Below are 72089 nucleotides of genomic sequence, written 5' to 3'. Positions count from 1 at the left end.
TCGTCTCCTCAAGCTTTGTGTCCTCCATTTCTGCGGAAACACTCACTTTTTGTGGATTTATTGGTGTAGAAATGAAAGCGTGAGCCTTCAGTCTGCCCCTGTGAATGCAAGTGCCCGCCTACGAATGTACAAGTGCTACTACGGCGAAGGATTGTCTCATGAATATTTAATAAGTGTCATGAATATTAAGTACGTAAGGAGCGTAAACTGGGCGGAGCAGAATGCTTATGTTCTTACTTGATGCTCAGGCATGATGTGATTAATGAATATACAAAAGCTTGACTGTATGTCCCATAATTCAGTGGTTTTCAAACGTTTTCGGCGTGCGGCCCACCTTGGGTGCGGTGCATGCCTTCATGCCCCCCCCCACAAAGAAAATGTATTACATTAAACATTACAAAACTTAAAATTGTAAAACATATTTAATTACACAACGTAGTGCTGTTAGTAGCCTTATATAAGATATCTTTCTGAGTTTTAATTACACAGAATTTATGATAAATTAATGTATTTTATAAAATGTCATTAAAATGCCCCCCACCCCCCCCACCCCAGTTAAAGAACCACTGCCATAATGGATTTATTTGTATGATATTGACAATCTAATCTTTCTGCTGGGTTTTAGCTATCAATAGTTATTTTTAAACAATCCTGTAGATACCGCCTCCAAAGTTCAGACCGCATGTTAAGATAGTCATGAAATTAGTCATGAAGTCATTAATCTCTCCTGTGATCCTTTTAACACCATGTTAACGCGCCTCTCCAAGTGTTTAATGGTTTCAAAAACCATGATGTGTTTTGGTGAAGAGCACAATGGTGACCAATTTAATTTGAGGCAGGCACGTTTGATTCCCAAATTGTTTTAGGGCCCTGTCTAAAACTTTGAATCAAATTATCATGGTGCCATCTAGTGGACTTTCATGAATAACAAGTATGAACAAAATGTACACTCATAATGGCATAGATAAAAAAATATAGCAAGGCGCACAAATATTAGGAAAAAATATATATATATATCAAGGAATAAAATGGAATAAACAGGGGTCATTCATCCTCTAAGATATAAAAGTCTCTTATCAGTCTAATAAATTTACAAGCCTATAATTTAAAGATGGAAAATAGCTATAAAGAAAAATAGTTTTTAAACAGAGAACATGAATGTTAGATGAAAATAAAACATGATAATGCATTTAATTATTGTAACCGTAGGCTAACACACAGTTAAAAATAAAGAATGAGAACCATTAGGCCTTTTGTATTTTTATTAATAATATTAAACCTATAATCCGTGAAAATGCCCTAACTGTAACCGCTTTTTCATAAACAGTGATCAAATTTTGTAGCGTCAAATCGAATTTGTCGATAAATATAACATTTATTTTAAAGTTAAGAAGTTTTACGCCTGGTCATTTTTTACACTGTACGAAAAAATCCACATGGTTAGTTTAGGACATTTTCTTCACCTCTTTAAGAGGTATGATTGACAGGTCTGTCTGTGTAGAATTTGTTCCGCCTCCTCCATCGTGGTTGGATGGCTCGGAGTCGGCACCCACGTGACCCAGATGTTGCCACCGGTTGCCACAGATGACGTCATGGAATTTAGAACGCATGACGCAACAATGGGGGGACACGGCCATAGATATGTATATAAAGGCTAGATGGCTCGTCCGCGCTGATGGCCAATTGAGTGGAACGTCCGCATTTTGGCGGCCATCTTAGGACAGGGCGCTCGCTCACTCGTAGCATTGAGTTTTAATGATGCAGGTACTTTTAAATGACCATAACTTGCTTAATTTTTTACCGATTTTCAAACGGATTGGTTTGTTATAAACGTCAAAGATGTACCTATGACACTGAATACGTATACTAAAAATAAATAAAAAATTCATGAAACATGTTAAAGCATCCATAATTATAGCCACGTTAATAACGTTTGTAAAAAACCAAACCGTTTGTAAATCCGTCAAGAATTCAGCAAGTTACGAGCATTTTAGTTGGCGTATGTCACTCACCTTCCGTCCACAGCAGCAGGGAGCAGCACTATGGCAGCACTGACCTAAGATGGCCGCCCAGTGACGACACAGCTGACTCCGCCTTGAGCCATCTAGCCTTTATATACATATCTATGGACACGGCTATATAAAGCGAATTCTGCACTGTGTTTGGTCATAAGTGGTAGGGATAGGATTGAAAGGTTGAAAACACTCAGGTAAGAAACAGTGCAGGACAGGTAAGAAACAGCAGGACAGGTAGGAAAGATTACGAAGCGCAGTAGACACTTGTGTTAGACGCTAACTGCTTTTGGTAATATGATCATTAATTAACATGATTTTTATTACAGTTTATTAAGCTCATACCTGTCATCAAATACTCATGTTTTTTTCCCGGGAGTCTCCCGTATTTCACACCCATCTCCTGCCTCTCTCCCGTTTTGTTATTTATTACGGGAAACTGTATAATATGAATAAATATAATCCCGCGGAAACATAATTCACAAATTTTAATAAACGGAAGACTTTTAATTTAAAATCACGAGGCCAAATACAACAACACGCACGACTTTTTAATGTGTATCGAATATTGTTTATAATGGGGACATTTTTGGCGTTCAGAAGTCTCTCAGATTTTGGTACCGAAATGTTGACGGGTATGAGCGTTGTGTAAATTGACACAAAAATGATTGATGACAATAATTTTTTTTTTATCTTATTTGTGCAACCCTTTCACCCTTCCACCTTTAGTATATAGAAAGAATTGTATTGAATTATTTGTCTTTTAACCAAAATTTCTAGCAGGTGTTACAACAAAATTAACCAAACCTATGGGGTAAGTTAACGTTTGCACTCCTGTCACTTTCGGTGTAATTGTACGATAACGGTAGGTACCACAAACAAACTTTAAGTGTTCATTTGTAGCAGAGATTTGTGTGTTGATTGTGTAAAAAATATGATTTATCTAACTTAAATTGTTTTGAATGTCAAAAAGCGTTAGGTTGTGCCCGCTCTCCCCTATATTTTAGTGCTGGGCAAAAATTAATCGCGATTAATCGCATACAAAATAAAACTGATTTTTTGCATAATTATGTGCATGTACTGTGTCTAATTATTATGTATATTTAACCACACACACATTCATATATTCATTTCAGAATTGTTTTATTTATAAATAATTTTTTTAATTTATATTTAATATAGAATATATAAAAATATAAATAAATATATATAAACATGTAAATGTTTCTTTAATACATACATGAATGTGTGTGTATTTATTTATACATAATACTTACACACAACACACACTCATATATTATGCCAAAAATCACTTTTATTTTGTATGCGATTAATCGTGATTAATCTTTGCCCAGCACTATAATTAATTAATTATATATTTTAATGAAATTTAAATAACGTTACATTGTTTTTAAATGTCCGGTAACTATTCAGAAACCCCTAAAGACAGGGGCGTAGCCTGAGCGTTTTTTCAGGGGTGATTAGACCAATGTTAGACCCAGTAATTATATTGGGATGGCCAAAAGATCACTAGAGACATAATTTCTATACATTCTACAGAATCTGTAAATCACAAACATACATCAAGGATTTAAGTTTTACAATTTGTTTCCAATGCTATACAAAAGAAGGAAAATGTATGCTAATAATTTTTTGTTTTTCATGCACATCCCACAGATGCTCGACTGGATTGAGATCTGGAGAATATGGAGGCCAAGCAAACACCTTAAACTTGTTGTTGTAGATAGATAGACAGATGGATAGATAGATAGATAATGCACACATAACACTGTATAATGCACTGTATATACATCTATTGTCTGTATTGTATCATATTGTGTAGATAATTTGCTTCAATAAAAATAAAGTTGTCCTCCCAAGAGGGGGGGGGGGTGGCGGGCCAAAAAAGATAGATAGATACGTAGATATGTAGCTTGCTAGCTAGGCAGATAGATAATAATGCACATATAACACTGTTTAATGCACTGTATATACATCTATTGTCTGTATTGTAACATAATGTGTAGATAATTTGCGTTAATAAAAATAAAGTTGTCCTCCAAAGAGGGGGGGTGGAGGCGGGCCCAAAAAAGATAGCTACATATCTAAGTATCTATCTATCTAGGTAGGTATGTAGGTAGATAGATAATGCACACATAACACTGTATAATGCACTGTATATACATCTATTGTCTGTATTGTATCATATTGTGTAGAAAAATTGCTTTAATAAAAATAAAGTTGTCCTCCCAAGAGGGGGGGTGGTGGCGGGCCAAAAAAAGATAGATACGTAGATATGTAGCTAGCTAGCTAGGCAGATAGATAATAATGCACATATAACACTGTTTAATAAATAAATTTATCCTCCGAAGAGGCCCCCCCCCCTTTTTGGTGGCGGGCCAAAAAAAGATAGCTACATATCTAAGTATCTATCTATCTAGGTAGGTATGTAGGTAGATAGATAATGCACACATAACACTGTATAATGCACTGTATATACATCTATTGTCTGTATTGTATCATATTGTGTAGAAAAATTGCTTTAATAAAAATAAAGTTGTCCTCCCAAGAGGGGGGGGGGTGGTGGCGGGCCAAAAAAAGATAGATACGTAGATATGTAGCTAGCTAGCTAGGCAGATAGATAATAATGCACATATAACACTGTTTAATAAATAAATTTGTCCTCCGAAGAGGCCCCCCCCCCTTTTTGGTGGCGGGCCAAAAAAAGATAGCTACATACCTACGTATCTATCTAGGTAGGTAGGTAGATAGATAATAATGCACACAGAACACTGTATAATCATGCACTGTATATACATCTATTGTCTGTATTGTAACATAATGTGTAGATAATTTGCCTAAATAAAAAATAAAGTTGTCCTCCGAAGAGAGGGGGGGGGTGGCGGGCCAAAAAAGATAGATATGTAGGTAGGTAGATAGATAGATAGATATATAGTTAGGTAGGCAGGCAGGGCATAAACGTTTCACTTTTTCTATAATTGTTATGGATCATATTGCATAATATGTGAGATAATAAGTGTGTCCCTGTTCATGTTTATTCTTTTATAATAAAAATTAATATGAAAAAAGATTCAGATCGTAATTGTTCATATATAGATGCATCACATGAAGCCATCAGTGAAAAATCAGGTACAGTTTAAAGTATGATTAGGGCCTACTAAAATATAAATTTTTTTATAGGTGCTTCAAGGGCACATTTCATAAGACCTTTTTAAAGATGTAAAATCTTTGGTGTCCCCAGAGCACATATGTATAATAAATTCAGGGTTCCCACAGGTCCTTGAAATCCTTGAAAGTTTGTGAATCTGGGGAAAAAAATTCAAGGCCCTGGGAAGTTTTTGAAAATATACATGCATAGATACAGGTCATTGAAAGTCCTTAAATCTATTATATGCAAGGAGTTTTCTGGAAAAAAAATCCATATTATTCCCTGTGTAATATCATAAAAATTCTAGACTTTTTAAGCACACGTGCTAAACTGTTCGCTTTAAATGCTTTTTCTTATGTATGCAAATGTTGATTCATACCAAAATGCTTTTTTGCATAGTTGTGTTTGACACATGAAAACGTCTCTGGTTACGTATGTAACTGTTGTTCACTGAGAAGGGAACGAGGCGCTGCGTCTCCCTTGCCATACTTCCCTGTAACGCCATCTTTGGCAATATATCAGATAGCGATATACTTCCTGGCTCCCGTGTCACTCTGTCTTTGTCGTTAAGCCTCACCATTGGTTGAATTTGATATACACATTCAGACACACTTACCCCTGGAGGCGTCCCCAAAGTGTCAGCAGCGCGTTCCCTCGAAAGGAAACTGTAACAATGTATCTTAAGGCAACACGAGTGCTCTCACTTGAAATGTGTCCCCACATTTAGTCCTTGAATTTGAGAGTACTGGACATGGAAAGTCCTTGAAAGGTCCTTGAATTTGAAGTTAACTAAGGTGTGGGAACCCTATAAATTATAAATTACATAACACCAAAGATTTTAGTGTCCCCAGAACACATATGTGAAGTTTTAGCTCAAAATATCATACGGATAATTTATTATGGCATGTTAAAATTCACACTTTGTAGGTGTAAGCAAAAATTTGCCATTTTGGGTGTTTCCTTTAATATGCAAATGAGCGGATGAAATGCAATCACTGATCACAATAAAGGTGGTTTGTTGAAATTGAAACTCAATTGTCCTGTCAGTATTATTATAATAAGATCCCCTTCTGACATCACAAGGGGAGCCACATTTCAATGACCTATTTCTTAACCTGCTTGCAGACAATGGTTTACCAAAACGTTACTGGGTTGATCTTTTTTCACATTTTCTAGGTTGACCGAAGCACTGGGGACCCAACTATAGCACTTAAACATGAAAAAAGTTTTTATGATATGTCTTCTTTAATAAAGATTTAGGTTTTATTATTCCATTAAGGGGTGAACAAAATATTGAAAATAATCAAAACATAGAGGAACGGAAAACATGTTTATATATGTAAGGGGGAAAGAATATAATCCCCATCCATCCGTTGGCCCAATGAAGGCAACCAATGACATGGCTGAAGGATTCTAGCATGTTCGGTCTTTTCCAGCGCTTTGCAGATGACGTTTTGGCGTTACGTAATTTAGGTATATTTATCTCTTATCTGACTCCAAAGACAAAGATTAAGTTTATATTATATTACAAATCGGATTAATAATTACTTTTAACAGTTGCAGAATTTGGGTGGATTTTTAGTTATTCTGGTTTAGCCCTATACTTGTTTTTGCATCCGTTCATTCGGCTACTCATGTCGCTTTGGACTCACGCACTGGCCGTTTATTAATATTTAATAATCATGCGGGCCCACGATCACAACCGAACCAGGCTTGGTCGCTGCTAGACGTTAGACTATATGTTCAGAAGGCCGCCTTTTATGCGTGCTCATCTCTGAACATACTTTATTTAGTCCCCATAGAGGTGGATCTTAATTATTACAATATTTATTTCTAACCAGAGGTTCACGACCACTTTCATAAATAAAACTGACCGTCTTCTCCAGTGATAGTTTTGTATAATCGTGTCATAATTTAATATGCAACTTAGATTAGATTAATATTGAAATAACCAGAGGTTGAAGCTCATCTGATTTAGAGTGGTCAGACAACATTTACTTGTTACTCTAAACAGGAAATTAGCCTCCACGCATCTAAGTTAACTTAAACTAACGCCAAGTGCTAGTCGGATCTCTAAAATCCTCCGCTGATGTACTACTATGCCATCTGATCTGGGATTTTAGTCCGTTATACTAGCCTGATTTCAGACATTGCGGAAACACGGATACATCGTAATTTACTAATCATGTCAATAACTTTCGTAGCAACACAGAATAGTCCAAACACAATGTATTAGCCAGGTAGGAAGGTCATAATTTAAAGTCAATTCACAATCCAATTAAAACACGAAGAATCAAATGAGAACATTGCATACCTGGCGACTGATGAAGATCTGTTTACAGATTCATCAAAGTAAAATAAAATACATGATGCTATATATCAAAGATACAGCATCATGGGGGTGCATTTCTAGATATAGAAAGTCCCGTCTGAATCTTCTACACATCTCCTTAAATAACCAGAGAACAAAGCATATAGGAATTTGGTACTGATTGGTTGTTGTAAAACTAAGGGCTGTCCTTAATTTGTATACAGTGGGTGATTGGTTATGCTTAGAATGGGAGTTGTCTATCAACATTGAATTAGGTTTCACCTATACTTTAACATTGAATTCTGTTGTTATATGAGTGAGACCATTGTAACCACTTGCAATGAGAAATTTCAATAGAAACAAATAAAATCAGTTTTAGATTTTTTGTGCATGTAGAATGTGGCATTTCATATACAGTTAGCTTTGAGACAATGAGAATACAAATATATGACGCCCTAAGGTGTGATCTTTGAAAACCAAATGTGCTCTCGGTAGGAAGTCCACTGTGAATCGTGGAGAGTTGTTTTCCCGGGCTCACATGGCGAACTCATGCTGTGTCCTTTGGGGAGGGGCTATCTTTATTCAGGAAATTGTCTTACAGCTACAATGCAAAAAATGACTTTCTTACTTAGTATTTTTATCTTGTTTTCAGTAGAAATATCTAAAAAATCTTTATCAAGATGTTTTTTCTTGATGAGCAAAATGACCTAAGAAAATGAGTGTAGTCTTTAGACAAAACATATACAACTGAAGTGAATTTGTACTTAAAACAAGCGAAAATATCTACCAATGGGGTAAGAAAATTTAGCTTGAATTAAGGGTTTAAGAAAAAAGAAAAATTGTAAGATTTTTTTATCACCCCATTGGCAAATATTTTTGCTTAAATTGTATATATTTTTGTTTATAAACTACTTATTTTCTTATGTCGTTTTGTTCATCAAGAAAAAGCATTTTAATTTAAGAATTTTTAGATATTTCTACTAAAAACAAGACAAAATACTAAGAAAGTAATTTTTTGCCGTGTATGTGTTTTGATGTATATTATGTATATAATTCATTTAGATTTAACATTTTAACAGACAAAACAAACAATATTCTCATCATGTAAAGTGAAAAAAAGAAACAAGTCCCTTCTTCACTTTGACTTCTCTTTTTTAAGACTGCTCTGTTGGTCTGATCCATGCAGCTGGTACCCACTGCGGCTCATCCTGGGCTCTCCTCACTGCGGTTAGCAGCTGCACGCATGCGGCCTGCAGGCCCTCCTTTACTATAACATGATCAAAGAACTGACAGTACTGCTGGTCCGGCTTCCCATATTTCCTAAAAGTCTTCATCCTTAGCGAAAGAGAGAGAAATGGACTGAAGGGACATTTAAAGGAACAATTTTCCCTAGACCAGGAGTCTCCAACCTTTTTGTGAGCAAGGGCTACCACAATGGATAAAACAATCTGGAGGGCTACTTTTTTAGTCTACTCAAAACTTTCTTGTTTTACTGGTTGATTTCATTTTATTTTACTTGATATGTTTTACCCTAATTGCTCCCCGGGCGGTGGGATAGCAGCCCACTGCTCCGGATGTGTGCGTGTATTCACTACTCACTGAGATGGGTTAAATGCAGAGGTTTGCATTGCATACTCATTGCATATGTCACTTCACATCTCTAAAATCAGGTGCAAAAATCAAACAACTTGATATCACTGTACCAAAATGTGTGTTTCTTAAGCTCAAATTTTGCAAATAACATACTTTTTGAGGTTGTTTCAGCTACTGCACATGTGCACAGGCTGTCAAGTGCCTTATGCGACTCTGTACAGAGCCCCTCCACTAGAGAATCAGTCTTTATCAATTAATGATTGGTTCTTTTAAATGGAAGGCGGGACTTCAGTCACCACAGAAGCCATATTAAGCATTGGACTGTCCCTTATTCACGGTAATAGCAGAGTTTAAAGGGCCCCTAACCTAGGTGTTTTCAGCAATATTAAAATTGTCTCTGGTATCCCCAGCAGGGTTCCCACACCTTAATTAACTTCAAAATCAAGCATCTTTTAAGGACTTTCCAGGTCCAATATCCTCAAATTTCAAGGACTAAATGTGGGGACACATTTAAAGTGAAAGCAAGGTTACATTGTGTTACCTTTTAAGATACATTGATCCAGTTCCCTTTTGAGGGATCTCGCACTGCGTCACTGCGGTGACACTTTGGGGACGCCTCCAGAGCTCAAATTTAACCAATGGTGAGGCTTAACGACAAAGACAGGGTGACGCGGGAGCCAGGAAGAATATCGCTATCTGAATTCTACCCTATCAGGCAGTATCTCACAAATATTTCCTTCATGTTTCACCTGCCTTCAACCACCTGTATATGTATATGAGGTCTGTTATCAGTGGATAGTTGACACATTTGTTGACTTTAGGTCAACATTTTCAACTGTGTGGATCTGTTGGAGCAGCCAGTCATTGTTCAATAGTTGATGGTAAGTTAATGTATTGTTAAAATTCAATGTAGATAATCATCTACAATATTTTCATTTTACCATTGTCTGTGAATTTACAGCATCTATTGACCAATTCAAGCCATTGTCGGCACCTGTTTTCACATAATGTAAGTGATACAATAAAGGTCAGATGAATGAAAACTTCTAATGAAATGAAATGGAATATTGTTGACTTATTATTGTTTAATTTAATATGAAATGATTGTTTATTAAAGTTTAATTATAGTTTTTTATAGAGTCATTTTTACTATTTGACATGTATACCCTCATACAGTACAGTATATAGTAGAAGGCATAAGAGAATAGCGAAGATTTTAATCCATGATTTATATCTTACACATGAATGGACTCCAAACTCAAAAAGATCTCAACATTATGGAATCAGTCTGGAATTGCATGAGAAGCAAAAAGCAACTGGAATTGAGCCTACCATGTTTCCCAAGTTGTTTGAAACAACTGCCCTAAACATGTGGGAAAACTGACGCTATTTTAACCTCCTAAGACCTCCTCCTAAGTCTTCAAAGTTAGTCATGAAATTTTTTCTTCAAGATTGACCATAACTGTTTTTAAGTATGTTTCATAGAAGGGTAGATTGGTCTAATTCAAATCCAAATAATGAGACTGATTAGCCCTAACTAATTGCTAGTTAGTCAGATTCATTCAAGACGCAATCTAAGTGTCACGGCTATGTTTATACAACCGGCCACACAGGTGTGTCCGCATACGTGGACATCACTTTTTTATGTTTGCACCATAATACACTGCAAAAAATTATTTTTTTACACATTGTGTGTGTCATGCCATTTAAGGCGTTATTATAATGTTAAAATAAATGAAAGGGACAACACAAGTTGTGTTAAAAACAGTGACAGGAGTATTGCGTTACAAAGTAATTCCGTTACTGTACAGTGATTGTAACCGGGTTACACTGTAAAAAAATTCAGTAGAAATTTCAATGTTATTGCAGCTGGGTTGCCGGTAATTTACCGTAGATTTACATTTATGTTATTTACTGGCAAGAGTTTGTTCAAAGTTAAATAAATTTCAAATATTAACAAGTCTTTATCTTTACAGAATAAAACTATACAATAACCGCCTCATGCAAAGCATTCTGGGAACCAGAAATCATCATCAACCTTTTTCTGTTTTTTGGTCCAGATTTTGTTTCCCAGAATGTTTTGCTTGATGCTGTTTTTTAGTTTTACTCTGTAAAGATAAAGACTGGTAAATGTTTAATTTTCATTTAACTTTGAACAAAATGTTGCCAGAAAAAAACATAAATGTAAATCTACGGTAAATTACCAGCAACCCAGCTGCAATTTCTACGGAATTTTTTTTACAGTGTACTTTATTTGAAAAAATAAGCTAAAAGTAGTGGAATTACAGTAACGGAATTACTTTGTAACGCGTTACTCCCGTCACTGTTTTTAACACAACTTGTGTTGTCCCTTTCATTTATTTTAACATTAATAACGCCTTAAATGGCATGACACACACAATGTGTAAAAAATTAACACATCATTTTTCGCAGTGTATGAATTCTGTGTAACTGGAACCTGTTGTACACAAACATGGACAATTACACTGCTTCATGTTCAAAGAAAAATATTTGGTTATTATGTATGATATTGGTTCTTCCTAACCCCAAAATAGCTGGAAGAAATCTGAAATAAAGAAAAACCAAAGCTTTTTTTGATTTTATATGTCTTCTTTAATAAAGATTTAGGTTTCAATATTCCCTTAAGGGTGAACAAAATATTGAAAATAATCAAAACATAGAGGAATGGAAAACATGTTTATATACAATGCAAAAAATGACTTTCTTACTTAGTATTTTTGTCTTGTTTTCAGTAGAAATATCTAAAAATTCTTTATCAAGATGTTTTTTCTTGATGAGCAAAACAACCTAAGAAATAAGTCGTTTATAAAAAAAAAAAATACCATTTAAGTGAATTTATGCTTAAAAGAAGTGAAAATATCTGCAAATGGGGTGAGAAAATATTGCTTGAATTAAGGGTTTAAGAAAAAAGAAAACTTATTTACAGATTTTTTTAATCACCCCATTGGCAACGATTTATAAACGACTTATTTTCTTAGGTTGTTTTGCTCATCAAGAAAAAACATCTTGATAAAGAATTTTTAGATATTTCTACCGAAAACAAGACAAAAATACTAAGTAAGAAAGTCATTTTTTGCATTGTATATAAACATGTTTTCCGTTCCTCTATGTTTTGATTATTTTCAATATTTTGTTCACCCTTAAGGAAATAATGAAACCTAAATCTTTATTAAAGAAGACATATCATAAATATTTGCTTATTATATATAATATTGGTTCTTCCTAACCCCAAAATAGCTGGAAGAAATCTGAAATAAAGAAAAACCAAAGCTCGGGTCTAAGGGGGTTAAATGCAAATATTTAGGATTATTATTGTTTACTAGTTGAAAAATCGAAAATACATATTGACAATTATTGTGGACATACATTCATATGTTTACAATAATATATTTTTTCTAATGTAAATACATCCAATATAAAATAAGTACCAAATTTTTATGCATAATTTCAGTATTTATTTTAAGTTTGTCTAAAGTTAGTCTACTTGGGGTCTTGCATATAAAATCCTTACTAATTAACCAATACCTAAAGCCTTTGATCAGAATAAGCCTATATCTGCATAGGTCTCTATCACCTGAGGATCACATGTAAAAAAATAACTTGTATTTAGTAGGGCTGAGACTTGATTTAATTGTTGAAATGTCTGGAATAGAGATTTTACCTCAAATTAGGGGCTGATATGTCCAGGTGCGACATGAATAAACCATTCTTCATTACCAAGTAGCAGGGATTTGAATTCATCACAGTAAACAATGCTTTGCATAATCTCTTAACCAAAAGACGATTTTTTCAAGATGTGTTTAAAATCATCTTCTATGGCAGTATGTAATTAATTACTGTATCAACCATCGACAGTATGCACAATTCATATATAACACTTCCAGACATATACTACATTAGCCATGTTTGTATTGTGATGTAACCTGCATTCATTGGCCTATGAAGCTGTAAAACCATAGGTTTAATATACTGTACGTCTTGGTACATATATCAGAAAGAAGTCACAATGGTTATTCAGCAAAGCAATTTCCATGCCTTTTAGGATTGCAGTATAGTTCCCACATGTTTTCTCGTCACAGCAATCACTATTTATAATGCCCTGATAACGGAACCACGTAAACAACGAATAAGATCGTTTTATAGATATAATATAGAATTTATTTATTTAAGATCTGCATTTGAAAGACAAAAATACATGGTATGATTGAATCTTACTTTTCACTACATCATAATGTTTTGCACAACAGGCATCACATGTGCAGTAAATGAAAATTCAGTTTAAATATTAAATAACTGATGACAAAGTAAATATGTAAACACTAAGCTAGTAAGATATATATATTTGTATCTCTATTGCAACACTTCCGATTAAAGTGGTTTGGTAACAGTACAAAGAAAGAAATCAATGAACAAAAGTCAGTTCATTCCAGTTGTGGTGGAAAAACACAGTGCTCTTTATAAACACCCTTCCAGCTTATTATTTGTTTATAAAATGGTCCGTGGATGTAGGTACCCTTTATCGTGTTTTCTCAGACCGTGCTGAATGTCTAGAAATCAGCCTGAAACTAAAAAAATATCTTCAATCATCTGTGATTTTAAACCTAATAACATTTACACTCATGATTCGATGTGTTTTTTGAGGAAAGGGTCGTTCGTGTTAATAGCTCTGTGCATGTGCGAGTTAGTGGGCTTCTCTATTTTTAATTCCAGTAGAAGCAAACGAAAGATTTTGATTTATTAAGGCCCGTATGCTGGATTAAGATCGGGAGAGACTAGATTAGATTAACATCTGGGAGAGAAAGGGGGGTCGGCAGGTGACTCGGTGAAAGACTTGAGCTCGTAGGCAGCACCACTGTCAACTTCCATGGATTTACGGGAGAAAAGGAGCCGGATGTCCCGATGGAGGTAGATCTTTCCAGATTTGGAGCTCTGGAACCTATGGAAGTGAAACAAGACAGAGAAAGAAGAACAAATGATGAATAATAAAGATGAAGAGTCTCATGCAAACAATAACAGGTCAGATGTGTTTAGGTATTAATCCTTGAACCAGTGTGCATAACAACAGTTATTAAAGAGTAACTAAACCCCAAACCAACTTTTTTTAGTTAATGATCTGTAAGGATTATGTTTTATTAGTGCTGTTTATTGATTTTAGTAATTTTTTTGACATTTGGATATAAAGTGTTTCAATACTACAATATATGGTGTAAAAACGTCTGAGTGCAGCCCTCTTCAGGTTGAACGGTGGCTACTGCAGTTGAATTTTCCCATTGGATGTTGGGTCCAGAAAATGACTCGTGACGTAAGCAGGGTCAAGATCACCACGCCCTTGTTAGGATCTCACCACACACTTGGTACAAGCTTAGTTCGTCCCCTCTATCTTCGTAGGGATCTGCCCACTTTTCTTGCATTTTTCAAATATTGCCAGTGGGTGGAGTCAGCCTCTGACCAGGGGTTTTGTTACGCTTTAAAGTTAGTATCCTAAAGGAGGCGCTTGATAGCTTAGAAAATCTTTAGTGGAATCTTATACTGCATTACAATTTCATGGTTTGTCTTCTTGGAGAGGCATTGAAACTATACTATTCTTTCAAATTGAACTCTGCTACAGTTCAATAAAATACTCCAACACAATCACATTAGGCCACCGACCTTAGATGGACGAGGTAGCGGAGGGTTCGTCCTTGGCCGAGAGGCTTTTTGTTGCTCTGTCCGTTGACCTCGCGTTTGACTGGGACCGAGAAGGTTCTCTGGCGCAGGAATGTCTGATGTCCGGCGGGCATTTCCCTCAGATCGTACATTACCACAAACATCTTCACCACTGTCTTATTGGGATTGAATAAGGTCTGACACACAGAGACACAAGACAAAACATCTGGTAAGCATCGAAGCTACACAATCAGATCTAAAATAGAAAACATGCAAGACAGACATGTTTACATGTCATCGGAAATATATGCAATAACATTTCTATTCCTTAGAAAAAGTGAATCCGAGTCATTCGATCGTGAGTAATGCAAAACACATTTTGAACTATCCGGAAAAAATAAATAAATCCCATACAGTAAGGCATTTACAAAGGAAATGATTGGTGCCTGTTTTTCTAAAGGTTTTTTTTAAGTGTGTCATTTGAAATGCTGGAATTAGACCAAACCATATTTTAACCAATGTTTTAACTGGTTAGGCATTACCAAAGAAAATTTCTGATTTGAATAATTTTTTTATGTAAAACTTCCTTTTAAACCAGCTCTACGTGGTCATAAAACGAGCTTAATATCAAATATAACTTTGGCTGTTTTGATCAAACTATTGTCATGTATACAATTTCACTCTTGAAACCATTTGTACAACAATAACGGTGAAAATACAACCTACTTCCATTTTGCCTTTCTCTTTACCACAAATTTTCAGTAAAAAAACACATTTTATTCCTGTAATATCAACATTATTCCTCAAATGCTAGACTATATATTTTTAGTAATGTCTAAGTGCTGTATGGGTTTCACCAGTAGAGGGCACTTGTGCAAACCCTGGGGCCCTGTCAGGATTTCCATTCTTCTCTTTGTTCTCACAGTGCACATGCTTACATGTGTGTATAGTTAATACATATATATGCGTCATGTCTATTACACATTCTTGATAAACAAATCATGACCAATGCCTTTAAAAGAATTAAAGACTCATACCACTTGAATGGTTCCTGAAGGAGGTACTCGATATCCCCTCTTACCGAGAGTCTCCAAGTTTATGACACCCTGAAGAGAACAAAAAAAAACTTTATCACGGTAAAATATAAGCCTTTAAAAACGCACAAAAACACACTAGGAATGGATTAATGAATCTTTTAACACATTACATAACACATTCATAGGAGTCCCGTTTCATCTGAATTTTAAAAGGTTCTTCCTAAAAATTATAAATTGACTTAACATTTTCTCCCAAAACACGACGCAGTATGCAGAAATCGATAAATGTATATCAACAAGAGCATGTGAGAGTTACCATGTAGGGTGAAGGTGCATTATCATCAGAGACGCTGTAAAATAACACGTCTACAGGTAAAGTCATGTGACTGGGGCAGAAGGTCCCACTGGCGCCCACTTCAGCAGTGAATCCCTCGACAGTACCCAACGGCTCCAAACGATAGTTAAGAACACATTCCTGAACACATAGAAATATAACTGAATAATACATCTCTAATATACAATTAGAAAAAGTATGAATAATACATTTATGAATAAAGTGTGTGACTTTAGATATAAACTTTATAACTGCCTAAAAGTTTTAATAATATTCATTTCTTATAAGAAAACTGTATGGGAGGAAACAATATAAGACAATCTTAAACGCAAAATAAAGACAAAGATTATTGGCAATGAGGGTTGATTATGTGAGGGATTTGTTTTTTTACCTCAAAGTTTCCTAAAAGGCTGAGGTTGGCGGGTGGAGCGCTGGCACTGAGGATCTGCTGCTGAGACTCATCACAGTCTTGTGATCTTTTCAAAACCCTGCAAACACACACACACTGTTCTGTCAGCCATTTTGGGTTCCTTACAGATAACACTTGTGTATGTGTGCACAGCAGATGGCAGTGTATGTAGGAAAGCCTCTGTACGGTAAAATATGACACAATGACACTACAGCAGGAAATAAAGTAAAGAAATAAGTCCATACCTCTTATTAGTGGCCCAAGGCACACCTTTGCAATTAACGAGAGACGTGTCTAAATCAAAATATCCTGTCTGACATTTTCGTTGAGGAACCTGAGGAAAGAGGAAGTGGGTAAAGACATTTTCAGTTTTATGACCGTTTGCACAATGTTTTTATTGTGTTATATTTGTCTAATTTCTCTCTACAAGAATGTATGTTTTAGATGGCAATGCCATAGTACATACATAGTATGTATTTACAAAATACCTTTGGTTTAAATTTTACTTTTTTTTACAACAAAATTAATGTAAATATTGCTGTAGCTCTAACCCCCAACCTAATCCTAAACTCTTTATTAACAGAAATGTGTTTTAGGTCCAAGAAGGATGTTGATACGGTAGCACATCCTGCAGGCAAACCACTGTCCCTCTAGGTGCAAATGAAAAAAATGGTGCACCATGGGAATTTTAAATTAAGTTCTTTACTCTGGGTGGATCAAGACTATTGGTCATCCCAGTTGTCAATCATCATGGTGACCGATGAGGCCGTCGTACATGCTCGTCCCTAGGTTCGCTTACTGCACATGCGCACTTTCAGGTGTATATGTGTGGTGGGCTACAGTTTCAGACATTAATTGAAGCTCGCGTTCTCATCGTGTTTTTTCAAAAATGTCTGAGGGTCGCAAGATAAAAAGTGCCTACGAATTGTATGACAAGAATAGAAAGACCTATGAAGAAAGAAACATGATTTTTTTTGGGAGACTATTTCACACGCTGGCGTGCGCTAAAAGCACAGGTTGGGCTTCCCACGCGAAGTTTCTACTTGACAGGTAAAGTTTGGCATGCTATTTGGAGAAATCCATTTAAAATCACTTGTTGATGTAAGCTATGATTAGCGATGCTAGCGGCACAAGTCACGAACCGTGCAGACACGGTAAATATGCCGACAGCAACTTGTAAACAGAGCGAAGAGAAGAACTAGGCTCGTGCATGCTCTCTCTCATGCACACATTTAATAGGCGTTCCCTCTCTGGAGCAGGCAGCATGTGCAAAATCTTCCTTTCAAAAATTTGGGAAAATCTTCCGCTATACCTTTAAGTTCATTACCAGTTGGTCAGAAATACCAAAGATTCAAAAGGTTTACTTGTTCGTAACATCTGTCAAACACAGAGCGCAAATTTCAAAAAGTGTCTCTACTCATGACTTTCATAAGTGTATCATCCAAAAAACACAAAGACAGCTGGAGCGTATACAGCATTTGAATCAAACAAGAAATGATTCAGGGTTGAGTGTAGATGAGTCACAGGCAAACACACACAGACCTCTGAGACCCTTTAAATAATTTAACAGATACTGATGTGTTCAAGTCTCTGTGTTGGTAGCTCTATAGGGATGTGTGCTCTTACAGGGCTGGAGAGGAGAGGTAGGCCTGTACAGGGGTGAAAGGCTTTCGTTGCGGTGCCGTCTATGGAGTGGCGATTCTGCTTTTTCCAATTACCGCATGGCTTCAGAGGAGAGGGGGGACACCGCTGTTATTAAAAGAGATTTTTTCATTAAGCTTTGCTTCCAGAACATGTTGACACACAAAGGTTAAAAATCACCTGAATTCATATAGACTTACCGTATGGATGCTCTGGGCAGTGACAGGACTCGGGGTGTTGTGGGTAAGGTTGGCTGGTGTGCAAGAAGAGGACACCCTGGGCTCCTGATTCTCATCCTTCTCCAAACAGGTGAACCCATCCTGGACATGCTTCTCTGGCCCTCTCTTATAGATTGACTCTTTAGTCTTGAAGGGCTCAAGGTATCCAGTCAGGGTCAGCCCGTTCTCCTGAGGAGACCTCTTGTGGCCAAAGTTGTTTTTTAAAGATGTACTGGAGTCTTTTTTGGCATTTTGTTGGTGATTACTTGTCGTTAACGGATGTGATTTTTTGACGCTGTGGTCTTCAAGTTTTGAGCTGGCCACATTTTGCGGTCTATTGAAACAGTCTTGCTGGCTTTGACTAGAGTCCGAAGATTTGCAACATTTTGTTGCTTGAGAAATACGTGGCTCTGCGCTTGCCGCACCATTGGTTACGTCCGAGGACTTCTTATGGCTTGGTGGTGACACAAAGCCATTGGTTTGGGCGCCATGGTTTGCGCCTATCTGTTCGGTTTGAGAGGTCTTAAACTTGTAGGTGGCATTCAGGAGAGTGTAGGAATGTTGCAGTCGCTCCTGAATTAATCTTGAGATGTCCTGAACTGCATCTGCGATCAGGGAACCTTCAGCAGACTGGTCACTAAGTACCAAACGCCTACAGGCCGACAATTTCGGGGAGGTTTTTGATTCGCTGTCCACTCGATCTAGCCGAGTTCGGCTTCTGGGGCTCAAGGGGGTTTCAAAGAGAGAAGACCGGCTCCTCTCTGGGTTTTCTGGGCTGTTTCCATTGTAAGATGAATGCGGGGGGACAGGGAGGAAGGACTCTTTGGATTTCTTCAAACGATCTTTGTCTTGTGACGCTCTCCAGGATGTTTTGTGTCCTGGCGGTTCATGTGGCATTAAAAGAGCATCTGGAAGATGTGGAGCTGTAGGGTCACAGAAATTAAGCCGCTGTGCAATGCGAGCAATGACTTCCTGTCTCTCCTGAAGCAGGGAGCCAATAAGTGGGTTGGTTTCACCTGAGATGGAGTTGGGACTCAGGCTAGGGGTCATTAAAGGGTCGGTAAGAGACAGTGTTTTAAAAGAACGAACTGGCGACTCCACTCTTGACGTCTTTGGGCTCTCTGCCCCAGTAGTACAGGAGTTGTAGACCTCTGCTGGGGCAGGATCCACACCACCATTCAGTCGAGAATACAACCACCTGACAGCTTTACCTGGCGGAAGTGGAGACTCGGGGCGAGGGGGACATTTAGGGGAGTTAAGAGGGCTGTGGGGAGGTGGAGAGGGGCGTAGAGGCCTGGAAAGGAGTGGAGACCCTGGTAGACGGAAGGAACTGCGTTTGTCCCCAGCGTGGGTGCTTTCTTCGCCTCGCTTAAGGCCTTTCTTGCCCAGGAAAGCTAGACCTGAGTGGATGCTACATTTGAGTATGGGGTATTTGGGCTGGCGGGGCAAGGACTGAACTCGCACTTTCAGAGCGACACTGTGGGATACATTTGGGATGGGGAACGCATGTTCAGAGGGCGTCTGGGAGAAGTTCCATATCAGTTCCTCATCAGCTGCACTTATTCTGCAAAATATAGCCAAGATGTTGGGATCAGCAAATGCCACGTGGAACTTGCCGAAACACAAATATAAACACAAACTGTTCCAAAGCCTAGTGAGTTGCCTGCCTAGATAACATTTTATGGCTGTTTCTATGGGTAGGAATCTTTTAGTAGGTTTTAAGATATCTCATAATGTGGCATCGCAAGAATCGATCTTGAAGATGGCAATCACACAACACATTTTAATGGTTTGTAGGTTGTGTAGAGTTGCAACCCACAGAGAGCATTGGAAATCAGCCTCCTTATAAGGTGCCCTACAATGTTGCTGCCTACTGTATGAAGTCTAAAGGCATTAAAGGCAGCTCAACAAGTTGTGAAACAAATTTACTGAAGTGATCACTGACCTTTCATATCCTGTGTGTGCAGGGGATGTTACCTGTAAAGGATGTTTCTGGGTACAAGTCCATGAGAAGCACTGAGCCATGCGCTGAGCTGTGAGAAAAACACGTACGAACGCACAGCCAAAAGCAGGGTTTTCTCCTCAATGAATCGATCTCCACTCCTAAAAGATGTAACAAATACATTATGCTGCTTTGTGAAAGCTTTGTGAAAACATGCAATGTAAAATCTCAAGTATTAGAAGTTATCTCACTGTCTCGGAACTGGCTGTAAGGTCCATCTCTCTAGTAAGAGAGCATCTTGCTTTATTGCTGGATCGTTAAGGTCCGTGCCATCAGCGGTTGGGCCTTCATCGCTATAGCAACAGTCAGGAAGCAGCATCACCTCAATCATGATGGGGATGTGATTGCGCCATAGTAGCATGACCTCTGATCTTGTTCTCCTTGCCTGACGACACTGTATTGGGGGGACAGCTTCTTTTACCATTGAGTCATTCAAAAAACCCTCAAACTGACATCAATTGGCAGATGGTGGTCTGTGTGATAGTGGTTTATACAGCACTTAAGTAGAAATACCTACTACTGTAGCAAACACTAGCGCTGAGACCTGGGACCACAAGCAATTGAATCACTGTCTATGTGAATAGAGCTTAACTTATTTAAACAACAACAAAGCTGGAAGTCTGATTTATCATAGCTAACAGTTAACATCTCCTAATTTGATCCAATCTTACGAACGAGCCAGGCATAGTGGCACGCTCCACCTCAGGAGGAAACTAGTTAAGATGTAGTAGAATTGGTGTAATACCTGTGGTATTTTGTCGCTGCATTCGTGTTTGGTGAGGACAGGCATAGCTGACTGAGCGGGTGGGCAATGAAGCCCTTCGGTCCGGCCCTTTACAGAGCATTCCGGAGTCCGTCCCTCAGTGATCAGGAGTGTCAGGAACACCAGAAATTCCTCAGCATCATACTCGAAAAACTCTTCAGCTGCTTCTGAAAAGACAGAATCAAAACACAATTGAAGTTAACAAGTCCTTTTACGGAAAATGCGTCCGGAATATTTGTTTCATTCACACTGCCAATGATTTTCTGGAATCTGTGCATGCTTCACACACATACAGTAAAGATCCCGTAAAGACACGTGACATATTTAAAGTCCTGCACTTGGTAGTTTCCTAATTATCCATGAACTTTAGTTTGTATTTTAGTTTATGACAAGATCATGAGAAGCGGGTGATGTGCTGTTCTGTCATGCTGGTGAATGATCTCAGCTTCAGCACGGATAGTGACAAGCTCCCTGATCTCTGTTTCAGTCCAGTTTGCAGACATTTCTCGTCGTGAATGTTGATCTGCGCTGTGTCAAAGAGTTAAACCATAACTTTTCTGCATCTTCACACGCTTTCCGTGTATGTTACGGCAATGTTACTATGTCCTCTTTCGGGGAGTGATCCCAGAACATTAACAGGACGTATGTGTGTTCACACAGAAGCCGGTCTGCAAATTTTACGGAAATTTTCAGGGACAGTGCTGTGTGAATGCGGCTATATTGTCATTTACTGATTTACAGGATTATCTGCAGCTGCATTTGCTGTGATGTAATTGCTAAATAACACATACATACTAGGACTGAGTAAATACATTATATTTTTTAATATGCAATGTGTTATGAGAGTGAATGGACAGTGTTAAACTCCTCCCCTAATTCCCAGTCACATGTTAACAGTGACTTTGATTGTTGTGTCTTACTTAAAGAATTATGGGTAATGTTTTGACAGAACATATGGAATTAACCATTTACCAATATACCACTGTATTACTCTAACGGTTTATAGATTATTACCGAGAATCCGTTTCTTTATTGGGAAACTAAATGGGATTTACTTGTTTTAGGCCTTATCAATGCTTTCCTTTTTAGATGACACACTTGACTTTACCATAGGGATGCACCGATATCACTTTTTTGGAATACGAGTACGAGTACTTGCATTTCAGTACTTGCCGATACCGATACCAAGTACTTATTAAAAAAACATGATTTAAATTTACAGGTAACAGCTTTAGTCATATAATTTAACAAAAAAACAAAGGACTAGTTTTCCAGTTTGTTGTAAACTCTGCCTCTTTGGACAACACAAGAGGCATTAACCCCTTACACGCCGCTCAAACATAGACTTTTCTCAGACCGTGGTATCGATTCCAGGTATCGGGGGACCTTTAACGAGTACGAGTACTTTAGAAAATGTGGCATCGAGGCCGATACCCGATACCAGTATCGGTGCATCCCTACTTTACCACACGAACAATGCTGTGTTGTTTCAACCAAAAGGGGACAAACCCAACAGTTTGGTTATAAATTAACATATGCTGGGTTGTTTTAACCAAATATGGATATTTTCTAGGTTCATTTAACCTAAAAGTTGGGTTTATCTTTTTTAACACAACCACGGGTTTAAAATAACCCAGTAATATTAGAATGCAAGTATTAAAGTCTGTTAAAGAATTATAAGGACATTGAACTAAACACACACAGCTGGTTATATCACTCCAGGGAGAAACTCTGTAAATCTATTGCAAACAATCTTTGTCTTATTTACCAAACAAAGATATGGCGCATTATCTGGCCAGCAGCTAAACATACCTGATTTACAACTTGAAAAAGCAGCTGTCTATTATTGAATGGAATGTAAAAACGCGTGTTATACATTCTGAGTCACTTCTGAAGAAATTCCTCAACAGAGCTGGATGAACACCCGCAACCTGTTTAAATACCAGTAGTGTTGATCAGGTGTTTAAATTGAACAATGTAAACAAATAACACAAATGTCATCGTTACAACCGAAATATTCCGTCAAAGTAAAACCTGAGTTGCAGGTGGATCCACATAATTTGATATTACAAAGCAAGCCTGTGATGACGGCACGAGTCCACAGCAGATTTATTGCGCTGGTTATTATTGCTTGTTTGCTGAAAATCGGACAGAAGTGAGATTCACTGGAGTAGGGTGGGTTTACCCACAGCTTTGAGTCACAAACAAAAGAGTCTACATGGCAGTTGAGGTCTGTTACAGAGAATCATTGGCTCTATTGTTCTGATAGCGTCACAGACCCGGAGAATGTCCCATCTCTGACCGCACATCCTTACTCTAATCTCCATAAACAAGGATCTAAGGGAGTGTGCTTGAGTAGTATCTATTCAAATAAAGATATTACATCAAATTAAATGATCCAAAGGATGCTTCTTACTGTATAAGGTGCCTTTCTGTTTCTCAGAAAATCACATTACATTTAAAACACACAAACACTGAAAAAATGCTACTTTATCACACCTAAATGATGTGCTAAACATAATGCCATCACAGCAACAGTTAATTTAACTTTTACATTTCCATCCTGTTATGGAGTATCTGACTCAGAGGGATACAGTATTACTTTAAAAATAACACGTGAGACTATTTTCATCTTAGTTTCTTCCTCTTTTAACCTAGAATCATACTATTTAAAAACTTTTCCAGCCTTTTAAAATCTCACTCCATACAAAAAGTGACCCACGGGGTGGAGGACACGCAACAGAGTTCAGCAAAGTAAAAGACTCTATTGACTCCCTTAGCTTTTGGTTGGGTTGTGTCAAACAGTTTGAAAACCACATGTTACAACAAGGCACTTATGTTGACTTGACAATCATGGATGAATGAAGCCTATTTTCCACTTCCATACTGGTGATAATTTTAGCCAAGGCATGTCAGCTGGTCTTCACAAGGAGGGCATACACGCTATATTCGCCTTGTGGCTAAAATAACAACCTGCTCACTGTAAAACACAAACCAGTACTGGTGGACAGCTGGAGTATTGGGACAGATTAATCTGAAGAAAAAAAAATCCTTGTGCAGACCAGTTCTCTGACCAACTTAAAGTGAAACTGGTTAACTGTCTTTATAAGAGCATTGAAAAGCAAAACAAAAAACACTGTCAGTGTCAGGAACCATATGGGTGTTGACTGGTGAAAAAGTGCGAAAAAGAACTGTTCATGATTTCAAATGTAAAAGTCATTCACTTTCAGAAATAAAGGTACAAAACTGTACTTTTTCTGTCGCTGTGGTGATATCTCCAACATGCCCGCAGGCAGGGTTGGGGAGTAACGGATTACATGTAATGGGATATGTAATCAGGAAACAAAAAATTGTAACTGTAATCCGTTACAGTTACGTTAAAAACATAGTAATCAGATTACAGTTACATTCTGTAAAAAATGAAAATACTTTACAAAGGTTTACAATTATTTTTAAGCACTGCTTGACTGTACAGTAATGTGACCAGATTTTTTAAATAAAAAAGAAGTAAAAAAAGTTCAAGTTAAAATATCATTGAAATCTTATTTGTTATCGCCTACGAATAAAAAAAAAACGAGGACAAAACATTTTTCGAATGTTTTCGTCTTTTTATTGTTGTTGGGTTACTAATTCATTTAATTTCTGTAAATCACTTTTTTCCTTTTTACAATGCACCGAAATAACATTAAAGGATTAGTCCATTTTCTTAAAATCTGGATAATTTTCTCACCACCATGTCATCCAAAATGTTGATGTCTTTCTTTTTTGATGTCTTTCGTTTTTTTGAGAAAAACATTCCAGGATTTTTCTCATTTTAATATACTTTAAATGGACCCCAACACTTAACATTTAACTCCATGTGTACACATTTAGTGTCAGTTTATTGTTTAAAATGGTCCGCAAATGTGCGTTTCATATATGTAACACGTGACCTTTCTACGTCATTACCCAATTACGTGAGTCTTTGAAACTCCTTTGAAAAAAGTTTAAGTGTTGAGTTAAGTGTTAAGTGTTGGGCTCTATTAAAGTCCATTAAAATTAGAAAAATCCTGGAATGTTTTCCTCAAAAAACATAATTTCTTCTCGACTGAACAAAGAAAGACATCAACATTTTGGATGACATGGTGGTGAGTAAATTATCTAGATTTTTTTTAAGAAAATGGACTAATCCTTTAATGTCAAAAGTTTTGGTAGACTATATCAAAAAAATGGCCATCCAGATTATTTATCATTGTCGTAAGCCCTTACTCACAAAAAGGTTGGAGACCCCTGATCTAAGGTATGCAAACATAATATAATGTTGTACCTTTTTGGGTACATTACTGTCCTATATGGATCTATAATTTGTATACCTTTAAATGTACAATTAAATTGTAAATTGTATCACTAACATTTACCTGGTACAAAACTGGTTCTTAGAGTAATAGTACTGTACTCCAAAAGGTACAACAATTTAATGTGTTGTATACCCATAAAAAGGTACAAAAATAAACCTTTGAGGGTACAACCCCAGTGACCCCTTTTTCTGACAATGTTGGTGTCATCATGCAGCAAATATAAATTAAATGTTAAAGTTGTTGAGCAATGATTTAAATTTTAGTCTTTGACTCACACAAAGCTATTTAATGAAAAACAAATGATTTTATCATACATTATAGTACATGTTTTTCTTGCAAAGTTTTGAGTTTGACACCCCCACTCCATATCATACAACATTTCTGCATGTTACAGGAAGATAAAAAGTCATATGGGTTTTACATATGTAGGAGGGAAGTAAACAAGGGCATATTTTCATTTTTAGGTGAACTAGTCCTTTCAATATTTGCCATCTGTTTACAGAAAATCATGTTTGTGAAATCTAATAATGAGCTGAACTAATGTGGCTTTTAGGGCCAGATGGCATCATCATCATCATCATCATCATACACCAGCTCTGTCCTGATCTGAGCCCTTGTTGTGTGAGAACAATCAAGTATGGTGACCGACTCTGGCTGCCTGTGCCATGTTGTCCTGGAGACAGGATGAGAGCTCACTTTCACAAACATGGCAGCAAAATATTTCTATTCTAGAATGAAAACCTATCACAGAACAGCTGAATATATTTATCTGAGGTACACGGCTTCAAACTTTAACAAGTGCTTTGATATTTCCTTTAGTTTCAACTACAAATTTACACAAAATTAAGCGAGGAAGTGACTTGACTCAGAACGATGACTCCTGCGTTTGATTCAGACTGATTCACCAAATTGACTGACTCATTGAAAATAACCATACCAATCATACGATTCAGTCACAAACTGGTTCTGTTTGTGTGCATTATTATTAACACCCAGTTTTGATGTCTGATAATAGGGTGTGGGGGGTGGAGGCACCCTTATCTAGAAGAAAACAGCTTGATCTAAGCCACTGACATGACTGGAGACTCACGTGAGTGTACATTATTTGAACATTTTTGTTAAACATCATTATTCCTTAAATGTAAAAAAAAAGTAAAAAAAATCATGCTGTGCTCCTTTAAAACAATAACTTAAACATTTCAGAATGGAGAACAACAAGGCTTTAAATTCTGACCTCATTCAACAGGACATTGTGTTTTAATATGACGACATCACACTCCTCTACAGCACTAAAGTTCAGCACAAACAGTTCTTTGATACAGTGGGAGGGGCCAGAGTGATTTTGTCCAATCATTCCCTCCCAAAGCTTCTGCCAATCACATGAGGCAGCCCTGGGGGCGGGGGTAAGCCACGTGTAGGGCAAGCGTCACCCAAAGCCAACAGCTGATGTATAATCTCACGAGATTTCCTGAAACAAAGAGGCAGATCTCTGGGAACGCCACCAGAGCTGATGAAGATGTTTGTTCCTTCACAGCATTCCATAAACACAATCTCGCAAGAGTACACAACTAAATGAGCATTTGTCAAGCTTGTTTTCCACTGCACTTTTTATATGCATGTGCGTGTATACAAGGAACTCCTCCCACGTGCTTCCTGCACATGAGAAACCGCAGACAACAAAACAAGAACGAGAGATCGCCAGCTGAGAGGGAGGAGGTAAGAAAGCACGAGAGTGTTTTTGTCATGTAGGTTAAAGGTAAAGTTTAACATTGGGTTCAGAGGAGGAGCAAACAAGAGGCAGAAAAAAACACAAAGGAAGAATAAATGAGCAGCACCGCTCACGTTTCGTTCTTGTTATGAACAGTCGCTTCTCTGTCTCCCATCCAACAAAGCAGACTCTTAACATAACGCAACACATTCCAGCCCTGACATATTTTAAATGCAAAAGCTGGCATAACAACATTGAGCATGATTCAGTCCTTATTCCAAAACGCTCTCTCTCTCTTTATCTTATAACAGAGGTCACCCTTGAGTTATTCATTTATTCAACTAGTTTTAGATCATACACACACAAACCCACATGTGGTCCTGACCTGGAGACGTTCCGCCCCACACACACACATGCTTGCAGCATGCAAATATTTGCATATTTTTGCCCTCACGTGATACAGAGCTTGAGTAAGCAGGACCGACCAGTGTTTCTTATGTAAGTCAGACCTATTTAAGGCACTCATGTGTTGACATTATTCGGTTTGTGTGCGTGTGCAAATACAAGAGAATGGAACTGGACGCTTGCATACACACACAAACCAGACGAGCACAAGACAACATGTTCCTATTCTAGATTCATCCAAAGCAGACACACACGGTGGTCTTGTTTGTGACTGACATCAAACTTGTTCATGTTAAAGGGGTTATGTTATCCCCTACACTCCACACACAGTAGTTGACAGATTACTAAAATTTCTTTCTCTAATCTTTACTTTCCTTTAAGACTTCTTTGTGTGAATAGTCTAATGTGCATCTAAAACCACTCAACTTTAAGGCCAAATAAATTGGGTTTAAAATTGTGGTGGGATAAGAGCGTCTCTTCGACATGGCAACAACAAAAAACTGAAGTAGCTCGACCAGGCTCGCTCGTTTTTTGCGTACGCCTTGGGCAGGAATTATTCAAATGAGCGTCACAATATAAAAAGCAGCATGCTGTGGTGTCAATGAGCCATTTGTGGTAGCTCTTGGTATTTTCTGTTAAAGAGACTTTAGGCCACAATTTACATTACATGAAGTAGAGAATGAACCGATGTGACTTCAGGGGATCGCACACCGGCCGCGCCACTCAGCGCCTCGCCGCGCCGTTCTAAAAAAAAAAAAATCGAACACATTGTTTTTTATGAGTATATGCACACCGGCGCCGCCAGGTGGCGCCTGTCCGCGCCGCCCAGCTGTGACTGAGGAAGCTGCTCAAATCCCTGTCACACCACACAGCGCCACTCACATAGTTTAACATTAAATAACATCATATTTGTCCCAAATCATTAACGATAAACATTGGCTGCTAACGTATATTTTGCATTTTGAAGTAGACGCTATCTGACGAAGCTCGCGCTATTTAATGTGCACTTCTGGTTTACAATACCTCCGAGTTGTCCTAGACGCGACTCGACGCGACGCTGAGCTGCGCAGCTGGTGTGCGATCCCCTTTCATTTTGAACAAGATCAGACTTCTTTTTTGAAACACCTTCGATCTACCATTGGTCCATGATCATTGTGTAATGGGTCAGGGCTGCAACTAACAATTCCTTTTATAATTGATTGATCTGGCGATTAATTTTTGATTAATCGACTAATTGAATAAAAACAAACATTTACTCAATTAGATTCTCCCCTTATTACAGCTAAACAAAGCATTAAATTAGGGTATTCATGTAGAAAAGTACTTTTAAAAGTGCAAAAGCCACACACTACTACAGAGTTTTATGAATAAAATTATTTTTTATATACTGATATTTTAAGCCTTAAAATAAAAGGTTTGTTCAGTGTTTAAATAGTTAAACGGAACATCTATAAATGTAAAAAAAAAAAGAGTCTTCAGGGATGAGTTAGTGAATATTATTTTTATTAATTACAAAATGTAAACTCATTTTATTATTCAACTTTAGTTTAGACCTTGATAAGAATTAACATTATTCATTATTAACAAATTAAATACGTCACATTAGAGACAAACTACAGACTGCAGATTAACCTAGCACTGCAGAAGAGCTTTAAGCTGTACATTTATATAACCAACAAACACAGCTGGGATCAGACTGATGGCTGTTCTGCAATAATGAGAACAATTTCATGTCCCATCATCCCTCACACAATCCTGGTGACTGATAGAGAAACAGAGACTGTAATGACATTATTATAATGGTCTTGTGTTAAATAGATGATCTGCTAAAAAGTGTCATTTACAGGTGACATAAATCTTTCGGTCTCCTTTACTCTTTAATTGCTAAACAGTCTGTTAAGGAAAACATTAGATTTTGCAAATAGACTATTACAAAAGAAATAGTGAATGCAAGATGCTAAGGTGCTGTGCTTAGTTTCAATGGCCTATCTATATGCAAATCAAGGGTTATTATGAGTGATTTTTTGCATGACCACCACTGAGTGTGTTCCAGGTCTCCACCATCAATGTAAATCTATAATTTTCATCCCTGTAGTTCATATACAATGTCAAGCACCAGGTGTTTTCATTTACCATGTTAAAACCTGCACAGGCCCAAACTAAACACTATAACACAAGGGGACGTCTTAGTTTAAAACAAACACCCTTAGGGCCCATCCCATTTCTACCTCTTTAAAACTTCCACTTGGTTTGGAGTGCCCTCAACAGTAAAACATATATTTCCCTATGAAATGGGACACCACTATATGGAAAGTAGCGTAGCGATAGCGAACGTGCTGCGCAGCGTCGACACTTCTGGCCTCGCAAGGTATCCTGGGTAATTTCATCTCCCACTTCATTTTAAGCCTCTGACTACATTTTAAGGGTTGATTCTAAGGGGAAATAGCACTCCTTCTTGCTCCCCAAAGTAATGGGACGCCTTACTCCTACACGTGCATGCTCAAAAGCAAGGGTTAAGGCAAAAATGTAGGGGAAGGGGAGGTATTGGGACGGGCCTACACTTTACAATACTGATCTGAAATGGTTCCCAGTTCTGCAAAAGGTTCAATTGTGCCATTATGTACTTGCATGGGTGTGCATGCAAAACAGGCTTTATGGAGTCCTGCCACAACTACAGATTACAGATTACTGTAGCATGCTAAATCTGCTTACTGCACGCACCGGTTCTGCACCCAGCACGTTTCGATCCATGAGGCTGTGTGATGGCTTAGAGGTGAAAGGTTGAGAGGCCAGCACACAAGAGCAGCATCTAAAATTAACCTAGGACTAGGGATAGAGCAATATAAATTATGTATTCAAAACAATACTGTTTGATATAAATTTTAAAACATATGGGAGCTTAGATGCAAAAGCCGCTAAACGTGCCGTTTGTTTTGAACACATAACAATACTGCCGAGATCTCTGTCAAAACTAAGATCTCGGCACATATTATACGTTCATCAAATATTTTTGTTTTAAATCTATTTAATCCTAATCCTAGCATCAACCCATTGTTTGTTGAAAGAATCCAGTAAACACCACAATGATTTTTCAGCAAAGTCCTCTAAGTGCGCATCGTCGGATTTTAATTGTCCAGCTAAAAAGGAGGTTTACCAAATATATCAGGATACTGATCGAATGTTTTAGCCTTTTATCTTTATTCCGTGTGAGTGTAGATTTTTGCCAAAAAGCTTGCATGCACTTAGGGGGTTTTGCCGTGAAACACAGTCAAATTTGTTAAAAACATTGAAATGACTAAAGTTCAAATTACTGACCATTAAACTGAAATTCCTGAACCTAAACGTTAGAGCCTCATTTGCAGGAAAGCATGTCAGAGATATTTAAGCGGGTTTTGCACACTTCATATACACACCTAAAGTTACATTACAACCCTAGACACTTTCTATTAATGAACTCATTAGAAATCATTTAGAAGAGACACGTTACCTAAGATCCACATACAGCCTAAACACATGTCCCAGTGACCTACAAACTCTGTTCATACTGTCTTATTATTATAATCGTACCAGTTATTATTTTTTATCCAGTGCTGAAGGCAAAATCCAGATCTCTTAGCTTTGAGTGGCTACTGTACCAAACACACTCACAAACACTCCATATATTACAACACAGCACACATTTTGTTGCCCGAAGAGACTTAAGGTCATGATGTTCATAGCAGGGCTCGGTGACATCCACATCTAGGCCTTGAGCAACACAAACGGCCGTTCTAAAACAAGGACGACTTCAACCAGACAACTGTTCAACCAGGCCACTGAGGTCACAACCTTTACTTGGCCCCGTCAAGTGTTGGGGAAACATGTTACAAATAAAAGCAGATGCGTTTGCGCAATCTTCTGACGTATCAAGTAGATTAGGATTTTCTACAAAGCAGAAGATTCAGCACACACACAAACACAGAGATACAAAACTGGTGTTGGCTGGTACAGCAGAGTTTAGGGGGTTATAGTCTATATTTGTCCTGTCAGGATAGAGCCATGGGGGCAGAGACGAGGTCACTACCTGATTTGGACACAGACAGGACACTCCAAACCTACAGCTCCATAAGAAGCAACAAACACAACAACACACACACAGCTGAGCGTGTACATAGTCATTGGATGCATGCAATATCTAAGGAGAAGTTATGTAGGTCTAAAGGGGTTACACCAAAAAAAAAAATTAAATGCTTATATGCGACCTACGCACAATTACAACATCTGTCTGTGCACATACTACTAAGCGCATGCTATTCTTATGACAAACTTTGCGTCACACGCACTGTACGCTGAGTCTTGTGTAAAAGTGAACTATACTTAGGCCTTTAATGGGTATCCAGACAAGAAACATGAATTAAGAAAATAAAACTAGACCCATTTTAAGGCTTCTGGAGAGACAAACAGAACAGACCTACTATAGAGAGTTGTCTCTCAAAATCATCTCTTTCTCTCTGCAATATAATTTACTTCAGTCAATACCGCAACTGCTTGCCAGAACACACAGAACAGAACTGAGAGAAATTCATCAAAGGATACAAAGATGGGAGGGGTAAGAAGAAGAAGAAGAAGAAGAAGAAGAAGATAATGTACTGTGAATGGGGAGTATATAAGCAGTACTGCAGTTTGTGCGTTTGTCACCCATGGGAGACCATAGGGGATCTGACTGGTACACTGGTACTCTCTATAAAACGTTTTAAAATAAAGGTATTTTATCTGACGCTTGGGTCCCTTTTAAGTCACTATTGAATGATCTAGAACAGAGGGGGAATAAGACCGCAGTGGACTCTGAAGAGTTTGGATGCCAAGATCTGAAGGGCAATCAGGTTGAATGGAAGGGTGGGCGAACTTAAGAACAAAAAATAACAGTTAAATTGTTTTTGTAATCGTTTTTGTAGGGTGTCCTGAGGTCTTATTTTTAAAGCGTGCATATGCAAAAAACAGGGCTGCAACGTGCGTACGGCACTTCCCACGCAAAGCTTGTGATCTATAAAAAAAACTTGACAGGAGAATTCTGGAGACAGAGGGAATTGGCGGCCCAAATGGTGAGGTGGTAAACTGAAGTCAGATTGAAGAAAGTAAGTGAGATAAACGATTGTATGTGTATTATACACACACAAACACGCAAACACACAATGTAAAAGTGTGGAAATACAGCCATTAAACTCTCAGACAACCGTTACTCTCCATGTCCTCGTTATAATAGTCCTAACCATGATGTTCATAACAAAACCGGCATGAAGAAACGTGTTCGCCTGTTACCCTAAGATAAATATTTACTCGCACATGTGGCTAGTTATTAAGAAAGAAAATAAGGAGATTTCTAAACGAATGTTAAGTCTGTGAGGTAAAAAGAAATGATGTGTTTATAAATGAAAATAATTCATTTTTATATTTCTGCTCTCGTGCTGCGGGAGAAGGGCGCGCATAAATCAGACGCGCGCACTAAATGAGCAGAAAACATTTAATTTAATCTAATTCTGTGATTTTGGCAATGTGTCCAGGATGAGTCTAACTGCTGTAAACATATAAATAATGCAGTGACCCCTGTGTGTAATGCTGCGTGATTGCACTGCTGGAGGATTACGACAATGATTTTCATTTATTGGCAGGGTGAATACAGCTTACGAGGGGACAATTGTATGCCTGTCTCATTAATATGCAGATCAGCATTCATGAGGTGATTTGGGGATCTGTGAATTTGTACGTTTATAAGTCTGAATATGTTTTGAATGTGTTACCATTTTTGGCTTTTGGGCGCACATGAAATTTTATAAATATGCAACCGTGCCCAGGTGTCTCAAAGCACCTTAAGTGTTATTTCCCCTTAAGTTCACCCTTAAAATTAAGGGTGTTGCAGAAAAACCCTTGAGTTTTTTCTGTTACGTCTCCATGGCAACAATAGTATTTTATAACGGCAAACCTGGGTCGCTGTCGTGAAGCACTTAACGATTACCTTTACCTAAGAGAACAGTTTAAGGGATTATACTGTATGCAGCACACTTAAGATATTCTCGGAAGGGGAATTAACCCCTTAAGTGTCATACTTAAGGGAAAAATTTAAGGTGCTTTATGCAACTGGGCTCTCATCTCTATGTTGTTGTTCCGTTTGTCCCGCCTTCCAGTAAAATGTCATGGTACAGTTGATTTCAAGCTTATTGTTGGTCAGAAATATGTTGTTAAATTGTGATTTTGCACACAATTTTTGTAGACAGGACTGAAATAACTGCCCAGAGGCATTGAAAACATGGCCGCCTAGTAGTGCGACTTCCTAAAGAGGCCATTATCGCAAATCTGGTGATGCTAGTACAGCGGAAATAAGACATTTTAACCACGGATACAAATTTAATTACAGGTCAAAAGGATACAGCCACACAAACCAATACAACCAATGCTTAATGAACTCCAGTCTAAAGCAAGCTGACCCAATGGCTAAATGCTGGGTAAAAGACAGAAATAGAGAGAGCAAAACACACAGACACACACACACAAAGAGAGACAGACAGACAGACAGACAGACAGACAGACAGGTCAACCTACTGGCTGATCTAAATGCACATCTATAATTATCTCCTCTAAAAAACTGTGAATAGAAGCCAGCCACAACATGCTATATAACATAGCAGTCTGTGGTCTTAACACAAGCAACCTTAAAACTTGACCTCATACAGCACATGACTGATTTTTAAATGCTCTGTACAGGGCTGCTGCTGGCCAAATAAGTGCCCGAAGCGCACTTGTATTGTGTATCTCTGTTTGGATCCTAAGGAATGAATGGGGCTAGGCTAAATGCTAACACATTTACGACACACTACACAAAGATGAAGTGCACGCATTGAAACAACATAGGTATGTATTCATTTGTCTTAGGGCTGGGCGATTACACCTGACATATTTTTAATCTGCATTTACAGTAAAGTATATATCTAATTCTGTGTCAAACCGAGATATCTTAGAAGGCAAAATGTAGTTTGTGTATAGTGGATGCTGGACATTGTATTTATCAAAGCAGTTTCCATAGTCCGTCATGAACTCTTTGTTCCCTGTTGTAAACACAAAGAGACTTTATCCATTCAGAGTTTTGCCTGCCCACTCCACGCCTGCCTTTCACCAATTCACCTTCTATGTAAAATCCTACACAAATCTCCAAGCTTGGCAACCCCTGACTTTGCTTTATTTCTCAAAGGAGATGAAATGTTGCCTCACGGTTGTTTTTGTTTGAGGAACGGTTACAAAGTTCCTGCCCCATTCCACTTTCCCAATGAGAAAAAGTGCAGTCAAATCTAGTAAATGTTAAAAATCACCTTGACGCGTGTGCGAGGAACCTTTACCCCTCAGATTTACCCTACCAAACTTTCCTTCCAGAGTTCAGTGGGGGCAGACTGCAAACCCACATAGCAACAAGCGCTGTGCTGTGATTGGTTAGTGGCTTTCTGCCAAGCTGAGAAAACAGTTTCCTGTCTGTGGGCCAAAGAGAGAGCGTGTCTGTGTGTCTGTGTGTGTGTGTGTGTGTGAGAGAAAGAGAGCAAACACACTCTCTGTTTTGGGAAGCTGTACATTTAACACACATACAGTATCTTGGGTGTGGGTCAGAGAAAACCACATCTCAGACGAAGACAGATCAACACAGTTGACAACAAACACACAAAGATTTATTTTGTAACCAAAAAAAACAAGTTCTCTATCATAGATATTTGTCTTGAGCTTTCAACTATATTCACAAACAGTTATGTAGAGATGGCCACACAACTGTGTTTACATAAGTCAACAATTTTGAAGATCACGGGACATCTAAAATAAAGGGAAAAGACCACAAACCTAGTGAATGGTACACAGAAAAGCTTAAAAATATCATTGTTTATCCAAAAATATATGACATTAACTAAATAGTTAAACATCAATTTTCTCCAAAACACCTCAGAAAAATACTGTCACACGAGTTAGCAAGAGGATGAGTTAATGAAACACACAAAAATGTAACCACATGTATGGCTTCCTGCCAGGGCTGTATCTGTCTCCGAAAAGCCAAACCAACTTGACGTTTCGTCTGACAAGATGCAATGAAATATTACACTGTTTTCATCTGTGATCACAAAAATGACCTTGAGTCAATAAGGCCAAATCTGCACAACACCCCTTCATCCGAGAGCACGCCTGACCCTGCGACGTGAAAAAGATCGAGGGACGGAGTAAAAATGTGAGGTCAGAAAGAAATGCATCTTGATATGCAGTGTAAAGGCCTGTGGGAGATTTCACAACTAATGGTGTTGGGAATGTAATGAAATCACAAAACTTAACACACAAAGGCTGCATATGTGAAAAGAGGATGTGTGTTTGGTAAAGACATTGTGTAAGTGACAAATTACACAAATCTGCATTTGGCCGATGCTTTTATTCAAAGCTTTACATGCTTTTTGTCAGTATGCGTGATCTTTTGGGATCCAACCCATGACCTTTGCATTGCTAACACAACTGCCTACCATTTGAGCTACAGGAACAAATGACTGCAGTCCTGAGGGACAGAGACAGCACACCACAGATGAAAACCTGCGGGAAAATCAAGACTTAAGGGTCAAATCAGCCTGGAGGAACCATCAGCCACTTGTCTGAGACCCGTAGCTTACAACAAGCTTCACAGCAGATCACACACAGACACCTGTCCTCCCAGACACATGGAGCTCCTACAGCAGCGAGGTCAGGTTGAGCAATCTGATGAACAAAAGCCTTGTTCACCAACACAAAACCTGTCAATGTAAGAAATGAACTTTGCCTCGGTTAAATCTGGCTTTAAGTCTAAAGATCACTGTAGCAGCTCTGAGCTCTTGGTTTTGATCAACATGGCGCTTCCGACTCATTGACTCCAGAAATGATATTCCTCGAGGAGAAGCGACAGGATTTTATCCACCAGGAATTAAAAGTAGGTGCTTCATATATACCAGAACAAAAGCAAAATTAAATGAAAGTTCTTCGTGCTGGCACTTGTTCACCTTTGACCTCAAGCAAGGTATTGAATAACTTCCATGTAAACTGTAGACGAAAGTTTGAAGCAACAACTTCTTTAACATGAAAAGCCATAGAGTTTGAGGTTATGCGACCATTAAACACATGCCAAAACCTTTAATAATCAAACCATCTGGTGACCTAGACACCTTAGAGTCAAAATGTCCTGGCATAAACTGCATGTTTCAAGTAACCTATTGTCTAACGTTGACTCTGTGTGTGCGCACATTTTCCACAGCACAAGCACATGATCAGCTGTTTGCAGTGTGTGACCCAGTATTTGAGATGCGGACAAACCGGGGCACCGGTGCAACCGATCCCTGTCGTCAATAGCAACAGAAGCAATGTAAACACTGACTGTGAACAGAGGCATGCAGATCTGCTTATACTGTGTTTTGCAGTACAGATTATCAGAAGACTGTAATTGGTCGGTAATTTGAGGCGAAGGACAGACGCACCCTACGGCAAACAGTCTGAGGAAAACAGCTTAAAGACACCCAAGACATTATCAAATCTCTTTGTTAGCGGACAACTTTCTTAACAGGCGATACGGAGACGTCATTGTGTATTCAGTTACAGGACAGGTTTAAAGATTTAGTTGAAAAGCCTCCAGTTACTCTGGACAAATATAAATGATGTTTAGTCAATCTCTGCTTTGTTTAGCTGTTGTTTCGTCAGGGCCGGTCCCATGTGCTCTCTAACTTTTGTGGAAAACGATCCCAAGGGACAGAGTAACAGGAGATAGGGAAACATACCAGCACAGCCCTGATCACACATGCACGGAAAATATATACTTAGCTGGAGTCAGGGGGCAGTTCAGTTTCAACTAAAAAAAGTGGAAAGGTTTTATGCATTTTGGCTGTTCTTTAATGGTGTTATACACTGTAGAAAGTTGTATCAACCTAAAAAGTTACTTCAATTGGTAAATTTTCACTTTAGGTGTTACCAATTAAAGAAACTAACTTTTCACGTTTTATAGTATGGGGTCCAGTAAATGCAAAAAAATTTTTTTAAATTACAAATTTTATAAAACAACAGCTTTATTGTTTCCATGCAAATGACAACACCTTAAATCTGCAAAAACAGTGACATCATGTATGTATTACGTGTTCAGTCTATAGGCATGCACGAGTACCTGGCAACCAGAACAACAATGGTGACCTACAGCACTGAGTTTATTAACGCTTCTCCAACAAAGTTTACATACATTTGCCGCTATAGTAATGTAGCTTGTAATAATAAATGTACAACATTGTCCGTCTAAACAAAACTGAACAATGCTTTTGCCGTCTTCTTTGTATTACTGTTCTGTTGACAATGCCTATGTGTGTACAGCAGGGGCGAGGCCCAAAATTTTAAACTGAGTGGACCTTGGTGAAATAGGGTGGACCTCAATACCTACTCTTGTGCAAACTGCTTGGCACTTTTGTGACGCAAGGCCAAAGTTTGGGGTTATCAAGTTACGCTGCGCAAGATATGTTGCTACGTAGGTCTGTGTAATTTAACCTTTGTCAAAGAACCTAATAAAATATAAAAATATATTTTTCCAAATATTTAACATAGGCCTTAGGGAATTGCATGCAACAGTCATGTTTTTTATTTTGTTTTTATAATGACCTCCCCCCCAATCCAGACCCGCAATAAAGTGACTATTTCTTTACCCGCCCCAACCAGGCCCGCGGGTAAGTCGTCACACTGATGTAATACAAAAGAAATAGATTTTACTGTGCTTCCAAGCATAAATAAATCCTTCAATTTTTTTTGTATCCATCTCCTGTACTTGTGCCTGTCCACAACTTTATCCCAGAGATTTTTTGACCATGCTTCGCCACCCATAGTTAAAAGCTTGCTTTACTACCAAGGACTGAAATGCTCCACGGAAGCTAATTTCATGCTAAGCTAATCAAAATGACCACAGCTGAAAGACAAATGGCTTTGTGTGCAATTGACAAGATGATTAGCTAGACCTCCTTGAGTTTACAAGTCATTTTTTGGAGGGGGGGGGGGGGGGTGATCCTTTCTCCAACTCAGTGATTCTGGTTTTGTGTTTTTTTCCTGATATGTTGGTGTTATATCTTCCACTTGTCTTGGATATTATAAGTTGCACTAAGTACATGCCGGTAGATAAAACAAAGTGTGCCTGTGCCCATTTCATGCTGCAAAGCAACATAATGTGATTATTTGGGGGGGGGGGTTCTTTTTATACCTACTTCAGTTATTCATAGCGGAGCTGAGCTTAGAGATGTCATCATTTATATCTTACAGTAGTAAATCATTCGTGTGTTTTTATCTTACACAGTAAAAGAAAATCCAAGATGCACGAAGTGGCTCACCACAGACATCTACTGAATTTCAGGATGTGTTAAAGATAACCTCAAACTTTCTCTTATAATAGGCTTTAAAAGGTTTACCACCCTATCCTGTGCCCTGTTCTTCTTCACGCTAGCTTACTTTAGATGAGACCAGCAGCATGGAAAATCTTATCTATAACCAATGATGATTACCAAAACACAGTCACTGAGCTGCAAAATGAACATAACAGAGATTCTCTGCACAGCCTTTCAAACAACGCCCCATTTAAATGCAGATTAAAGTCTACAATCACAATGAGGGTTTTAGCCTTGCTTTAAAAGTTTTTGAAAGGTCGAGCACTTATAAAGACCCCTTGTATTTGCCCACATGTTTTTCAATAGGAAACACCGGAAAATAACCATGCTTACTTCATTGGGTTTTTAAATATGTTTTGTTCTAAGAGAGAGTAAACATGTTCCTTACATTCAATACCTTACGATACTTTGCAGTGCTTTCACTATATTCTTTAACCCAATGTTATGCAGCTTCATATCCATTTACACCCAACACAAATCTCCAATAGGGGACAAATAAAGGACAATCATTATCATCATATATTGTATTTCTTTGCATAGATTGTGAAATAGCCAGCTCAACATTTAAAGGGCACATATTACGCAAAATTTACTTTTACAAAGTGTTTGGACATGAATGTGTGTTGGCAGTGGGTGAACACAACCCTCCAATAAAAAACACCCACTCCTTTTTTATATATCCATTACAAGAAACAGTCTTATTAGACATGCTGTTCTGATTATCTTGTTAATGTGACATCACACAAACAAAGCCCCGCCCACTGCCAAAGACTGACTGTTAATTTGACCCAAATGTGTTTGTTAGCACACTGTAGCACTTATGCGGCTTAAGATACCTTTGTCTCAGACTGTATTTACAGGAATCAGATATTTTTATAAACCGAAACCGAGTGAGGAGCTGTAGCTCATTTGCATTTAAAGACACAAAAATGCTTTTTTGCTCCTGCACAAATAAGGCCATTTTAAGCTGAAACTTCACAGACATATTCTAGGCACTCCCGCGACTTATATTATATAGCAACATAATGCTACTTGTTTGTGTAAGAAGTCTTTAGTCATCAGTTCCAGTAACTGAGTATTTTTAGTCGATTTGTTTTGGTATACAGCCCAACAAGCACCAATAATAGAAATGCCCACAGTGAGTGTTTACACTGACAGTAAGGAAAGCTACAGGTCCAGATGGCCTCACGTCTTCACGCCGAGTCCTCTGTGTGTACAGCTATTTGATTGGTCTAGAAACAGTTGTAGCCCTTCATGCATTGTAGATGATCTCAACTACTGACCGTAGTTCTGCTTCCAGCACAGAACCTCGGTGGTCATCATTAAAGATCCCAGCCGCACAGGAACTGATGTAATCACACCCGCTGAAAGAGCAAATGGTCATGTGAGACATAAAAATTACGTAACGCTGCTGACTGTTTCCACACTTCATGCACATATACTGTCTATGTCGTCACACAGCTTGCAAAGAACAAAGACAAAAAGGTAGAAGTTGCATGAAATATTAGTTTTAAGATAAGGATATATCCTCTCATATTTATAATTCTGTAATGCACAAAAATATTATGTATTCATGCATAATAGTAGAATCTGTAGTGTGTTTAATTACTGATTTATATACAAAAATCATTGTATTACTCTAATAGATTTAATTTAATAATTAATATAAAATGTTATTATAATTGTATATATTTGTGATAATATTTATAATCTCTATATCTGTTTTAAAAGAATGAGATTTTCCAGTGTGGGGTTACTGCCCTTTGAAAAATTTCTCGTAAAAATTTTACATTTTATTGATGCAAAATATCTTACAAAATTTGCTTTTGTAAGATTTACTACTCTTGATCATTGTGAAAACTGTGTTTCAAGCAATGACAGATTTATTGTTAATTTTATAATTACTTTGGAAAGATCTTTTTATCCTTTTTAATTATAATGGGAACAATTAAACCCCTGCCAAGGCAAAACTTGGTGCAAACTAGCACACCTAATTTCCCTCTGCATGAGATGTATAGCTCTCTCTCTGCTCCACCCAGTTCAAGTGAAACAGTCCTGATAAACAGCTGTTCAAGCCCTGACACCCCAAACACTCTCAGCTGATAGCTACAGGCCTGCTCCAACTGGTTCTTCCAGAACGTTGATGAAATATGACATCATTCCTTAGTGTTTCCATATGACCTATACCATGCAGAGATCCTAAGAACCGTTTCCCCTCATGATGGTCAAAGCTGATGGGCTCTATTTGTGATGCCGTCCATCAAAATAACTGGGATGTGTTTTCAATCTCACTACAAGATTGATATTCAGCATTAGTCCTTAAAGTGCTTACCACAGTATCAACACTCAGGCCAAACTGATCAAAAGGGCTGGGGCTGGATCAATAATGTTGAGTAAAGCATGTATTAATTTACCGTGCCAAACAAGAGCTGTTTATTGGAATCAACTCCAGCTGAATTGATTTTTAGCCTTGACAGAGTCCAATGAAAGCCACATGATCTTGTTACACCTCGAGTTTATTGTGAGTGCCTATCCTAGTGCCAGAAATCTAAAGACAAGTGGCCATAGGAGACAGATCCAAAATACTTGGGTACATCACTTTTGAGATAAAAATATAGTTCACCCAAACATAACAATTCTGCCACCCTTATGTCATTTGATATCTTTGTATGTTTTGTAATTCTTTGTTTAAAGGATTAGTCCATTTTCTTTAAAAAAATCCAGATAATTTACTCACCGCTAGGGCTGCACGATTAATCGAAAAAGAATCACGATCTCGATTCATACATATAGGCGATCTTCATTTTAAATGACGGCGATTCACTTGCATTTACAGTATTTCCCTGTATTCAGTTTCTGCGTTCAAGTGTTCACGTATTTACATTACAACAACCCAAGAATATCAGTCAAACTTGCTAACACACACTCATACAGGGTAAAACCAAACCCTATTCATTCACCAATCAGACCCGATCGTTTCTCTCCTCTCTCTCATCTCATTTGCGGCGTTCCGCTGTCACTCGCGTGACGTATAACAAGGCGGCAGACCTAAACACAGTCGTTTACTTGGTGGATCTGGAGCGGCAATTTTCACAAAAAAGAGAGGATAAACGAGTGTCACTGTGGAAAATCCTGGTGGCGACGGAGAAAGTGAAGATGCAACAACATTGGTTTCGAAAAAAGGCAAGGAAATTATTTACCTCAGGCTGCGGACGTTTCTAAATCGGAAGGCTGCAACCTCAGGAGGTCGCATGCAGGCTGTATACGTCATCAAGCCTGGTTCATTTGAGTTAACGGAGCATTACATTCGCAAGTCATTAACATACTTCAACAATTTATTATTAACTAAAAATATTAGTCATCTTTATAACGTTAATTGTTAATATTCTGAAATTAGACAGTCTTTATGATGCGCAGTTTAGAAATGCGACCTCCAGAGAGGCTGCAGCCTTCACATTGAGAAACGGCCTCTTTGCATTCCCCATTAGAAAGGGTTTTTCGCACGAGGGGAACATTGTTACATGTCTGCGTTTCTCTCTGATGCCTCAAAATGTTGATCTTTTAGTCTTTTAAAGGTTTAACGTTAGTGTTTTTAAAGTTTTAAGGTTGGCCAGTTTGATAGTACAAAAAGCACAGGTGCAATTTAACAGCTAACAAATTTTAAATTATTCTAAATTTTAAGGGGTCTAAAATAAGAAAAAGAGACTTTTAAGAAACGTTATTATAACTGAAAGTCCTGTAGCACATTTTTTAGTTAAGTGCATAATAAATGTTTTTGTTAAAATAAAGAGAATCGGGTGAGAGAATCGGGATCTCACTTCCCATGGAAAAAATCGGGATTCACATTTTAGCTTGAATCGTGCAGCCCTACTCACCGCCATGTCATCCAAAATGTTGATGTCTATCTTTGTTCAGTCGAGAAGAAATTATGTTTTTTGAGGACAACATTTCAGGATTTTTCTCATTTTAATGGACTTTAATGGACCCCAACACTTAACAGATTCAATGCAGTTTAAAATTGCAGTTTCAAAGGACTCTAAACGATCCCAAATGAGCCATAAGGGTCTTATCTAGCGAAACGATTGTCATTTTTGGCAAGAAACAGAAAAAATATGCACTTTTAAACCACAACTTCTCGTCTTCCTCCAGCTGTGTGACGCACCAGCGCAACCTCACGTAATTGCGTAATGGCGTAGAAATTTCACGTGTTACATATATGAAACGCACATTTGCGGACCATTTCAAAGCATAAACTGACACAAAGACATCAAATAGTATCATTCGACATACAACAATGTCAGAACAGTCCTCTTTCTCCACACTTGTAAACACTGGGGCGTAGTTTCGATACTTCATCCGTGACCTCTTGACGTGATGACGAATTACGTGAGGTCGCACTGGCTTGTCACACAGCTGGAAGAAGACGAGAAGTTGTGGTTTAAAAGTGCATTTTTTTAATTTTTCTTGCCAAAAATGACAATCGTTTCGCTAGATAAGACCCTTATGCCTCGTTTGGGATCGTTTAGAGTCTTTTGAAACTGAAATTTTAAACTGCATTAAAACTGTGAAGTGTTGGGGTCCATTAAAATGAGAAAAATCCTGGAATGTTTTCCTCAAAAAACATAATTTCTTCTCGACTGAACAAAGAAAGACCAACATTTTGGATGACATGATGGTGAGTAAATTATTGGATTTTTTTAAAGAAAATGTACTAATCCTTTAAGCTACTGCATGTGCACTGTATATAATGGACTACTTTTATGGTGATATTTTTTTGTTTTTTGGAACTTAACAGCCCATGGTAATCACTCACACAACTGCTGCTGTAAGAAAAACATATATGGTGTAAATATATATTTTTTTAAAAGCAAAGCAAGAAAGCAGGGTGGACATACAGAGAAAGAGCTAAATTGAAGAAACCCACTATAAGTGGAACAGTTTGTTCCAAATAACAACAGCACAGAAGGGCTGTCATATCTACTCCAACACAGTTTTGTGACTGCAGTCAACTCTATAAAACAAAACATAGTGCTCAGAACCACAGACAAATCCAACAGACTCTGAAGACACTGCCACAATCAGTGTGGTTTTTATTCAAAGGATATTTCTCAACGCAAACTAAATTTGGCTAGCTCCGACTGTTTTGTTGGCTGTTTGTAAATTGGAAGCTTTGGCAGGACATAGGGGGCAAATAACAGTCACAGGGGCCAAATTACAACCAAACACAACTCTAGCCGGTCCAAATATGGAAGTGTAGAGTCTTAAAAAACATACAGTAGTACAGACGGCAGTTTTAAGATCATTTACATACAGTAGCTATCATAAAATGTAACGTTTTACATGTTTCAGTGCCCATTGACAACCACATACAATATATGTTTTACCTTTAAATCTGATAAAAGAGGGTGTTGACAGATACATGGGGGAGGGGGGGAGGGCAGGTAATGTCATGCAAATCCACATTGAATTCCTGTTCACTAGTTTAACTCGTCACTTTTAAAGCTTTTCATTCTACCAAGTTATCACCTATTCATCATCACCTATTGAATCTTTAGAAAGCTTACGTAATTGTGTCATTTTGAACCTGTACCCAACAAAAAACAAACAAAACTTTTGTAAGTCGCTTTGGACAAAAGCATTGTCTAAAAGCCTTATGTGCAGGGAACCAAACAAATAAAAACAAACATACATCTGTACCAAACCCAGACCCAACCAAAACAGAAAAAGATTTAACAAAACAATGCAATACATAAAAAACCTAATCGAAATTAAACCAAGACCTATACAAAACAAACAATACATATCAAACACACACGCAACCAAAACAAACCTATGGCCATTTAACACTCTGGGGTCGGCTGCGGCGCGGGCGCCGCAAACTCTTTATTTTTCGATCACTCCCCAAACAGACTTAGATAACTCTGCTGATTTTTGACATACAGATATGATTTATACATCATTTAAAACGTTAAATTGTCTAGTTTTTTTCTGTCCACTCCCAATAAAAACAGCATGTTGTGCTTTTCGCAAAATTAAGAAAATAAACATGATGCGCGTTTTGTTCTCTCTCCCTCAGTGAAGTCCTTTCAGAAACACGTCAGAAAAATGAACTGTAACTTAACGAATATTTGTCATATAAACAAAAGATAAATGTCTACATAATGCTTGGAATGTCTGCTTTTGGAAGATGTAAGTGAAATCGAAAACAAATATTGTAATTCGTTGTTAACTGTATTAGAAGAGAGAGATGTACCGTCTTTCTTCTGTTGCTTCATTATCTATAATGAGCCACGCCCCGCTCCATTGAAGAAAAGAGCAGAGATCATCCATATTCATTAGTCAACCCCACAGTCAATGGACATTCCATTCCGTCTCTGCAGCCAGCCATTCACTGCTGTGTTGAGTTTTAATCCGAGTGCTGGAAACATGACATCTACTTGTTTACTCGTGACTGTAACTAAAGTTATCTCCAGACGCGAGTGTGACTCGATCGACGTCCAAACGCACACACAAACACACAATACCTCATATTTGAAGCGCTTTGTGGTATCATTATAAAAGATGCGATTGCACACATCACATACTCGCGCCTAAATCTCCAGACAGACGCGAGTGTGTGTGCTTCGTCAGTGTGACGGGATCGATGTCCGACATATAAATCCTTATTTACTTGCGGATGTGTGTCAGTTTCTCCAGACGCGAGTGTTTTCTTTGTCTTCCGTCAAACAGCTGAGGCGACGGGAACGCACATAAACAAACACGCGAGTCAGGAAACTCGACGCGCTTTTTGGTATTCTTATAAAATACGCGATTGCAAACAGTACAATCCTTATTTAGTTGCGTCATATCTCCGCACAGCAAGTTTATTAAACACAGGATCACTCGCATGTGCACAACATTCACTGCTTTTTATGATCAACACGTGAGGTAATGGCGGCGGCTGTAAACAAACATTGATAAGTTTATCACGCGTGTCCCTGGTTGTGTTTCTACTATAATGATTACAAAAACACAAATAGGAGTCCAGACAACGATAGGCAGTTGTTCTTTTGAGCTTTTTACTGCACAAAAGTAAACCTCTCGCTGGCCAACCAAACACTAACCCTGTGTTGAAGTGTGTTCATTTTACGATGGCCAAACAGTATCTTTACCATGATTAGGCTACCATGGATTTTAAAAGGTAACTTATACTTGTGAAATGAATAGAAAATATTTCAATAGAAATATATATATATATATATATATATATATATATATATATATATATATATATATATATATATATATATATATATATATATATATATATATATATATAATGTGTGTGTGTGTGTGTATTTACATTATATTGAAAAGTAAACCTTATCATGGTTTTACTACAGAGGTAGTTACATTCCTGTTGAACATCCCCACAAGGCTCATTATTCAATTCTTTTGTCTCTCAGCTGTCAATCACTGATTATTCAGGAGCTTTCCCGCCTCCATGCATACAGCCTCTCTCAAGCAAAAGTGTCTTAGAAATTGTAAATCAATATCTTGCTTTATGTGATTGAGTAGGCCATATGATTTTCACATCATTTTGAAGAAAAAACTCTAGACTACTAGATCCTGTTTGGAAAGTCTTGGGAAACATGTTAAGAATGAGTTTTGTGGAGTTATATCAGTGACTTAAAAATTTTGCTTTTTCAAAAACCACGCATAAAAATTTTTCTCTCAAAAATACAAACATGTACATACATGTTGATTATATGATATTGTAGCCCAGTTTGTGATGAACACAGTGTTATGAGACTTTTGCCATTAATATGTTTTTAAGCAACTGAAAAAGCACAAATGTCAGTGCATGTCAAAACTTCCCCAGGGCCCTAAAAACCCCTTAGACCCCAGAGGGTTAAAATCAACACATGTACTGTATGTAAATACCACGTCGACGTGGTTGACTGCATTACATGAACCACTCCATAAGAACATTAACATATGCACTTATATATGAGTGTGTACATTTACAAAGCGCGTGAAGGTTTGTTGTGTATGTCAGCGAAAAAAAGGAAAACAACACGCAGGACACAAACAGCTGATTTAGGATGCTTTGTTCTCCGTCACAAAACGGACGGTAAAAAGAAGCGACGACATCCGCTTGCTGATGTTTTCACGGCGTCATAAAGAAACGGTACAATGTATTATCTGAACACTGTCAAATCGCGTGCATGAAACAATGTAACAACAAACATACACACTGCAGAGATGTGACGTCACCGCTCGCTAAACATACCGATGACATTCAAACACACACTTCATAAAGTCATGCACAGTATTATTTTTACCTCTGTCAGTCTTCATGTTGGTCACAGACACGGCGATCCCCTCCAGCATGCCTGCCGTCCGTCTTCCGTCCTCAGATCTTTGTTTTGACTTTAAAACTCGTCCCGTAGACATGGTTAGGTATCGATCTGGCGTACAGCCATTCGGATATGAATGATTTGAGCTGTAAGGATCAATACTATTGATCTACAAACCGCTGTATGCTAAAACACAACAGTCTGATGAGCTAGTCCATCAAAACGACAGCTTTCTACCTAAATAAACATGCAAAGATCATCTCTGTCTATATCCAGCTAAATATCAAGGACTTCCGATACGAGTGGCCTCATTGCCGATGCCAACACGCCAGTCCAAAAGTGCCACTAATCAGCTCAAATGTAAAGCCACACCAGACACATCACGACCCCCTGGATGATCATTAGCAACCCCCACACACAGCTAGATCAGACCCAGGTCAGGTAGATCAGACTCTCTCAAGGAACCACCGGAACCGTCATCTCCAGGCTGGAGAAGAAACGTTACGTGGCTGTGATGAGTCTGAGTTCAGTCAAGAAGTGGATCATAGTTTTAAAATCCCTTCTAGCCCACTTAATCATAAACTCTGCAGTTTAAGATTTAAAACAACAATGTCTGACGAAGCTGCGCAACTGAAAGACTAGTTTAATAAGTGAGACAACTAACGTTAGTTTAACAAAGTAACCATAAAGCAACTGACTAAAACAGCGACGACAGACCAGAAGACAAAGAGCTAACAAGCTGTCCGAGTTGTCTGAACGATATCTCGAAGATTAAATGTGATCAGCAGGGACAAAGCTCGTGTTCTCTCCCTCTCTCCCTCTCTCCCTCTCTCTCGCTAGCTCGCTCACTCTCGCTCACTCTCTCTGCTTGTCAAAACAGATGCAGGAGGACAGCCTTTTGAGTCATGTGTCCCAACAACAGCTCGCCCCGCCCCCTCCGTGCTCCGTCACTTCCGCCTCACGGATCAAGCGTCAAGCCGTTGCTGGGGCAACGCGCGAACGTAACCTACTTACCCAGCTTTTAGCTTTAGCCGCTAGCCACTTTTGTTTTTGTTTATATTTTAAAGGTTAACTATCTCCTTTATTTAAAACGACACCCTTCATGAAAATGCGGTGCTGCAAATGTTTTCATTACAAATAATATTTTCAGCATAATAACGTAATACGACGTTCAATTAAAATGCACATAAATTTAGGAACTGCTAGTATTTTGTATACACCTGTTAGTGCTGTTGACAGCCTGTAGGTACATGCTGGCATGAACTCCAAAAAATGTGGGCAAACTTCATGACCCTGCTCTATCTGCGGACAGAGAGTGTTTGTGTCATTCAGTAAGCAGTGAAATCTGACCTTTTGTACAAAGGAGTTAACCTGTCAACAGGTAATAAGACTTTTCATGTATTACACTATGCATTATATATAGACACCTGAGCCTGTTTCACTGACAGAAAGATTAATAAGGATAAATGCACACAAACTTTAACATTTTAATGGCATTTAAAACACTCTCATTTCATGAAATAGAAAATGTTATATATAAAATGTCTTCGTAATAGTTTATTTTATAATTTTATTTTGGCATACTTGACCAAACCATATAACATAGGACTAAAGCAGGAAAAAAAGACTGTGTTGAGATCCAGCCTGCTCAGTCAAATGAGGTCAGGTTTGCATAACCTCTTTGTTTAAGTCGCAGAAGACAAGATTCAATGTGTGACAGTACTGTGTTGACATCTAGTGGTCTTTATGTAGAATTACAACTTTTACGAAACTAAATGTCATCAATAGGTTTCAATTCTATGGGCTGGTTTCATGGACAGGGAGTAGGACTAGGCTTTTGTTTAATTATGAAATATTACTAGTTTTAACAAACATGCCTTACTAAAAACATTACTTTTGTGCATTTTGAGGCAAAACAAAGTATGAAAAAAATATTTTAAGATATGTGAGTGCAAGTTGTTTTCAGTTTGGACAGCTCTTACATTTATTTTAGTCTAGGGCTAATCTAATCCCTGGGAAACCGCCCCTTTATGTTCCAATGACCTTGTTTAAAGGGGACTTTTTTTACAAGACTTTTTTAAGATGTCAAATAAATCTTTGGTGTCCCCAGAGTACCTATGTGAAGTCTTAGCTCAAAATACTCCATAGATAATTTATTATAACATGTTAAAATTGGCACTTTGTAGGTGCAAGCAAAAATGTGGCGTTTTTTGTGTGTGTCCTTTAAAATGCAAATGAGCTGATGTCTGCACTAAATGGTAGTGCTGTGGTTGGATAGTACAGTTTGAGGGGCAGTATTATCCCCTTCTGACGTCACAGGGGGAGCCAAATTTACCTGTTCAAGTTACTGGTTTGAACTTTTTCACATTTGGTTAACAGAAGCACTGGGACTTCAACATGGAAAAAGTCCAATTTTCATGATATGCCCCATTTAAAACAGTATTAACACTCATGTTTATCAGTAAGTTCAGGAAATTGTTCATACAACAGACTTTAGTTGTTGTTGTTTCAGTTCATGCTGTTACAACCCAAATAATTCAGAACAAATCAACTGAAAATCTGAAGACAAACTTAATGCAAAGGTCAAATTTAAGACATTTATTTTAATGATTTGAAACTACAGTCAGTTCAAATATTATTAGTTTAAATGTTTTTCTCAATTTGGAAGTTCAGGGATATTTTGATTCAAAGATGAAATGTGTATAATCCGCGCCGCTAGATGGCGCCAGATCAAATCAATAACAATGACGTAGATTAATGACGCTCTGAAGCAGCGTGGACTTATGGGATTTGTTGTCTTTAACTCAAACGCTGATGGCCACCGATCAGACGGGAACGAGAAATCATGTTACACATGAGGTAAAGTAATAAAGTTTTATAAATGTTGCGTTTAATGACATCGTTTTTTTTTTTTCATTATGTAAGGTTTCATGTAATGTTCAAAATGCAAATGTTAGTCATAGATGTTACAGTATTAGTCCAATATGATGGTGTGTTAACACAGCACAGAATTAAGTGTTCAGATGAACAAACTTACGAGTAGAGGTCTTCACGGGTCCACTTAGATCCGAAAACTCGAGGTCCGACCCGAGACCCGATCGGGTTCGGGTCTAAAAGTTTCACATGTGCCTCGGACACGGGTCGGGTACAATAATAGTGGCATCGGGTCTCGGGTAAGTTAAAAATGAATGTGTTTTTTCTGAACGGCCCCGAGAAGACCCGAACTCTCTCGCCTCTGTGCGTCAATGTCCTTTTCAAACCTCTCATCTGTTTGCCAAGAGCGCTTGCGACATTGTGTGGTTGTCGGAAGGTTCATTTTCGTTGAGACAAACATGTCAGTCAATTATAAATGTACATTTTAGCGGTTACGTTGGTGTCGTCGTCAGATAACAAAGTAAAACGAATGGAGCAGCTCGCCAAATTGGTTGCAAGGCCACCGGAGTTTCTTTCTGTCTGACTGCTGCGCGTGGGTCTGCAGAATGCACACACGTCAGTGCCGTTTACATTCGGTTCCAGTCGGGTTAAAAAAATGTTCACTGGTTCGGGTCGGACTCGGGTCTAATTTTCTCGGGTTTGTCTCGGGTCGGGTCTTTCTTTAAAAATGTTTTATTTATGCACGTCGGGTTCGGGTATGAAGTGATTCGGGTCATTTTGGGTCGGGTACATTTCTTTGGACCCGAGAAGACCTCTTCTTACGAGTGGCCCGACAGACGCGATTACTTCCGCGTTTGTCCACAACACTTTTGTCATGTGGTTTTTACATCAGTAAAGGCCTTTTGTTTTTTTGTTTTTTTGCTTAACATCAGTAAAGGTGGTAACAAAGGGTAACGTAGATATTAACGTCATTTACAGGCGACTGCACTGCCCCGTGTCACTGTTTAGGGCAGCAATTTTCTCATAATTTACAAGTAGTTGAAAACATTATAGATTTTGTTAGTAATCAGCTGGACAAAATAATATAACCGGACTAGTGGTTTTTGGATGTTTTACAGCAAATATCTTACAAATTGTACCATTAATATTTCAATTTTTTTCTCTAGGCCTACACTTAAGAGAAAAGTGGTTCACATGCTCATAATGTCAGCAAATCCAAAAGACTAAATTTGCATTGCTTGTGAGCAGTGATGCCACCATGTGGCTCTTGCAAGTATGACATTAGAAGCTAACATATCCAGCCAAGGCAATCATCAAGGTAACCTACTGTATTAAGTAAGTGTTTACCTGCTAACTACTTGGATTTGTTTGTTAATGTCTTGCCTCTTATTTCCTTAGTCTGATGTAAGTCATACCAGCAGTTGGCAAAATGAAGGAAAAATGTGTAACTTGAGAAAAAAATCTTTTAATGCCTAAACACCCTTACGACAATTAACCATGGTTTTACTACAGTAAAAAAAAAAAAAAACATGGTTACTGTAGTAAAACCATGGTAACCACAAAATAACCATGGTTTTGACAACTATGGTTTTCAAAAACCATAGTTAAACCATGGTTAGTTCAGTAAAACCATAGTTTTGCTGATAGTATGCGCCAAAAACCATGGTTACTACACTTTTACCACAATAAAACCATGGTTAATTTTCGTAGGGGCATTTATGCCTCAAGTTTTAGATTTGAAGTAAATTTGGCAAAAGAATGGGACAAGGACTTTTGGTGAGTTTTGGTTAAAGAGCACCTATTTCATTGCCTAAAAACAACGTTATTTTGTGTATTTGGTATAATACAATGTGTTTCCATGGTTTATGGTTCAAAAACACATTATTTTCCACATACCCTATATTTTTGTAGCTCCAGTGAGCAAGAGCAACAATGAGCAAGATGGACCTTTCAGGGTTGGAGATGGGCTTAAAGGTCCAGTGTGTAGATTTTTAGTGGTATCTAGTGGTGAGACTGTGAATTGCAACAAACGGATCAGTCCAAAGCTCACCTCTCCCTTTTGAAACTTTTAGTGAAGCTATGATAGTCGCAACAGGACAAACATGTCATCGCCTGAGACAATGTAGTGATAAAACCCACTCTGTGGAGCAGATTGTCCATTTAGGGCTACTGTAGAAACATGACGGCAACTACCATCTAATGCTGGGTGTGTGCCATGACCCACACAAACAGATTTTCAACCAGAGTCTTGACTGTGAACACAGGAAATCTCACAAAATCTCACAAGATTTCAAAATAAGCATGCCGGACGATATGCAGGAAGAAATTTCAATGATAGTGTTTAGCAATGATTTTCACAGAAATTTCACGCGACAAAAAAGAAAAGGGTTTGGGTGAAGTCATGGAGACAGTGGAAACATGGTCTGTACAAGTTCACTTTGCATCAATTTCACTTTGTGCTGCGCCATGACTGCTTCTGTCTTCCATCATCTCGCTTTCTGATTGGACATTGTTTCGTTTCACGTGATAATCTCAAGAGCGTGCGTGTGTTTGTCCTCGGGGTTCCCCCCCACACATCAGGATTCTGATTGTAAATATTAAACTTTCGCGATCGGGGCCGCTCCAACGTTCTGCCGATCCGGTTCGGACGCTCTTAACACATCTTACACCAAAGGAAAATCTGATAAGATAATCTGTAGAACCATCAAGGTAATCAGGACATAGCTAGGATTGTCAGAAGGGGGGAAATCGACCCAAAATCAGACCGATTATCTTTTGGTGTGTATCCAGCATAAGGGGACCCACACTGAGATAAAAAACGTCTCACTCTTAGGTAATAAAACAATAGAGTTTATTATGTAAGGGCTTTATACACCAGGCTTGTGCACAATTCAGAATTTCAGAATAGGCCTCCATTCAATTCATGAATTGGAATTTGAATTAAATTGACTCCGCCCTACAGGAAGTTGAATTGGAATTGGAATGACAGGAAGTGGAATTAAATTCATGGCAATTCAAAGAAATTCCACAGTCACACAACAGAAAGAATCTCAAATACATTCAGTGTTAGAAAAGTTACTCTGGAAAACTGTTTGGCAACCATTTTAAATACTTAAATCAAACTTAATTATTCGTCATGTGATTAGAGTTTTTAACATTAATTGCTGGGGAAAACATTTCCTGTTAATGTAATCTGTACAAGTAGTTTAAACTAATATAATTTATAGAATATGTAATGAAATCATATCTGACATATACTGAAAGCTTTGTTTTTAACACTTCACTTACTGTATAATATGTATATGAATTTCTTTGAATTTCAGTAGACCCTTTTACAGCCCACGTGATCAAATATCCTGTGTGCGCATTTTGGCAACAGAAGTGCTGTTATTGCCCATTGGTTCTAACGTGTTAACAACTTAGAAAGTTTATTAAAATGGTTTCCCAGCATCAAAATGTCTGGTTGTTGCATTTGGTTGCACTAATATAATATACTAATATACATTTATATATGTATCTGGCAACTTTATTTTTGGCCATCTGCTAACGTCTTCTATCCACTCCACTATTGTACACGGATCTGGTAGCTGTGTTGAAAAAGTCAACTTTTTAAAATAACTTTCTCTGTTTGTGTTGGTTCACTGTTGATTCTTATCATACTTCTGTTGCCTAAATGCACGAGCATACGCTGCCACGTCATCATTGTGTACAAACAGTAAAAGGGTCTATTAAATTGCAATTTTGCTTCCTTAAATTCAAATTCAAATTGTAATTCTAGATCCTGTTTTTGACATAAATTCAAATTAAATTCAAATTTAAGAATTGAATTGGAATTCAGGAGTCATTCTCAATTCAATTCTGAACTGTGCACAAGCCTGTTATACACCACTGATAATATAGTTTATTGCATTTCTGTCAAGAAATCCTACCAAAAGTTACACCTTTAAAATGAACCCCTAAAACTGCTAAGTTTCAACCTGTCTTTCTTTATCTATTTTATATGATTCTTATAAGTGGGGATGATGTTTCAGGATTCCTTACCAAAGTCTCAGACACCTTGTTCATCTGTAGACTCCAGGTACAGGTGGAAAACTGGAAATTAAAGGATTCCTAATGATTTAACAACTATTTTTTCATCCTTCTTATTTATTTCATTTAAAAAAAATATTTTGCTGTAATAGACCTTTCTCACAGTAACCGGGAATACGTAATCGTCGTGTAAGCGGAGTTCCTGTCAAGCGTCAACACACTAGAAAAACATAAACCTGGTAAACTTCGTTAACGGATTTGCCAAATATTACATTTGCTGATGTGACACGACTAATGGAGGAAAACTTTTTCCATGAAGAATTTGTCCATAAATTTCTAGGTAAGTAGAGAGCGAGTCTAACTGTTACTGAACTGTTAACTAAAACGACACATTATAAGTCTCGCCGGATAGCCTGAATCCACTTCTGTATAACTTCACCATCAACAGGGAATTGATGGAACAGATACGGCTTTTTACATTGCCTTGACTGCGGAGGAAGTAGATTTCCGCGACGATTGCGTATTTCCGGTCATAAATACGGAAGTTGTGTGAAAGGTCTATATCTTTTATTTTTTATCCCTTTCAGTGTGAGTCAAACCTTTTTTTTTTGGTCCATTTTACCTGTAAAAGAAAACCTAATTATGCACACCTGAATATAAGGTGTATTTCACTTCCAGCCATCATTAACAATGCTAAATCACTTACAACTGATTATGTAGTTATAAGGATTGATGTGGTCTGAAATTGCTAAAATGTCACATGTTTGCCTAATTCTGCATAAAAATAGAACATGGATTTACATGAATGCTTTTTACAGGTCAAAATCTCATAATTACGGTAATTATGACATGACGTGTATGTGAAGTATGAGCTTAGGTTTTTGGTTTACAATAAGCAGACTTTGTTGTTTTTGTACAAACAGTCACAATCACCAACTTGTAGTTTGCAAACAACCTTAGGTCTGACTTTTCTGATACTCATATAGTTCTACGACAAGAACAATTATTAGCCTAAAAATATATTTCTATAAATAATAATAATAATGTGCCATTCAGATAACTAACACATGTCTGTTTCTAAAGAAATAAGGTAAATGTGCGAACATCCTATTGAGTTATTCTATCGAACAAACCCTGCTGCCTTAAACCTTTACAATTACCTATAATATCACAGAAATGCTAAAAAGAACGAAAGACAAAGACGTCAAGCAGTCTGGTTGTGATGTGCTGGAAAACCCAACCTTTTTATTTTCTACATTTTTGTGACTACAGAAATGCTGAAACATTTTAACACTGAAAAAAGCATGGTGACATCATTACTTGCATCTTTTTTTCTTTTTTCTTGCTTAGCAAACACAGAAGATGATATTGCACGGCATAGAGAACAGTAGCTAACAGGAGAGAAGAAAGAGGAAAAAAAACAAACAGTTCGATAGGAAAGAATAAAAAAATAAGAGCATGACGCATTACAACCTGAGAGTAATACCTACTGCATTCCTCCACTGAAACAGACACAACATACAGAGAAAACAGGCCAAGAGAGAAGAAAGATAACTGAAACGGCTTCATACAAGATTCGAAATGGAAACAAGCACTATAGTTTAGCAAAAGAAAATGTCAGCAAGTTTATTTTTCAGTTTATCAAAACCTTAATCATCCTTCCTTATAATAATCATCGCTGGAAGTGGTCCCTCTTGGACCTACAAAAAAATAAATATCAAAAAATGAAAACATGATTTTGTTTTCCAGCTGATTGTCTTAGGCGCTCTCAGTATTATACGGCACGCAGAGCCAAGCCTTCTATCAAACGGGAACTCCTTTTCCACGACAACCAACTGGGATAGGAATTAATGATTAGAGCAATCCCAACATTCACATATATCGAGCTATCTAAGCTAGACACTACATAAGGGGCGGGGTTGGGGCGGAGCTTAGGTTTGGAAAGAGAAGGGCTGTGTGTTACGTGCCACCTGACCTAGATAGACTGTCATATGAATGAACAGTTCTGTATCTCTGACTCTGTGGTGTAGGAGAGATTCTGGGGAGAGAAAACCAACACTAGAGGCGCTGCACCAGAAGCTCTTTATGGGACATACAGGAAGCCCTCAGTCAGCAAACCTTGAGCTAATGCAATAAACCGACTCTGATTGTACAGCATAGTGAGATGAACAGCTCCGCTATTGTGGGCTTTATGTTTGATCCTGCTTATGTAAGAGACATAATGCTGCTTTCTTCTTTCCATTCTTTGGTATTCTCTGTTCGAAACGGACAAACACAGGCACCCAAAAGTCAATGGTGTGCAATCGTCGTGGCACCAAACTAAATTGCAATCTGTTTGTCTGTGCTTGGGATGTTTACACGAATCTGAGGGTCATAACTATATCATAAAGTCGTGCATTCTGATCAACAAAGGTGTCGCGGTCACATACAGCTAATGCTAACGGATAGCACTTTGAACAATCCGTCGTTGTTTTTCACAATTCTATTTGGTGCCACTAGTTGAGAAGGTCCTTTCACCAAAAGACGTTTGCCCTCCCCATACATGCACACACCAATTCCTGTTTTCTTTACAGATTTATTAGACTTTGCTCATTGTCAGCATACACGTTCGCGCCAAAACTGGCAGATGGAAATAGACAGCGCCAGGTCAATTAAAAACCTGCCCCGCCCACGGCAGACCTGCTGCCTACTAGGCTCCACCCACTCCCCAAACCACACAGCAAAGTGAGCAGGACTTGAAGCCCCCTGTCCCGATTGTACCTTTTAGCAGGAAATGCCCCGATCAATTAAACTAAGCCTGTCTACGTCGTCTTCCCACTATGCCCACTACCCGTGCAGACAGCAAATGACCTCACAAACGCCAGTGCTTTTGAAAAATTACACTACTTTCTCTCGTACCCCCAACCCTCCCCCCCACACACTTTTTGGTTTGTTTAAAAATCTTTGGATGTGCAGCAATACCCATAAAACAACGATTTGAAATACAAAGAACAAATCATTCAGAACATTTAAATAAAATGGAAAAGAAAAAAAACAACACACACCGCCTGCGACGCAACAGAGAGAGGTCGGTCCTCTGGGTCTCTGTGGGCGAACCATTCGGATCTCTGGCAGTGCTTTTGTACATGGGCCAAAGTGCCAGCTAACATACAAACAAAGAGGAATGGAAATTGATCCATATATCTACACTTCAGACATAAGGCTGTAACATAAAAAGTGAATGTCCATTTTTGTTTCGTTTTTGTTTAGTTTTCTCCAAAAACCTACTATGTACAAATCTATATTTTCTACAAATACATAAATTAAAACAGAGATTAAGCCATACAAAATGCAATTAAATAAACAGAAATCACAACACGCTAGTAGAAGAAACATAGAGACACAGTATCACAGCAGTTGGTTTTACCCTGTAAAAAAGAATAGTCGAACATCCTTGGAGTATCGGAATAACACAAAGCTTTAATAAAAAATAAGCTTCTCTTGTCCTTCCTGCAAGTTTCAGTCTGATATCCCAGAAACTCGCCGAAACTGAACACTTTAGCAAAAGCCGTCAAAATAAATACTCAACGCTTTTTTTTAAGTAGTACGGTTACCAAACTAGTTCGGTTTTGCCTTAATCACATAAACTCTCTATACAACAGAACTGTGAAAATTTATTACTATGAGGTATTCAGATATTGACGTGCACGGCCTAATCGGTGGACACACCCACGTATGACGTGGCGAGGGGGCGGGGCAAGCGGCGCTTAAAAGGGAGGTGGGCGGGAGCTTTGGTTTGTCAGCAAAAGAGTCGGAGAAAGCAAGAGAAATTCCTTTGGTATGTTTTCGTTGCATGGTTGCACTGGCAAAAGCACCACGGTGAGAGAGAAGAAATATTCCTCTTTGTTTCTTTGTCAGTGGCCTTTCCACAGGCTGAGGTATTCCGAGAGTTAAAAGGTGGGAGTCGAGAGGTTAACGGCGGTTTAACACTTTGGTTCAAGCAAGGCACTCGTCCTGTGAGTTTAACACATGTCTGCCGAGGGCGCTGTTATGCGAGCAAAAAAGAGGGAGGGAGAGAGCAAAGGAAAGAAGGAGGGCTGGAAAACAGCATCATCTATTCATCCACCTTATCATTCATTTAGGCCGTGCAAAGAGAACAAATCTTTGGTATTCTTTGGTATCATTACTTTGATAGAAATCACGAATGGAAACGGACTGAGGTAGCATCTTTGGTTCACACTATAAATATCAGCAGGTCTTGTCACTTTTTTTCTTTTAATCTACACGAGGAAGCAGCGCTCTTTATATAGGTATGCTTCGATGACTTAATAGTCTTAATACCAAATATATGTTAAAGCTAAACCACACCACACGAGACAACAGGGCCGGATATCTTAGTCTGAATGAGTCTCTTAACACATCACAAACTCTATAATGCTTTCTTCCTAGTTGTGAAATGCATAGAATGCGCTCCCTTTTCTCAAACTGGGTTTCGGGTTCGGCCCCCTGATGTCGTGAAAATGATGCATTAGGCTTGCAAACAGGCTTTTAGCCGGAATGACCTCAATGAGAAATCTAATCTAATATGATATGACATTTTAAGAAGTGACCAGTCATCTGAACTGTTTTTGTGCATTAACATGAAATGAAAATAACGATGGCACTGAAATAAACGTCCTGAGGAATCACACCTGTCTCTGTGGCTCTGCAAACAGTTGACATCGGGTAGGCATCTAGAGATTTTTGGAGGGAGGACGCATGGTTAAAGCATGCCTGCACATTTGCTCAAGACAAAGCAAACAGGTGACAATAAATAACCAAAAACATTATTAGCTATTTCACCCAGAAGAAAGACATAAAAATAAAGTTTTGTTGAACTGATGGATATGAAAATGAAAGGGTGACAGGTGCTGTTTATCTTTGGTTTTTAGCCACTGGCATTGAAATATTTTAAACATAGATTTAAAAGGCAGGTTAAAGCTAGCAAAACATCTCCCTGAAATAATCCCAAGAATGGACTGACGCAGGATTAGGATGTGGCGTGGGTGCGTGCGTACACACAAAGACGTATCTGACAGGTGATTGGGTTAAAATGATATGTAAAATGAATTACCTACTATCCACGTTACCAGATTACACAACACTGAGACACATGATTCAAGGGGGCAGGCTAAAAAGTTTGGCCTGATTTAAAAATACACATGTTTCTTTGGTTCTACCATCTGTGATTAAGAAGAGTCAAGATGGCAAGTGCATATGTATTCTCGGGGTTACTTTTCTAACAAATAGGAAGAAAGCACTATCCTGAGGGCAACCCGTGTCAAGATTCCACACCAGCTAGTCATATTTACGCATTCAGGTTAGATTTGAGGGCCTATTGACTTTAAGGGATGTCTGCAAACGCACAGGTGAGCGTGTGACGTCAGGTCTTGAGACCCGCCTCAGTGACGACACGGAATCTGACATCGGCGTAAATAACAACAAATCATTCCACGTTTGAGACAAATGTCAATCGTTGACGAGGAATAAGTCCGTGAATGAGTCACGTTAAGAGACACGAGGAGGTGTGTTGAGATGGGCGCGACCAGTGATTGGAGTGTAACTTCATTTTTGTTTTTTTTGTTTTTTTGCAGTATGTCAGACACGGACGAACAAAGTCCTAAATGCGGGTCAAAGGAGTCTTTGGTGTTTTCTCTTTGGATATTATAAATATCGTTTTTGTACAAGTTTTAAGGGCAAAACGCTGTCTAAAATTGTCTCTTTGTAAGTGTTCTTTGTTTAAAGCTTTTCCACCGAAGTTTGTTTGTTTTTCCTCCATCACGCTTTGGTACAAGTGCTTGAGGAGTTGACCGGGTTCGAGCTGCCGTCGTCCAGCCACTTATCTAGGCTCCGCCGACGCGCGTTCATGAAGAAGTTGCTGACGGTCGCGAGCTCCAGGCCCAGCTGCTGAGAGATGGTGATTTGTAACTCTTTGGACGGGCGCTTGTTCTCTTTGAATATTGCATGTAAAGTCCGACGCTGGACGTCGGTGAAGACCAACCGGGGCTTCTTGGAGACACTCCCCCGCTCGCCTTTACCGTGCTCCAGCTCCTTTCTCTTGCACGCTGAAACAACAAAAGATTGACATGCAAGAGTCAGACTTAAACTCACAAATCTTTGCCAGACAAATATGAAACATCAATATGGTGCATTCTGGAGCAGGCCCATTTATTTGTAGATTTTATGCTTTTAACATATTAAACATGTCTTTAAACGCAAATAAAAAATATGGTTCTTCGTTTAAAAAAACAAAACAAAACTAACAAAAAAACAAAGGCATGCGACAATGCATATAGAGGGAACTGTCCATGGTACTGATTACATACACAATCACACGCAGCCAACCAGAAAACATAGTGTCTGTAGATGAATAAAAACGAATATCAATTTATGAAATATATATTTAAATACTCGCGTTCCTACAAATATTACAACTTTCTGTTTGCTTTACAGTGGACGGCATAACTGTTAAAGAGGAGACCACAAGGTGGCGCAACGAGCTTAACAAATACGGGTTGTGGCGCGACCCCTGTCCAGCAAGGTATTTACTTAAATAGCCTACTAAATGCACCAGCACCAGTGTGTTTCCATAAACGTACACGTTGTTAATATTTAAATAACATTTCTGCATTTCTATGTCTGATTCAATTTGCATATTACATGCATTATTATATCAGTTACAGTTTTATTTTCAACCCAGCGTTTGGTAAAAATGGCACGAACCTAGCTGATTGGTTAAATTAACCCTATAAGAATGTTTATATTTGACCCAACAATGGGTTAAAACAACCCAGCATTTTGGGTCCAAACAACCCAGCCTAGGTTAGAGTATAAACCAAAGGGTTTGTTTTTTCCTTTTTTGACCAAAGCGCAAGGTTAAAAATAACCCAGCATTTGATATAAGCTAATTAATTAGATAATTCTTATTTTAAAATATATGAACTATAATATAGTTTTTATATAAATAAAACTGCATATATATTTTATATACGTACTTTCAGTTGCTATTTATGCTTTATAAACATCTTAACCCTTTTATTACACTATATCTATGTTTTGTAGCATAAACGTGTTTTTTAATATAAATTTTATATCAATTTTGAGCCAATATAGATGTGTAAAAAACAACCAAACTATTCACGGGGACAGTTTCAAAACTTTGGGTAAATATTAACAAAAGCAAATGAGCTCGCTATCAGGTGCCATAAATCAAAACTGTGTCCATACACAAGGCCGCTGTGACGAGACTGATGCAGATTCCCAGGGAAATAACTGCGAACGTTTTTATCCTTCAACACAGTTGATCATCACAGATACTGTTTGTCTGCAAATCATTAGTCAGGCGCCAGATAAGCGCGCATACGAGGGCGCGTCCACGGTCACTTGTTTCACAAAGTGGCTCCAGCATCACATTGAGACCTCTTACGATCTATAATAGCAGTTAATAAACACGGTGCTATACACCCATAATAATAATAAACATAACACATATCATACAGCGTAATAACATATGAACAGATTTGTAGTAGTTCGGGCATGCAAACCTTAATATGGAAATCTATTAAATTTCGTTATATTTAAATGTACGTTAATACAAGAAAATATAAATAATAAGAAAATATAACAGAGGAAGGATCAAATTTATGGATAATATGAATATTTATATTTGGTTAAGTCAGTTATAAGTTAGACGCTTTTCTGCCAATTGTCGGGTATCTTAGATTTCTTTGCCTTAATTCAATAATAATAATAATAATAATAATCTATTTAACGCAATAACATACTAACTAATAATAAATTAGGTCAAATAATGTTATGTGTCATAATAGAACAAGACAGAGATTTCTTCTGTGTTTTTCAAAATAATGTTTAAAAAGTATTTAAATAAAGTTTTAAACACAAGCAAATATTAAAAAAGCCAAACAAGTTTCAAATATGAGAAACACATTTCAGGAAAAATACAAAGAGACGTCAGCGAGAAAATCGCCAGTATTAAAATCATGAGACTGTTTTGTGTAAAAGAGCTGTAAAGTGAAATACTGCTGAGTGGTCTACTGTCTTACATTACTAAGGAAAAGGAGAAGGGAACCGCATTTGAATAATCAATATACCAATTCTATATTTACCTCTCTGTAGGCCGATCACATACCCTCAGCCACGTGTACTTAATCAATAATATACATCACATTCACTCATTCCAATATAATTTCACGGAATTAGAAAATAGACTCACTATATCAAAAGAAAACGAATGTAACTGACATATAACAACAACTAAAACAGCAGTTCAATAAAAATAATAATTATAATAATAATCAGAAGAAAAAGGAAAAAATAAGAAAAATAAGAACGCAACTCTTTTTTTCAAACATGGAAATATTTTCATTAAATAAAACTTAAAATACAATAAGTTAATGAGAAAGCAAAATGTATTCTGTACATTCTGTAAATTAAATGATCTGATTAAAACGTGTGAAACCCTATAAGAATATAAAAGACGTGATGCAAAAACCCATAAGAGGGCATACAAGCTAAATCTCAGGCAAAACCAAACGAACAAATTCAGCCAAACCTTATAGGCCTATGCCGTTACACTGATCATAATACAATCTAAACTAAGTTGAAGTAATGCATAAGCCCAGACATATATAATTACACACACACACAGAGATCACTGAAATCGCCATAAACCTGTCCTTCTCATTTAAATCCATCTTTTACCATCAAACGTAAATTGCAAAAATTTTTTTTCAGAATTGTTTTTTTCTTTCATGCATAAATAAATTTTTTACTCTTGAATATGGCATATAGGCTACCATGAGTGCAGCAAAAACCGAGATACACTGCTATTGGAGATGCTCTTGTCTGTTTTCGCTGCTGGCTCTGAACGGATCAGTGGCCCCCAAAGCCACCCAATTGATTCTAATTCTCATGAGGCGAATTAATGGAGGCCCAATCAGTTAATTAAGAAAAGCTTCACAGCGAGCACGCCAGTCGAGCTGGACAATGGATAAAAAGATCCGACTATAAGACAGAAGAAAAACATGTTCCTTCTCTGCAAACCAAAACACACTGCGACACGCTTTCAAAGCCCATTTCAGCAGTGCGCGCACACACACCCCAACACGGTTGTGCGCGTATTTGCGCAAGATCAGTCGAAAAGACACATGCATTACATATGTCCACATGTAAATATTACATGCAGTTATAAACAGGTTGATCAATGACCATAAACGGATGGACGACTGGACAGTGGGCCAGTCTAATTTATTTTCACATGGAGACAATGGGACTGTAGCCATAGCTTCCCATGCATACATTTCTGATCACAAACTATTTCACTATTTATGTCGGTCCATGTTTCCTCGGTCGATGTTGTAATTCAACCTTCACGCAACACATTGCTCGTCAAATAGCCCAAAACAAACAACAGGCCAAAACAAACCCATTCCTAACGATTTATATCTAAGGGATCACTTTACCCAGGTGGTCAATATTACGCGCCGAGAGCACACGCTTGAGTTTGAAGGTATCGAAGTACAACGAAGGGGCAATGCTAGAATGACAATAATAAAAACTAGGAAGCCTTGTGCAAAATAATGATTCATGTATAGGCCACTTATTGATGCGTGTGAAGAACTGCAATGAGTGTGATACAGATGACAAGATAAGAAGTGTGTATTACCTATTGTTCTCTCACCTGCGAGCCTGAGCGCCGACATTCTCTGAAACTCAGGCTCCTGCAGCCATTTCCACATTCTGCGAAAGGTCTCTCGGCCGGACTTGAGCTTGCTCCACGGTTTAGGGTTCCGAAGCAGGTCCGAAAGCGTCCCCTGCGAGCGGCACAGCACCCTCTGCGCGAAGATAGCCTGCGGGATGCTGTATCTTTTCAGTTCCGTCGTGATCCTCTGGGCCACTTCTTTGGTATTGACCTCTTCCATCTGACCCGAATTGCTGCCGTTATTGAGCTGCGATCCGGGCATGGAAGAGTGGTTTTGCTCCCGTGTGGAGCCCAGCACCTGGCCGTGGCCCTGGGCGTTAAGATGGGCGTGAGGGTGATGATGGATGCCATTTATCTGTACCATGCTCGCCGAGGACGCGCTCATGTGCTGCTCCCCGTGTCGAGCCAGCATCGCGGGGTGGTGTGCCTCGAATCCGTTGGGCGTAAGCATCTTCTCGGCGGGCATGGTGGCCCCGGGGTGCGCGTAAGGCGGCAGACCTTGCTGGGAGTTGTGGATGCCGCTCAGTCCAGACCCAGACAGGGGCGATAGGCTCTGTCCCATGCTGGTCACGTCCTTGTGGTAAGGAGAGTAGAGATTGTTCATCGGGGCCAGACCCCTATCGTCCCTCATCAAGGTAAAGCTCCCGCTGACGTTGCCCGGAATCCTTTGGTGCGGGTGATGATGGTGGTGGTGATGGTGGTGATGATGGTGATGGGGGAATTTGTCGGAGACGGTGGAGATCGGCGGTAAGGGCTGTAACGGGGTGAGGGTTGTGTAGGTGCTGCTCATGCTCATCCCGGGGGGAGCCTCGCACGCCATGCCCATGGCCGGGTGCAGGTGGGTGGCGAGCCCGGGGTGCTCCGGGGGCCGGTGATGATGATAGTCGCCGCTGTCCAGGATTGATGCCATACCCATGGAGCGCGCATGGGCTGACAGACTGCTCCGATGGCTTCTGTGATGAGAGCTGTCTCCGGTCATGAGATCCGCTGCGCTGGGTTCATGGCTGATTCCGTGCAGATCGCCAATGTTCTCCATAGACAGCTGGGCGTTCATTATACGTGCAAGCGAGTGGACAAATCATCTATCTGATATAGCGGAGCAGTGTCCAAAGAAGTGCGCTCATCAGAAAAAAAGTTCCGGTTTTTGTATCTCTTTTGTCTTAAATACCGTTTCTTTCCTTTATATATTTTTTTTCTTTTCTTTTTGGTATGTGTTATAAAGTTTTGTAATTTTTCTGACCGCCTCGGTGAAGAAATGTTAAGGCCCCCGTTCCTTCAGCAGTGCATGGTGTCAGTGTGCTCGCGTCCCTCGCCATCTCTTGCCATGTCTGCTGTTGTTTCGCTCGCTGCTCGGTGCTGCGGCTGCCGCTCCACACTCCCGAGCATGCGCGCTGCTCCCAGCCCTCTGACGTCACTTATTAAGGAAGTTGCACCCCGTTTCTATTAAACAGGAATACCTCCTCCTGGGCATATACTGTAGCTTGAGTAGCCTATAACCTCACATCAACCATTATAAAATATCAACAAATTGTTTAATTATGCCTTATTATTTGGATGAACCATATAAAGTTCGATCCTAAACGACTATAATACATGAAATAAAGGCAATTAATTCAGAGAGCCTCCTTAATGGATCCAGTAAACATATTTCCGGGTTTACCTGAGGGCTCTGCATATTTAACATGCAAAGTAATGTTTACATACATTCAGGTACGACAGCAAAAAGGTAGGCTATACAATACATGAAAATATTATCGGAAGATGTAAAGATTTTCAAATTGCAAGCAATTAAATAAACCAAACACTCTTTATAACATATACTTTATTATTACACAAAAAATCCAAACATCCAGATTGCCGAATGTGAGTCATCCTGTAGCATGCAGAGTTGGACTTTTAGAGGGATCAGGCACAGACGGACTGGTAATAGGCAGAGAAAGGCTGGACAGATGTTTCTATTGTTGTGCTATTAAGAGTAACGAACCAAGCCATCAGGAGTGAGTCCCGCTTCCGTGGCCTGGCGGAATAATGACACAGCACATTACGTTTCATGGGTGAACTTCATTCTGGACCTAAATGAGCAGGCAACCCTGTTTATTTTTAGGAAAAACATATCAAATCAACGAAAGCTGTTTTGTGGGGCTATTGGACTGGCAAAAAATCGTTTGAAAACAAATCACAAAATACACAAAAATATTTACAATATACACTTATAAAATTAAAGTGCCCAGAAATTAAATGCAGAATAAAATTAAAATTAAACTCATTTTTGGTTCCCCAACCATTCAGTCTTGAACCACTTGTCATTACCTTTTTTTTTTTTATAGTTTTTTATATACCCCCTTGCAACTAAAAAAAGCTTTGGTAAAGATTGGGCAAAAGCGGCTGCTAAATGACTAAATTGTAAGACAGAAAGGTTTTGCTGATGTTAAAGGTTTCTTTATAAACACAGACTACCGCAAAAACAGCTCTTGTATGGCATGGTGTTAAACATGTATTTAAAAAGTGTGTACTGCACAAATAAAAACAACTCAAATCTCAATACGGTTTTGAGGGTTGCCATTACATAAATACATAACATAAATATTATCAGGACAGTTATAAAACCCCCTCCCCACCCATACACACAGAGATATCACCTTGCACGACTTCACATTGTTAATAGTTAAATTCGACTCCAAAAGTCAGTTTCATATGCATTCAAGCGAGAGAATGAGATAACTGGACAGTTAAGAGCCCGGCGAAAGCGTCCAAGCCCGGGTGGGGTGACAGCTTGCAGCGGTCAGTCCTGAGGGGCCCCTGCTTTTGGGCCCCGCTCGCGCTCGTTGGGGACATGTCAAAGGTGACGCTTCAAGACTCCTGAAGCTAACAGCTGCGAGGGAGAGCGACAGATTAACTTTTTCAGACTTTTTCTTGATTCTTAGGGACCTGCTTAGTGACAAAACACACATACATCTGTCAGGGTCAAGAACAATACCACAAAGATTAACGAGTTAAGAAGAACAATGAAAAGAATGAATCAGTTAAATTGCGACAAATTAGAAGTCAACTCAGATCGTTAATGAAGATTTGACAAGATATACTCGTACTATTTATAATAATTATTATTATTATTATATTTATTAAAGCTTGTATTGAAAGGTAAAGTGTAATGATTCGTAGAAGTCTATTCAGAGGGAAAAAACTGTTTTATGTGAAATATTATAAAAACACATTATTATTTAAAAATAAAATAAACATATATTTACAGTGATTTACAGTAGTGGTAACAAACACACAATTTTAACACGCTATAATTTGTTTCACATAAACAAAAGGGCAAGCCGTACAGTGCAGGCTTTGCATTATCACCATCGACCATTAATTTGATGAAAAAGATCGTATTCAAGCACGAAATTTAGCAGCAAGCCACATCTGCGCACATTCTCATAGTGGTCGATATTTTTCATTCGCACTCGTGTCTCCGTGACGTGCCCAGCGGTGTGTGTGTGCGGGTGTGCGAGTGGGGGTTTATGGAGGGTCTTTCTGTTGAGGCCTACACCTATATTTGTCTCTTTTAGCATCTAAAACCTGAATTTACATGTCTTTTAACTGTATACATGATCGGTGACATAAGAGAAACGCACATAAATAGGAGAAATCAATCTCAAAAAAATATAAATGTAAACATTTTTCATTTCAATATTTATAATACTGTTAATTAAATTTAAAATCTTATGTGGAATTGATTATTTTAAAAAAAATTGTCATTTAAAATATTAAATAAAAAAAATCTATGATATATTAGATGTCTGTAAAATAGAAAAAATATAGCCTATTTTTTTAAAAACATAAAAATAAAAGATGATAAAAAGAAATAAAATATGTTTTTAGAATTCTCAAAGCAAGTTTAAATGTTCCTACGAGTTTTGTTATAAGCTGATTAAAAGGAACATAGATGAGACAGAGAAGGGAGTGCCAATGAGGAAAATATCGATTATAAAAAAATACTCTTCGTTTAACATTTCTTAATGGGGTAGGTGCACTCACTCACAAAGAATATTCAATTATTTAAAGACTTCTGCCCTGAACTTTTCCTCAAATCGTTAATTGGGCGCCTGTGTTTTTTATATGCGGAGAAGAGTTTTAAAGCTCCTCTACTTTAAATATGAATCAAAGGCAAACCTGAGCACTGTAATGTCACTAAACTGCAGCGGCGATCGATTCAGAACCAAACATTAACAAGACAGGTTAGTGCTTATTTAGAAATAAATATTTGTAAATATTATTGTTTGTGATTAACATATTCGTCAACAATCAAACAATGATTTAAATCTTTACGTCAACCACGTTTATGTTTCTTCTATATTGCGCAATAAAATATAAAAAAATTGAATTATGCAGAAAAACTTTTCCACTGTAAGTAAGACACAATAAAACTTTGGTTTATAATTAAAATGTACTTTTAAATCGTACATTTTCTTAGATATTCTTAGATAGTCATATTTCTTCTTATTATTCTTATTAATATTATTAGTAGTAGAAATTATCAGTGTATTAATTATAACTTGTTTTGTGTGAAATATATATGCAAAACTTGTGAACAGCGGGGTATTGCATTTAAAAGACAAGAAACTTTTACGAACATAATTCTCCAGGGGCTCATATTAATTCTTTTGATTTATAATTACAGTATATCAATTCAACAATGATTTATTTATGTACTATGAGTGTCCACTAATGGATGAGCCTTCACAAATTAAACGGCAAAGGGGAAACAATTTAATATCTAAGACGCAAGCCTTAAAATAAGGCCTCTGAGATATTTCTTTTTGAAATATGGATTATTGTTATCTGTAAGATTCACCGGTCTCAGGGCTTTCAGGAAAGGGGGTGATTGAAATATGCAACAATCGATTCTAGATTACATTAGCGGATCAATTTCTTTCAATTGAAAGTAGAGTGAAAAGATACAATTACAGCAACACTTTGGATGAAATAAGTAACTGGAAGTGTTAATTGATTGATTTAACGGGATCAGTTGAAGCTCATTCGAAACTAATGTGTCCAACAAGCACTAATAAATTCAGCTGGCCTATTTTGATTCAACAATATTTTCAATTTCTACACGTGTGGAATCAATAAATCGACTTCTTAAAAAATGTTTTTCAGATCTAGCCGTGTTTCTTCTAATAAAAAACGTGTTGCATAAATTAATGGTTATAATTTGATCTAAAATTGTCTCGACAATACCAGCAAAGGTTGTGTAAAATTAAACGCATTACAAAGTCAAATATAAAAATGTATAAAACAAAGATAAGACAATACATGTTTTATAAAGCCGCATTTGCCGAAAACACCTGATGTTGTTGTAATTTTTAGGACCAAATCTGGACTGATGTGTTGTTGACCCCTAAATAAAATAAAATCGACAGTCTATGAATTCAAGTAATTATTTTCAACTGTAATCTTGTGAATGTCCACAACCAATTTATTCAAAATCATCACGACACTCTCCACTTGCATGGCATTGCTAAAAATAATAATCCAGTAAAACCTCCAGAAATTATGATTTATGTAATGTATAAGTTGCTTCCCATTTTAGATAATACGTTGTATTATATTTATAAAAAAGTTTTATTTAAAGTCAAGAAGTATTGTTAATATAATTAGCTATACTTTATACAACAGAAGTGTATTTGCTGCCCTTGTTTAGAACGGGAGTAAGTGTGAAAACACTATAGGAGCACACACATATATTATGTTAATGCCATGCCATCACATTTTTAAAAGAGTGCCATAGTTTGTATGAAAAACTCACAATAGCCTACATTTGAGGATGGGCATATGTTTCAACTAAACACTAAATGAATATCAGGAAGTATATTTATGGTTTATCAATACATACGTAAAATAGGCCAATGTATTTTAGATTTGACTGGCCATTTTTTAAAGCAAACAGAACGACCATTCTCTTTTTTCTTGTTTATCTCTCTAAATTACTTGCTGAAACTTACAGAAAATGTAAGAACTCTGATTGCAGTGCTTGGTATAATGGGTGTGTACAGACAGACGTGAATCCATTCAGATACATAAACACACGAGCCTTAACCTGATTATCATAATTAATAAGGATAACAGGTGACATTTAGTGACCCGACGCGGCAGATATTTTTAAAGGCTGTTTCTGATCCAATTATAATGAGGCATTGAAACACGAACCCTCGAACCACGCTCATCTGCAAACACAGATATGTGCCACAGTTCAGACACACCCCACTCTACAGTAAGATGTGCATGGATTCTTTAACTCATGGATGCACGATTTTACACGGATTATTCTGAATATGTGATATGGGAAGTGTGATACAGCGCATCATTTATTTCACTGCGGCAGTTTTTTTTAAATAGTGATAAACATGGACATGTTTTAAACACTAGTCTTCAATATCAGTAAACTGTGCAGCACGCCAAATGTCACCGCATCTAGTACCCAAAACAACATATATAGTCATCACACAGAGATTCTTGTCCTCTACACATACACACACACACACACACACACACACACACACACACACACACACACACACACACACACACACACACACACAGGAATACACCGACACGCACACACGCGCGCGCTCGCGCACACACACATACACACTTTCCATGCTTACCGACACGAAGCGCTCTTTAAAACAGGATTTCACTTCCATCGCCAAAGACATTATCAATGCCAAACCGTGCACAAACATGTACCTGTAAGTTTTTATCTGTCGTCCACAGTTTTTCATTTTGCATAAATCATTTGATGGACAGTTTGTTCGCTAGGTTCCGTTGGCTAAGCGCTTCGTGCATCCATCCCGACCGTCTCTTTCAGCTGGATAATCGCTTGCCTTCATTTCCACGATCAAATCACAGCATCCACGGGCAAAAACTCCGTATCTGTCGGCGTTGTTGACTCGTTGCAAGGCTCTTTATTCTGCCTTATCCGTGCATTTAAAGATGCGCGTGCATTTGAATAGCCGAGCGAGCGCTTATGGATCCGGCGCGAGCTGAAAGAGAATCAGTATGCAAATTATTTCAGTAACAATCGAAATGTTCGATCTGTGATCTGCGCACTCGCGTCTCTCCCTCACATACACACGGCAAGCGCTTTCTCCATAAACATTAGACTGTGAAAATGTTTTATACACACAATAATACTCTGTTCTATATCCACATTTTTTTTATCAACATATTGATCATTTAGAGATGCCGGAAAGCGTTGATTAAAACCAATCAATTTGTTTTAAAATATGACAACAACAGAAGATTTAAAAATGTGAATTCAATATGACATTAAATAAAAAGGCAATTATAATATAATATTATTATTTTAAAACACTGCATGAATACGGCAAAACAAGAATAAAGGTGCTTAAAAGGTGCTTCATAGAAGAACCTTTTTTGGTTCCTCAAAGAACCATTTAGTTAAACGTTCTTTAAAGAAAAACATATTTATACATTTTATAATCTGTAGAACCCTTAGGGACCTTTAATGAAACATATGTTAAAGGTGTTTTAAAGAACCATCTAGACAAAAAACGTTTATCTGTGGCATCGTGAAGCACCTTTATTTTTAATATGTCCTCTAGCCTATAGAATAATGTATATTTCTTTAGTTTTTCCATAAGAAAGACTGCAAGTGCAGTTAGCTCGATAAAATATAATTATTTGCAATAACTATATGCAATAAACTTAACGTGTTTATTTTAACGAAGCCATTTATCTATCGATATTTGTTTTTAAATAATTTATACAGCGCCTATGGTCGCTGATGAACGCATATGGTCCGTGTTCCTTTAGCATTCATCTGCCCAATGTAATCAACACCGTGTGATCAATTCAGATTTCACCCACTACATATAATGTTCATCTGCCTATAACCAGCGTTTTTACCAGGCGAAATGTGTATTTGTTAAGCCTTAAGAAATTAGCTTCCTCTAAAATCCAATAAAACATGGATATAATATAATAATTTAAAATTGTAGCTAAATGCAACAAAAATATCATTTTTACTCTGATATGTCTCACACATCTGTATTAATTCACATC

At 38.0% G+C, this 72089-nt stretch overlaps 3 protein-coding genes across 5 annotated transcripts in view; all 3 read right to left on the bottom strand.

Annotated features, from left to right (window-relative positions):
- Nucleotides 1–140, bottom strand: part of arpp19a (cAMP-regulated phosphoprotein 19a) — a 6044-nt gene extending 5904 nt beyond the window's left edge. Inside the window, exon 1 of the mRNA XM_065265068.2 lies at nt 1–140. This exon is cut by the window's left edge and continues 17 nt beyond it. Coding sequence (XP_065121140.1) covers nt 1–28 — 28 coding nt within the window. The 5' untranslated portion in view covers nt 29–140.
- A 13101-nt stretch (nt 141–13241) lies between these two features.
- atosa (atos homolog A) lies at nt 13242–48214 on the bottom strand. Of its 2 annotated transcripts, XM_065251326.2 has the most exons (13): nt 47354–48214; nt 40313–40393; nt 21139–21323; nt 20585–20787; nt 20369–20494; nt 18374–19955; nt 18159–18281; nt 16778–16866; nt 16515–16611; nt 16106–16264; nt 15790–15858; nt 14756–14949; nt 13242–14042 (listed from the first exon to the last, which is right to left on the bottom strand). In XM_065251326.2, exons 1-13 carry the CDS (start codon nt 47463–47465, stop codon nt 13889–13891), a joined length of 3174 nt encoding a protein of 1057 aa, XP_065107398.2. In that variant the 5' UTR covers nt 47466–48214; the 3' UTR covers nt 13242–13888. The 2 variants fall into 2 exon arrangements, with proteins under 2 accessions (XP_065107398.2, XP_065107399.2); XM_065251327.2 differs by lacking the exon at nt 40313–40393.
- Nucleotides 48215–55483: 7269 nt separating this feature from the next.
- Nucleotides 55484–65477, bottom strand: onecut1 (one cut homeobox 1). Of its 2 annotated transcripts, none has more exons than XM_065251329.2 (2): nt 63990–65477; nt 55484–60354 (listed from the first exon to the last, which is right to left on the bottom strand). In XM_065251329.2, the coding sequence occupies exons 1-2, from the start codon at nt 65062–65064 to the stop codon at nt 60068–60070; spliced, it is 1362 nt and encodes a 453-aa protein (XP_065107401.1). In that variant the 5' UTR covers nt 65065–65477; the 3' UTR covers nt 55484–60067. The 2 variants fall into 2 exon arrangements, with proteins under 2 accessions (XP_065107401.1, XP_065107400.1); XM_065251328.2 differs by having other exon boundaries at nt 63975–65408.
- Between the last annotated feature and the right edge of the window lie 6612 nt (nt 65478–72089).

The sequence above is a fragment of the Paramisgurnus dabryanus genome, chromosome 9 (genome assembly GCF_030506205.2).
Source record: "Paramisgurnus dabryanus chromosome 9, PD_genome_1.1, whole genome shotgun sequence".
In the NCBI taxonomy this organism is placed as follows: Eukaryota; Metazoa; Chordata; class Actinopteri; order Cypriniformes; family Cobitidae; genus Paramisgurnus; species Paramisgurnus dabryanus.
The sequence above is the reverse complement of the archived record's forward strand: the minus strand, read 5'-3'. Positions and strand labels throughout refer to the sequence as shown.

What these genes read in the sequence shown, in the direction of transcription:
- atosa (XM_065251326.2), bottom strand. Translation starts at nt 47,465, where the DNA reads ATGTCTACGGGACGAGTTTTAAAGTCAAAACAAAGATCTGAGGACGGA. An exon ending in CCCAGAAACATCCTTTACAG is followed by an intron (nt 19,956 to 20,368) that starts GTAACATCCCCT and finishes TATATTTTGCAG; the next exon opens with AATAAGTGCAGCTGATGAGG. An exon ending in CGCTACCTCGTCCATCTAAG is followed by an intron (nt 14,043 to 14,755) that starts GTCGGTGGCCTA and finishes TCACTTCCATAG; the next exon opens with GTTCCAGAGCTCCAAATCTG.
- onecut1 (XM_065251328.2), bottom strand. Translation starts at nt 65,064, where the DNA reads ATGAACGCCCAGCTGTCTATGGAGAACATTGGCGATCTGCACGGAATC. An exon ending in CGCAGGTGAGAGAACAATAG is followed by an intron (nt 60,355 to 63,974) that starts GTAATACACACT and finishes TTGTTGTTTCAG; the next exon opens with CGTGCAAGAGAAAGGAGCTG.